The sequence below is a fragment of the Hemitrygon akajei genome, chromosome 13, assembly GCF_048418815.1.
Source record: "Hemitrygon akajei chromosome 13, sHemAka1.3, whole genome shotgun sequence".
NCBI lineage: Eukaryota > Metazoa > Chordata > Chondrichthyes > Myliobatiformes > Dasyatidae > Hemitrygon > Hemitrygon akajei.
Window position 1 is genome coordinate 71,629,401 of NC_133136.1, and position 72,089 is coordinate 71,701,489.

General features: G+C 39.7%; 1 long non-coding RNA gene across 1 annotated transcript; it reads left to right on the plus strand.

The window, feature by feature from the left end:
• Nucleotides 1–10,518: 10,518 nt before the first annotated feature.
• Nucleotides 10,519–60,003, plus strand: LOC140737513 (uncharacterized). Its single transcript, XR_012101180.1, has 3 exons — nt 10,519–10,596; nt 26,680–26,820; nt 59,679–60,003. It is a non-coding gene; the product is annotated as an uncharacterized lncRNA (long non-coding RNA).
• Nucleotides 60,004–72,089: the final 12,086 nt, after the last annotated feature.

Below are 72,089 nucleotides of genomic sequence, written 5' to 3' on the forward strand. Positions count from 1 at the left end.
CTCCATTACGTGTGAGAGAACTGCCCCGACTCCATAGGGCAAAGCGTCGCATGAAAGGGTGATCTCCTTGTCTGGGTCATAGTGAACGAGCAGCTTCGCTGAGTGCAGGAATTCTTTCACTTTCTTGAAAGCTTCCTCCTGCTCTTCACCCCACTGCCACTTAGTGTCATTGTGAAGCAGCTTGTACAGTGGGGCCAAAACCTTTGAGAGGTCAGGAAGAAACTTGCCATAATAATTCACCATGCCCAAAATTGATCTGATTTCAGTGACACTCTTGGGGCTTGGGGCCTCCTTGATAGCTCTCACTTTGTCCTCCACTGGGCAAAGCCCCTCAGCTGTAATCTTGTGTCCCAGGTAGGTCACACTCGGAGCCAGGAACACACATTTTCTGCGTTTCAACCACAGCCCTGCATCTGAGAGTCTCTTCAGCACCTGTTCTAATTAGCCAGATGCTCCCCCTCCGTGGCTCCCGTGATCAAAATATCATCAAGATACACTGCTGCATGTGGAATCCCCTGCAGCAAAGAGTCCATTGTCCTTCGGAAAATGGCGGGGCTAGATGCTACTCCAAACACCAGGCAATTGTATTTGAATAATCCCTTGTGCGTATTGATTGTGACGTACTCCTTTGAATCCTCGTTCAACAGCAGCTGTTGGTAGGCATGGCTCATGTCCAACTTTGTGAACAGCATACCCCCTGACAGGATCGCAAACAGGTCATCCACCCATGGCAATGGGTACTCCTCCAGCTTAGAGACCTGATTCATCGTAAGCTTGTAGTCCCCACATATCCTCACCGTTTTATCCGCCTTCAAAACTGGAACAACAGGAGCCGCCCACCTTGAAAACTGGACGGGCTCAATGATGCCCAGCCCTGTAAATGTACCAGCTCCTCCTCGACTTTGCCTTTCACGGCAAAGGGCACTGATCTGGGCTTAAAAAAATGTGGTGTGGCCTCAGGGTCGACGTAGAGTTTCATAGTCATGCCCTTCAGTGTGCCCAGCTGGTCCCTGAAAATGTCACTATACCGCTGCAGAATGTCCTCCGTCAAGGCTGCATACTTAATTTCCTGCCAGTTGAGCCGGATTTTGTGAAGCCAATCGTGGCCCAAAAGACTGAGCCCACTGCCCTTAGCTAACACCAGCCTGGCTTCAGCCTTCTGGCCCCCGGCCGAAATATCCACATATAACACCCCTAAATGAGGTTTGGGCTGACCCGTATAGGTCCTGAGTTGGAGCTCAGATGGTCTGATGGGAGGTAGGTTGGACCCTCATGTCCTCCTGTAGGTCTCTTCATTAATGACCGATGCAGTAGCCCCTGAATCAATCTCGAACTTAATGTCCTTTCCCTTGACAGTGACTGTGGCATAATATGGTTCAGGTGGTCCCTCATCCGTTTCCACCCCAGACATGTTGTAGGCACACGCTGCCTCTCCGTCTGCTTCTCCTAGGTGGTGTGTGGCTGCCTGAGTCTGATGAGCTTTCCCCAGCCCAGGCTTAACCTTACCCTTTATGCTCCTGCACTTTTTAACTAAATGTCCCTTCTTGCTACAAGCATGGCAGACAGTATCTTTGAATTTACAAACATTTGCATAATGCATTCCTCCACACCGAAAACATTCCACCCGCTTTTCCTGTCTACCAGTCTCCCTCCTGACTTGGAGCACTGCTGCCGACTGTGATCCCCCATATCCTTTCTGTATATCCTTGGCATTATCAGCAGCCAACTCCATGCCTTGAGCAATCTCTAGGGCTGTCTTGAAAGTCAACGGTGGGGTTTCCCCCAACAAGTGGCGCTGTACAGCATCATTATTAATGGCGCATATTAATCTGTCATGGAGCATGTCATCCAACACGGCTCTGAAATCGCAATGCTCCAACAGCTGCCGAAGCTCGGCCACAAAACCACCCACAGACTGACCTGGCTTCCGGACATGGCTGTGAAACTTGAACCGTTGAACTATCACCGAAGGCTTCGGACTGTGGTGGTTCCCAACGAGCTTGGACAGTTCGTCTTATGGAATTTCTCCCGGTTTCCATGGCGTAGCTAAGTTCCGTATCAGCTTGCACGTCTTTTCCCCACACACTTTCAGGAGAATAGAGCACTTCTTAGCCTCCTCAGTAAGTCCATCAGCACAGAAAAAGTGGTCCAACCTTTCCTCGTACACCGGCCATTCCTCGATTTGCTCGTCGAACACACCGACCGTTCCGATCGTAGCCATCTGAACACAAGACTCCTTGCCTGCTCACAGCTCCTGATCAAAAACGGGGCCGACCCGTCCACAAAACCAGTTTACCTCATCACCAAAAATATGTGGTAACTTCTACTTTACAAAAAGACCACTCGACAACTTGATGGCCAAAGGAGCATCTTTATCTGGGACGGCAAATGATATTTACAATACAGAGGCTTCCAGGTACCTCGTGCGGCATGGGTGGAGGAACTACATACAATGCATACTGGGAGTAAAGAGAGCGGCAGTAAAGACCCCGCCAACCCCGGATCCCGCCTCTTGCTACCAACAGCTCCCCGACTAGTATTAACTTACTTTTAATAATACTCACATTACAACAATATGCTTTGAATGTAAGTGGATTATATTATTTTACACACTTGGAACTTGCATTCTGAGTGCATAAAATTGTGAGGGGCACAGAATGTAGATAGTCAGATCTTTTTGCCATAACTTTAAAGTCAGAGGGATGAAAATTTAAAGGAAATTTACGTGGCATGTGTTTTTGCAGAGAGTGGTGCCGGGGAGGTGATGAAAGGAACTACGATAGAAACATTCAGGAGGAATTTAGGCAGGGAATGGACGGATTGGATCATGTGCAGGTAGATTGAGTAGTTTCATTTGTTATCATTGTCAATAAAAACACTGTTGTCGGAAAGACCTGTTCCTATGCCATACTGTCCTATGTGTGTGATTTTCATTCCACTTATGTTGAAGTTATATTACCTGTTCCTGAGATGCTTCGGTTTTTGTGATTCAACTCAAATACTTAGAAAAGTTCTATGTTACTGTGGTGAACTAGATATACCTGTCTGACTGCTCCTGTGGCTCCTCCCACAGACCCTGCTGACTGCTCCTGTGGCTTCTCCCACAGACCCCTGTATAAAGGCGACTGTGGGCTGCTGCTCTCTCTCATTTTCCCCAGGATGTAGTGCTGTTTATTCTTCCAGTCAATAAAAGCCGATATCTCGCTTCCTAAGTCTCAGCGTGAGTTATTGATGGTGCATCAGTTACATGTGCAGATTTTATTCAGATTTCTCCATTGGCATTTTTGGTGTTAGCTTGCTGAAACTGTGCATTGTCGTATGAATCGCCTGGCCTGTAAAACAGGGCAAACTCATTTAGCTTACCATGGGAAAATATGTTTTTATAGGTTACCTGAATTTCCATTGTTGCATCATGTCCTTTTGGTGTGATCAACACTGCTTAAATTACCTATATACAGTAGCTCATTTATAATTGTTTTGTCAGTACTAAGAATATAAACATACATATGTAGATTTATGTGAAAGCCATCCTAGACTATGCATTTATTCTCTGACTTTGTCATATGCAAGAGTGTGCTTTGAGAGGTGATTATTGATTACATTTAGGACTAGATTTTAAATCTGATTCAAGAGTTTAAACATGTGATTATGATCTCCAAGCAGAGATCGGGCCACAGGAGAGATTGTGTGAGCAGCTTAGATCTTGGGGAAGTGATGGACCTATTTGATTGAGCTCTTTTAATATAGATTTAAGCAATATTTAAGATTTCATCAGAAGAGATGATCAGCTTTAACATAACTCAGCTGCTTTAAGAGGGACCTAAAAATAAATTAGGCACATGCTATGGAAACTGCCTAATCCGGATTTCAGATTTGTTCAAATAATTTACCTTTATTATCCTTGTCCTAAGTACAGACAACATTCCTTGGGTTATTTCTGAGAAAAAAAACACTAAGGTCCCAATTATCTAATACCATTAACACTTTCCACTGGTATTTGTATTTATCTGAGCAACAGATGAAGTATGTTGTCAATGCTCCACTGTAGCTTGTGTGCTTTTCTAAAAATCAAGTTGCAATTTCTATTGAGTATCCTGGGGAGAAATGTTCTGATATTATTCATGCTGATGAAGTTGATTTCATGGCAGGAAGGCAATTGTTAAATAGCAATTATGGTATTTTTTAAACTGAATCTGGACACATTAAGAGAGAGGAACTTTCTGATTGTGATTGGCTATTTCTATAATCCTATAAGCCAACAATTTTTATCCGTCTTGTGACTAGTCCTGTTGATTTAGCAACAATGTCAAGTGCAAAAGCATTCATTATCAATAAATCTTATTGAATGGACATTTAGGCTTGAGACTGTTAGCTTGAAATTTTTGCTCTCATTCTTACGATTGAATTGCACAATTAACACGGGTGAGATTTTAACCTAACATAAGTGTCCCTAATATACTTGACAACTTACTGGATGTATACAGTAGCAATAAAATCTTCATTGTCCCTGATGAAGATTGTGGAGTTTGTTATTGAAACATCAGTTAAAACTGACACTCGTATTGAACTCGAAGCCCGAGAACAGCTTATGCAGTATAGGTCATAGATTCGGAATGTTAACAAAATTTGCATTTATTTTAGTCTGTTCAGAAAATATGTTTTGTTCAAATTAATTCTGCATCGTATAATAATAAATACTTACAGGGGGTCACAGTTCAATGGTTGGATTGAGGGCCAGCAGTCCATTTTACATTTTACCCAATTTATATCCAGTGGCATCAAACAAAATAGGCAGAGAAAGGGAGGAAATGGTCTACTGTAAATAGTTTTGATGTACTTTCATAACAAGAGTGATCGAGTGTGTGCTTTTGGCTATGATGTACGTGCAATCTGTTATGCTTTCAAGAGATATGTGAAATACATTTCAATACATAATAAAACTCGATAACTATAAATTAAAACTCTATAAATTACAACAAAAAATTATAATATAAATTTAAAAATAAAACTATAAATTAAAACAACAAAGAATTATAATTATATATATATATATAATAATTATATATATATATATATACACATACATATACATATATGTGTGTGTGTGTGTGTGTGTGAGACTTTGGGCTCTTACACCTCCTCTTCCACAGTAGCAATGAGAAGGAGGGCATGCTTTGACAGATGCTGCCTTTTTGAGATACTGTATCAGCTTTTGAAGATGTCCTTGATGCTGTGGAGGCTAGCGACAATGATGTAGCTCGCTGAGTTTGGAACTGTCTGCAGCTCTTTCTGATCCTGTACAGTGGCTCCTCCATACTAGATGGTGATGCAACCAGTTAGAATGCTTTCCACAGTACATCTGTAGAAATTAGTGAGAGTCTTTGGTACCATACCAAATCTCTTCAACTCCTGAAGAAATATAGCTGTTGCCATGCCTTCTTTGTAATTGCATCAATATGTTGGGAGCAGAATAGATCATCAGAGATGTTGACACCCAGGAACTTACAATTGCTCACACTTTCCATTGCTGATCTCTCGATGAGTACAGATGTGTGTTCCTTCGACTTCCCTTTCCTGAATTCCACATTCAATTCCTTGATCTGACTGGATCCTTGCTCCTCTGGATTTTATAACTTGCTTCAACTCAAACTCATTCCAATGGAATGGAAATTTATTAAACTGAAGTGTTAACACCATTTCACTTCTGAGGGAGGTAGCCTGATCAATTGAGTGCATTGTTGTTGTTCCTGCTGCAGATTAACTACGACACCACATGTCAACAGTAAAGATCTCGAGGTTCTTTCTCATAGAAACAAGAAAATGTTTCTCTCCCCCCTTAGACATTATTTCTTTCTCAAGGTAGCTCCAGTTGATTACCTGAACATTATTATTACTTTTGTGCGAGTGTCAAAATCCATATGGGCTTTGTTTCCTTTTTAACCATCCCATTAAGGTCAACATATAGCTCCAGTTCTATTCAGCATTTCATTTAGTTATGATGCTTTCCAGGTGCAGAAAACTTAGCATAACTGCCACAACATATGTAAAACACAATGGGAATGATCACATAATTTTTATAAAGCTGCCATAGAAAATCTATTTGAAATTATGAAATGATAAACAGCCACAAACTTATTATTTGGACATTGGATCTTTAATATAAAATGTTGGGAAGGAAATTGATCAGTATTTACAGAAAGTTTGATTCTTCTAATTAAGATGGCACTACCAAACGTGTGCAACAGCTTCTGGGTTTTAAAAAGATAAGAAATCCGACTAAAAATGTCACTAAAAATACCTTTTCTGAGGCAAATTGTGATAAATTATCGCTTCAAACAGTGAAGGGACGAGTGATGGTGAGGTGCATTCAGAGGATGTGCCGAGATGGTGTGTTGCAGAATTTTTGCAGGTGGAGTTCCGGTACCTGTACAGCTTGCCCAGGAGTAAGACTGGAGTTTAATGTTGAGCTTGATGGAGAAGTCGGGGCCCAGGCAGAGAAGTTCCAATGCTCGATCAATTGCCCCGGGTGCAAAGTTGGACTGCTCTGGGAGCTGAACTGTTCTGAAGAGCTTGAGAGCAGCTTTGGACTGGGCGACTGAGTCTGGGTTCAGAGTAAGTCATTGGGTGGCGTGGTGTAGGCCTGGAGCCTTTCACAGCAGCGCTGTCTGGGTCCTAGTGCAAGGTACAATATGCTATTTAGGCAATTTAAACACTGGCCAAGATTGGAGGCAAGAGCCGATTTTGCTCACTCTCTGTGACCTTCACTCCACTCTCCAAGGTGCTGGAGCCTTTTGCTGTTCTATCGTTGGGTCAATTTAAGTGCAGACCCAGAGAGACCGAGAAAGACTAGATGTTAATCAGGGCGAGAGTGGATTTCGTTCTTTTTCTGTGATGGTCATCTCCATGTCGCTGAGGCTACAAAGACTGCCCCGGCTGCTGTGCTTCATGCCTGCTAATATAATGAACTAATAAGCAAGGCTTTCGGCCTACTCTGGGCTGCTCTCGGGTTTGGATCTGAAGAGTCCATTTTGGTTAGTATGCTGCTGTTGTTCGCTTCAATTGTTTGCGTGATTTTTTTTTTTCTTTCTCTTATGCATTGAGTATTGGGCTTTTATTTTCATTTTTATTCTTTGAGTCCTTTGCTTTGTGGCTATTTGTGAGCAAACAACTCTCAAATTTGTATAATTTATACATTCTTTGATAATCGATGAATCTAGTTGACTATAAGTGGATAGATTGTTCTAGTAATATTTTCTATTCTGAACTCTAGCCAGCCATGTATAACATCCAGGCTATACTCTTAGCACTTCAGTATTGTGGGAACAATGACAGGAATTGAGGAATGTTGGGCAGATGAGTAAAACATAGGAAATATGCTATTTTGTCATCACAAAAATAGAGAAAGTTTTCTTTAATTATTGAGTGTTGTGTAAACAATCAGTGAGTAGAAATTGATTTTGCAAGTCCAGAAAAATCAGTGCATATTATACTTGTGGCCACTTTATTAGGTGCATCCTGTATATTAATGGTCTTCTGCTGTTGTTTCCCATGCATTTCAAAGTTTGCCGTGTTGTGCATTCAGAGATGCTCTTCTGGACTATTGTAACATGTGGTTATTTGAGTTACTGTCGCCTTCCTGCCAGCTTGAACCAATCTGGTCATTCCCCTCTGACCTCTCACATTAACAAGGTTTTTCCTTCCATTGAACTACTGCTCACAGGATATTTGTGTTTTTCACACCGTTCACTGTAATCTCCAGAGACTGTTGTGGGTGAAAGTCCCAGGAGATCAGCAGTTTCTGTGATGCAGAAACTATCTGGCATCAACAATCATTCCATGGTCAAAGCCACATCGATCTCACTTCTTTCCATTCTGATGTCTGGTCTGAACAACTAGACCTCTTGACCATTTGTGTATGCTTTTATGCATTGAGTTATTGCCATGTGATTGGATGATTTGATATTTGCATTAATGAGCAGGTATACAGGTATACCTAAAAAGTGGCCACTGAATGTATGCCAAACAAAGGAATTATCTTATTATGCGATTGCTTTATGTGAACATCGTCACAATTTTATAGACTTTGCTGAAGCAGAACAAAACAAGCTTAGGTGCTAACTTAAGCTTCCAATTCTTACCACTTGAAATCATTTAATGCTATATTTTGTCACATCCACAGATTCAGCAGCATGGTAGCTACAGCAATTGGGCTTGTAAATATATGATTGTCAGCTAATTATTATTTCATTATGATAGTGTTTAACTCCATACTTGTTGTTGTAGTGTTTGCCGAGGCTTGGCAGAGCATAGCAATGTTTCACTGCCTGCTGGCATTCGGCCTTGCCTGAGAAATTAGACTGTGGAGTCAACTGTCTGTGAACTATCAGCATCTCTCACTCCACTCTTGGGCCATATCTGAACCACAGTGACAATGGGGCGATAGTTCACAGACTTTAATGCGAACAGTGTTAAAGGGGAAAGAAAATAATAAATGCTCGGCCAAATAGGGCCGCTAACTAAAACTCTCAAATGGAAAAATGAAGCCTACACTGTGGCTGAAAAGAACAACTAAAACATAAAACGAATACTGCTAGTCTTCAGAATCAGTTGACTTGACAGTCCAATTTCTCAGGCAAGGCTGAACGCAAACAGGCAGCGAAGTGTTGCTGTGCTGTTTTTAAGTCTCAACAACACTACAATGACAAGTATGGAGTTAAATACTATCACAATGAAATAATAATTAGCTGACTCGTGCATATTCACAAGCGCAATTGCCGTATCTACTGCGCTGCCGAAACCGTGGATGTGGCATATTTAATAACCCCAAAATGAGATTCAAGACTTACTTATCACTAAGACATCACAAAAGTGTGGTACTTTTCTCCCTAGTCTTGTCCCCACTTTGATGTATTACATCTTATCAACCATGAAGCATTTCTTCTGTTATTTACTTTAAAATGTTCTCCACTTCCCTCATTGTGCTACTCATCAGAACTCTGATCCCAGCAAGGTTTAGACATAGATCACTTCAAGAGTACACCTTCTTCCACTTCCCCCTTGACTTGTTCCAGTCTTGCATGAAAAAGAGGCAACAATTGAATCACACATTTATTGAGCCACAAAGTTATTTATTTAATCTTGTTTGCAATTTAAACATGCTATAATATAGATACCTTTGTCATTCTTCTTTCTAATTTGGTGTCAAGATCCTCACACTGATGTTACAAAACCTCTTTTTCTTTTTGTCTTAATTATATGATTAATGCCTACACGTATTATAAGAATAGATTATCTTCCTACCAGTAGGATTCACTCCAGCCCTATGCAGATGTGTCACACCCTGGCACTGGGTTACCAGCACAGTCTTCTGGACTCTTATTACTTCAAAGAACAATATCATTTCTTTTTACCATACATAGAAACATAGCAAACCTACAGCACAATACAGGCCCTTCGGCCCACGATGCTGAGCCGAACATGTACTTACTTTAGAAATTACCTAGGGTTACCTGTAGCCCTCTATTTTTCAAAGCTCCATGTACCCATACTGACCCCAATGTTTGCTTGCTTGCTGCTTGAATGGCTTCCAGTACCACAGTATCAGCACTATGGAAAACATGCTTGAAATGACCCTATTTTGATTTCATTTCATGATGCTAAAATTCATTTGTATAATCACTGATATAAAATTTTCTATGTGCATTTTAATCATATGCAATCTGTTAGCCTCTTCCATTAAGAAGTATTTATTGATAGAACCAAGAGTGAAACCTTGAGAAATTTTATTAATACGGCTGAAAATGTGTTCATAACAGAATATATAACCTTAATAAGGGTAGTAGTTCTTCACCTGTATGCAATCCTATTCAAAGTGATTAAAAATGACTTTATAAATCCTATATTGAACCATTTACTGCCTTCACTGACCTATACTCTTCTGTTCCTTGGGAAATTAAATAGCATCTGGTATATAAAAAATAAAGTATCACTATTAGTGCATGTGCACCTAGGAACATATGAACGTTAGATACTGTAACTGGAATAGACTGCTTGGACCCTCGGGCTTGTAATGTCACTTAATTAGTTTATGGCTGATTTTCTATTTAACTTCACCTTGGAATCTTTACCCTAGGTCACATTAAAAAGAAGGCAGCTGCTCTGACGACAAGAAATCGCAAGGCATTAAAATTAGAGGGAACCCTACTCACTCTCGCTCATCACATCTACCAACTAAATTTTCAGATCCTGCTTAGATGCACTCTCAGAACTTTCTTTTTAGTGACCTTGTTTAAAATATTTATATTAATGATTTTCCTACTTCATTAATAAAACAAGGAAAAGGCAATGCCAAAATGTAGGTATAAACAGAAGTCCAAGGATTTTTGTCTCACAAGAAAAGGTACCCACTTTAATAGATTTCTACTTTTATTTGAATCCACTTTCCTATTAGCCACAGGTTTTGTTAGGACAGCTCCTCATACAAGCACACAGTTAAATTTGCTTTTTGATGCCAATAATCTCATATGTACATGACCTGGCTACTTAACTCAGTAAAACCCTTGTATTCATGTGGGTGACTGGCTCGCTAGCTCAAAGGTAAATGCTTTAATTATAATCTGTGAGAAGGCTGTGAGATTGCCATCAACATTTGTACTGTCTGAAATATAGATGCAAATTGTTCTGACAATATTGCTGAACATTGACAGACCTCTTATTTAAATATCTTCTTCAGCTCAGAGAAAATTATTTTTACGGTTAGCCTCTGCAAAATATTTTTAACTTATACAGTTTGTAATTTAACTTATTATTTGTTACTTGCTACTAAACAGAAGAAAAATGTATACATAAATATAAAGATGGCAATATATATCAACATCTATTCAAATAATATATAAAAATGAAAATGCCATCAATGAAGATCTCCATTTTATTTATCCATGTGACTTTCTTAACATGGTGAAGATGCACGAGCAAAGGCATGCTGGATAGTATCTTCACTTGAAAACTGTGGTCTATTTGTTAGTTTTGCACCTTATTGGTTGAAGGGGCAGAAATTTGCTGTCTGAAAGCTATTACATGACAGACATACTTCCATTTATTAAATATTATTAATCTTTCAGTGCTGGACTATTTTAGTCATCATTTCATAATACTTTTGCTCTCTGTTGATTACTATGGAACTTGCCAGAAACTGTCAGTCTCTACATGGAGGTCAATGACCAGTGGGGTGCCTCAGGGATCTGTTCTGTGACCCATACTCTTTGTGATTTTTATAAATGACCTGGATGAGGAAGTGAAGGGATGGGTTAGAAAATTTGCTGATGACACAAAGTTTGGTGTGTTGTGGATAGTGTGGGGGGCTGTCAGAGGTTACAATGGGACATAGATAGGATGCAAAACTGGGCTGAGAAGTGGAAGATGGAGTTCAACCCAGATAAGTGTGAAGTAGTTCATTTTGGTAGGTCAAATATAATGGTAGAATATAATATTAATGGTAAGACTGTTGGCAGTGTGGAGGATCAGAGGGATCTTGGGCTATGCAGGTTTACTCTTTTGTTAAGAAGGCATATGGTGCATTGGCCTTCATCAATCATGGGATTGAGTTCAACCGCCGAGAGGTAATGTTGCAGCTATATAGGACCCTGGTCAGACTCCACTTGGAGTACTGTGCTCAGTTCTGGTTGCCTCACTAAAGGAAGGACGTGGAAACCATAGAAAGGGTGCAGAGGAGATTTACAAGGATCTTGCCTGGATTGGGGAGCATGCCTTATGAGAATAGGTTGAGTGAACTCAGCCTTTTCTCCTTGGAGTGAAGGAGGATGAGAGGTGACCTGATAGAGGTGTATAAGATGATGAGAGGCATTGATCATGTGGATAGTCAAGAGGCTTTTTCCCAGGACTGAAATGGCTAGCACGAGAGGGCATAATTTTAAGGTGCTTGAAAGTAGGTATAGAGGAGATGTCAGGGGTAAGATTTTACCCAGAGAGTGGTGAGCGAGTGGAATGGGTTGTTGGCGGCGGTGGTGAAGGCGGAAATGATAGGGTCTTTTAAGAGACTCCTGGATGGCTACATGGAGCTTAGAAAAATAGAGGACTATGGGTAAGCCTAGGGAGTTCTAAGGTAAACATATGTTTGTTCGGCGTAGCTTTGTAGGCCGAAGGGCCTGTATTGTGCTGTAGTTTTTCTATCTTTCTATGTTTCTGTGGAAAGCAAAACATTCTATTTAATTTGATAAGCTTTCTTGTTTATTTAATAAAATATCCTCATTGACAAATTGAATCAGTAATTATTTTCTCGAAATGAGAACTACTGAAGACCTAAGAGAATGTATATGTTGGAATCTGGCCAACAACCATGATGTTCTGGAGGAACGTCTGTGGAGGTATTCCTCTCCGTCTCCCCACAGATGCTGGATCTGCTGAGTTCTTCTAGTGGTTTGTTTAATTGCAGAGAGGAACTGAGAAAGATTCCGACCTTTGCACCACCATCTGCTCTATCAATCTCTGGGAAACCCAGTCACCAGTGGATACATACTGTATATGACATATATTGAAGGCACTGATTGACATATGAATAAATAGATTAAGAAATCCTACATTCATTTGGTGCTCTTCTACGTATTTAGTATGATTGTAGTCATTCTGATTATAATCTCAACTCCACATTCCTGCCTACCCCCAATGATCTTTCAAGCCTGTTTGTCAAGAATCTGTCTGCTTTTGCTCTAAAACTATTCAAGAACTCATCCTCAACCACTATATGAGGAAAACATTTCCACAGAGTAACAACCCTCTGTCAGTCTGGATTGGCAAAAATATCTCCTCCACAGTCTTCGTCAGTACAGGAGCACCACAGGGATGTGTGCTTAGCCCCCTGCTCTACTCACAGTCTACCTAAGACTGTGTGGCCAAGTACACCTCCAACACCATTTACAAGTTTGATGATGACCCCACTGTTGTGGGCTGTATCAAAGAGGGTTATAAATCAGCATACAGGAGGGAGATTGAAAATGTGGCTGAGTGGTGTAATAACAACCACCTCTCACTCAATGTCAATAAGACCAAGGAACTGATTGCAGACTTCAAGAGAGAGAAATGAGAGGTCCATGAGCCAGTACTCATTGGAGGATCGGAGGTGGATAGGGCCAGTAACTTCCTGAGTATCACTATTTTAGAGGAACTGTCCTGGACCCATCAAATAAATATAATTACAAAGAAAGCACGACAGTGCCTCTACTTCTTCAGGAGTCTGCGGAAATTCTGAATGTCATGAAAAACCTTGGCAAATACAATAGATATATGCTGTCTGGCTGCATTACAGCTGGGTGGGGGAACACCAATGACGTTAAGTGGGAAATCCCATGTAAGGTAGTGGATTCAGCCCAGTACATCAAGGGTATAACCTTTCCAACCATTGAGCACATCTACATGAACCATCGCAATAGAAAAGCAGCATTCATCATCAAAGATCCTCACCACCCAGGCCATGATATTTGCCCACTGCTGCCATCAGGTAAGAGGTACAAGTGTCTCAGGACTCACACCACCAGGTTCAAGGACATTTACTACCCCTTAAACATCAGGCTCTTAAACAAAAGTGATAACTACATTCATTCTAATTATGGTGTTCCTACAACCAATGGTCTCACTTTAAGGACTTTTTATCATGTTTATCATGTTATTTCATGGTCATTGTTTATTGCTATTTATTTATATCTGCATTTACACATTTTGTTGTTCAGTGATCCTGTTTAAGAGTTACTATAGATTTGCTGAGAATGCCTGCAGGAAATAGAATCTCATGGCTGTATGTGGTGGCATGCCTGTACCCTGATAATAAATTTTACTTTGAACTTCTGAACTTACCCCATACAACAATATGCCCATTCCAAGAATTAGTAAATGAATAAATTAATTAATATTGTCTTAATTGATTCTAATGCTTTAACGTCTTTTGTTAAAGAGAGACCAGTGTGGCACACTGTCCTTAGATGAGTTCCCGGAAATGGGGCCTCACTAAAATAGTTAAATTACCAAATTGCCCCAATTTTCAAAAAAACCTATCTTCCCTTCTCCCATTAAAGTGGAAGTGGCCACTTTCAAAGAAGTCTGTATTCCTTTGTTGGATTTTTCAGTTACTAAGCACAGCTCAGTCTGCTTTCCAAGGTGTTGGCACGTGGCCAAGTGGTTAAGGCGTTGGTCTAGTGATCTGAAGGTTGCTAGTTTGAGCCTCAGCTAAGGCAGCGTGTTGTGTCCTTGAGCAAGGCACTTAACAACACATTGCTCTGAGATGACACCGGTGCCAAGCTGTGGACAACGTCGGTGGTGTGGAGAGGGGAGACTTGCAGCATGGGAAACTGCTGGTCTTCGCTATAACCTTGCCAAAAATCCATGGATGCCTATAACCTATAGTGGAAAGATTTCTGACTTGATGCACCACAGGATCAAAAAAGGCTGCAGAGGGTTGTAGACATGGACAGCTGCATCCTTTCCCATCGTCAAAGATACCTTTATGAGAAAGCGCCTCAGAAATGTGACATCCTTCACTAAGGACCATCACTATTTCATTACTACCATCAGGAGTGTGAACATCCACACAGCAATGAGTTAGGAACAGTTTCTTCCCCTTCTCCATCAGATTTCTGAATATTGAACCATGAATGCTACCTCATTATTTCATTTTTGTTGTACTATTTATTTATTTTCTAATTCATAGATGTCTTTTCAATGAATTGTTGCTGCAAAACAACGAATTTCACTCCATATGTCAGTGATAATAATTCTGATTCTGTTAGTATTTAATTCAAGGAGATTCATTCAATTCAGTGGGCTCTTTAAATATCTCATTAGCATAATGCTTACTTGAAGTGAGACTTGTGTTAAAATTGAACCGTGCACTAGATCAGAATTTTTACATTTTCCCCAGGATTTAGTTCAGAGTCCCTGCCACCTCATTTGTTTAAAGGCCATATATCCTTATCCAGCCAATGTTTCTGATGGTGCTTGTTGGCAATTTATGGCTGTGTGTCCTTAGGTAATACAAAGCACAAGAAATACATCCCTATATACAGTTAAGATTATAATCATACCACGGGGCATGATCTAGCACAGCACTGAGCAAAGTCATTAACAGAATTCATGGTCTATTATAAACCTGAAGCACATACTGTAAACCTCAAGAATGTCAAGTGCAATATAACCATAGCAGAAGATCAACAGGAGTAGAATATAGTGTCTGATGGGTGTATGAATGATAATGGGGAAAGTTGTTCATGTGCAGTATCTTCTATGTAGGTTATGATAAACTAGCAAAGCATTACTCATGACTTCCTTCAATATATTGAGTAATATTCTTGGTATCATAGAAATTTACAGCACTAGAGGAAGCCATTTGACTCATGCTGGCTGAAAAGGATTACGACCCTAATCCCATTTTCTAATTAGTGGTCGCCCTATGTAGATTTCAGCACCACTTGCTGTTCTTTGATTGGAGAATCCTGGACATGCATTATGAATAAACCTGATGGTTTATGCTTTATTATAAACTAATGAATAAAACTGCTATTTCTTTGGAGAGAGTTCAAAGTAAATTTTATTATCAAAACACATATATGTCATCATATACATTGCTGAGATTCATTTTCTTGTGAGTATACTTGGCAGATCTATAGATTAGTAACTAAAACAGGATCAATGAAAGAGTGAAGAAAACAACAGACTGTGCTGTCAGATGTCATCCATTATATCTGCCAAGAGAGATTTCAGCCATCACCCTGGTAGCAGAGTACATTTCAGCATAGGCCAGTGTCAAGCAGGCACTGGAGGAGCTGACTGTGACCAGCAGACACAAAACGGAGCACCCGTATGCTTTCCCTAACATTGTGCGGTACTTCAACCAGGCCAGAACGAAGAAGTCTCTGGACAACCACCACCAACATATCACCTATGAAACTAGAGGAGCCAACACACTTGACCACTGTTCTACCACCACCAAGAACACATTTTGGAGAGTCAGATCACCTGGCTTTACTTCTACTCCCGGGGTACAACCAGAGACTAAAGACCACAGCACCAGTGGTGAGGAACATAAAGGTATGGTCAAGGGAGTAGGAGGAGTGTTTACAATTACTTCTTGAGTTAGTGGACTGGATAGTGTTCAGGGATTCATATTTGAATCTGAGTGAAAACACTAGCGTAGTCACTGACTTCATCAAGACCTGTTTGGATGAGTGTGTGCCTTCGAGGCCATGCAGATGTACTCAGACCAAAAGCTGTGACTGAACCAGGAGATTCCTAATCTGCTAAGGACTAGATCTATGACATTCAAGATCAGTGATCCAGAACTATACAAGAACTCCAGGTGCAACTTAAGGAAAGCTATTTTAAGAGTGGGAAAAAACAACTCCAACTGAAGTTAGAGAAGGAATCGAATACAAGTCAGCTCTGGCAGGGTTTGCGGGCCATTATTTCCTACAAAGAGAAACCTAACATCATGAATGGCTTTGATGCTTCACTCCCAGATGAACTTGATGGCTTTCATGCACACTTTCAAGGGGAGAATAAAATTACACCTGTGTGAATCCCTGCAGCCACTTGTGACCCTGTGATCACTGACTTAGAGGCTGATGTCAGAACATCTTTCAAGAGAGTGAACCCCCAAGGCACAAGGCGAGTACTTGGTAAGGCACTTAAAATCTGTGCCTACCAACTGGCAGAAGGTTCAGGGACATCTTCAATGCCTCACTGCTGTGGTCAGAGATTCCTACCTGCTGAATAGCCTCAGAAACAAATACAGTGATTTCTAAACACATATTCTCCACACTGTAACATTTCTGAAGAATTTGGAGTGTGCCAGTCTTTTAGAAATTGCTGATTGTAATTAATAGATGAAAGGTATGTCCTGCTGCAGCTTAGACATGCAGGTTAGCTGATGAAAGAGCTATATTTTTGTGTGAGTGCTTTGCAAGGAGCTACAGACAATGGGTTAGCAATTGAGAGAGAACTCTCTGTGAAATGCATACATTGTCCATCTGAGTAAAAAGAAAAAAAATCATTGGGTAGTTTTATCCTGAAAAAGATTACAATGCCTGAAAATCTTTTGTGAGTCTGATTCTGATAGTTAATACCACTCTCTTGGCATTCTCCTCCTCCTGAGCACTCAGAATTGTTTTTTTTTTGACAAGCAGGGATGCATTGCAGTTGTGAACAGAGCAGCTAATCTTCAGCAAATGCTCTGCAGCATTTCTGAAACTGTGAATAATGCAGTTTATTCTTAAAGGGGTTAGTTCACTTATTTGAACAGGAATTTTAAATGCATAGATTAGTTCTTGAAATGTTGTCACATGATGGGCTCACATTATAGTGCTCTGATAAAGATTCGTAATGTACTCTGATAAAGGTTGAGGCTTGGTCTTGTATAGGGTTATGGGATGATACACATCACAGGTTGCTCCCACTTCTCTGTGATCACATTGAATTCTCCATTTTGGACACTTTGCTTTAAAAGAGAATAGCCCAGATTTACCAGTGTGGGGAAACTGTCCTCAAAATGAAAAAAACAAAATAGTCTCATATGATGCTAGATGCTTAAGTAAGTAACAACTTTGCAAAGAATTAGAAATTTCTGGAAATTCCTGGAGGAAAGGTCTATTAGTATATTACTGAACAAACCAATGACAGTATTGTAAATGAAAAAAATAATTTTTAGATGGAGAATCCATTCCTTATCAAAAATTGTTGAGCTATTTACACATTAATAATGGCATGCACCATTGAACATATTGTTATTTTGTTTATAAAGTTTGTGTCAATATCTTAAGGAACATTTTGACAGGAATGAATCTTCCTTTTCAATGGTATGAAATGAAGCCCAATAGGGTTTCTCCATTTTTTTAAAACTGCAACTTTGGCAGAAGAGCTGCAGAAATCCCATAGAAAGACTTTAGAATTTTTCCGAAGTTTCAATAGACAAGAAGAACAATCCCTGTGGAAATTCACTCTGACAGCCAGACAGCCATGCATGTTAATAATGTATGCTGTAAAAATTGGTCACGGCCTTTTATATTTCCTGGCTGTTGGAAAAATCTATGCCATGCATATTCCAAATTCCCTGATGTTTGGACAGAGAGTTGAAGAGTTCAGGTGAGTAGAAGAGCCCAAGTTGAGGAATTCACATTAAGTTATGCAATGGGACCCACAAAACTAAATATGTTTTCTCTGGAGAATAGTAATGCTAATTGATAACAGGATATGAATTTTAAAATATAAGAAATTTGTTTTATATGTATTGAGTGGCTATTTAAATTAAGAAAAGATTGTGAGTCTGATGGAAAAAGAGCAGAGAAAAAAGATTGCCAAGAAAATGCACCGTGTTATTTATTAATGCAGTATTCTGTGGAATGCACAAGTTTGTTCCGATAACAAATGAAACTAGAGTGGTAAAGATAAAGCCAGCTAGCATTTATTAAATGTTGCAACCAACAATAAGAAAAAAGAAACACAAGCAAGAAGTTGTTAGGCTATTTGTAAAGGCTCCATGTGGTGTGATCTCCTCCTCCGTTTCCAAGACTTGTTCAAAGTTTATTGCGAAGTAAAGCTACGGTGTGGGCAGAAATTGAAAACTTGCTACGTCTCAGAATCAGAATCAGGTTTAATATCACTGGTGTAAGCCGTAAAATTTATTGCTTTGTGGCAGCAGTACATTGTAATAGATAATAAAACTATAAATTACAATAAGCATGTAAGAACAATAAGTTAAATAAGTAGTGCAAAAAGTGAACTAAACTAAAGTGACGTCGTGTTCATAGGTTCATTGTCCATACGGAAATCTGATGGCAAGGGGAAGAAGCTGTTCCTGTAATGTTGAGCGTACGTCTTCAGGCACCTGTACCTTCTCATTGATGGTAGCAATGAGAAGAGCACGGCCTAGCTGATGGAGGTGCTTAATGATGGATACTACATTTTTGAAGCAACACTTTTTGAAGGTATACTCAATGCTGGGGAGGCTAGTGTCCATGATGGAGGTGTCTGAGTTTACAACTTTCTGCAGCTGTTCCCAATCCTATGCAGTGGCCCCTCCATAGCAATAGCTGATGTAACTTATTAGAATGCTCTCCACAAATCGGTAGACATTTGCAAAACTCGTTGATGACATACCAAGCCTCCTCAAATTCCTAATGAAGTATAGCCATTATTGTGCCTTCTTTGTAATTGGATCAACATGTTGGGGCCAGAAGAGATCTTCAGAGATGTTGACACCCAGGAACTTGAAACTGCAGGACATACCTTTCATCTATTAATTACAATCAGCAATTTCTAAAAGACTGGCACACTCCAAATTCTTCAGAAATGCTACAGTGTGGAGAATATGTGTTTAGAAATCACGGTATTTGTTTCTGAGGCTATTCAGCACACCACTATGTTGAGCAGTGGATCTTTTTACTTCTCATTACAAACATGTTTCTTTCCTCATGTCCAGGTCAGGTGCAGATAATTTTAAATAGATTGATTTTCATGATGTGTCTCCAACTAAATCAATCTTATACCCTGTGATTAACAAAATAGTAGTAATGGAAACATCAATTTACACGAATCCCATTCTACTCTCCCCACTCTCTCATCAGCTCCCCCTACCCCCATATGTTATCCACTCATCTTCACACTAGGGGCAATTTGAAGTAGTCAGTCATTGGTTGTACTGAGCTCTTCGGGTCTGTGCGGGGAGCCAGAGAGCAGAGGTCTTCTAGGTTAATAGAGTACTGGTTAGAGTTCCTTGTGTTTTTCTCGAGCAACTCACTCTTTTTAGTGTGGTCTCCTGGTGCTTTCTGTATAAGCTTGCTAAGTTTGTTTTGATAGGCTTGGGATTTCCACGTTACTTGTGTTATTTAATTGGACACACCATTATCACTCATTCCCAAGTTCCTAGTTTTAGGAATGTTACGTCTTGAGGACGTCTTGAAGTCCAGGTTGCGTACCTGGACTTCCAGAAAGCTTTTGATAAAGTCCCACATAGGAGATTAATGGGCAAAATTAGGGCACATGGTATTGGGGGCAGAGTACTGACATGGATTGAAAATTGGCTGGCTGACAGGAAACAAAGAGTTGTGATTAACGGGTCCCTTTCAGAATGGTAGGCTGTGACCAGTGGGGTACCGCAAGGTTTGGTGCTGGGACCGCAGCTGTTTACAATATACATTAATGATTTAGATGAAGGGATTAAAAGTAACATTAGCAAATTTGCTGATGACACAAAGCTGGGTGGCAGTGTGAAATGTCAGGAGGATGTTATGAGAATGCAGGGTGACTTGGACAGGTTGGCAAATGTATGGCAGATGCAGTTTAATGTGGATAAATGTGAGGTTATCCACTTTGGTGGCAAGAACAGGAAGGCAGATTACTATCTAAATGGAGTTAAGTTAGGAAAAGGGGAAGTACAACGAGATCTAGATGTTCTTGTACATCAGTCAATGAAAGCAAGCATGCAGGTACAGCAGGCAGTGAAGAAAGCTAATGGCATGCTGGCTTTTATAACAAGAGGAATTGAGTATAGCAGTAAAGAGGTCCTTCTGCAGCTGTACAGGGCCCTGGTGAGACCCCACCTGGAGTATTGTGTGCAGTTTTGGTCTCCAGATTTGAGGAAGGACATTCTTGCTATTGAGGGAGTGCAGCGTAGGTTCACAAGGTTAATTCCCAAAATGGCGGGACTGTCATATGTTGAAAGATTGGAGCGACTGGGCTTGTATACATTGGAATTTAGAAGGATGAGAGAGGATCTAATTGAAACATATAAGATTATTAAGGGATTGGACATGCTGGAGGCAGGAAGCATGTTCCTGCTGATGGGTGAGTCCAGAACTAGAGGCCACAGTTTAAGAATAAGGGGTAGGCCATTTAGAACAGAGATGCGGAAAAACTTTTTCACCCAGAGAGTGGTGGATATGTGGAATGCTCTGCCCCAGAAGGCAGTGGAGGCCAAGTCTCTGGATGCATTCAAGAGAGAGTTAGATAGAGCTCTTATAGATAGTGGGGTCAAGGGATATGGGGAGAGGGCAGGAACAGGGTACTGATTGTGTATGATCAGTCATGATCACAGTGAATGGCGGTGCTGGCTAGAAGGGCCGAATGACCTACTCCTGCACCTACTGTCTATTGTCTATTGAGGTGTCGCTTGGCCGAGCCACCAATGTTCTGTTGGAATTCTCATGAATAAACTCTGCTTGGCGTCTTTACATCGGGGTCTGTCTTTCATCCATATTTGGGTTCTGACATTGCCAGTGCACATTGTAACAGGAGGACCCCACCAAGTAATAATGGATTCAGCAGAGTTTGAACAGTGGTGTTTTGACATCATTTGGCTTTGGGCGAGAATGTCAACTGTTCTCAAATCCATGTTCTGAGTTTCTTAAGTTTACGTTCCAAGTGTCCCTCATCTACATTCACTGAGTTTCTCAAGTAGACATTTTGGGTCTACATTCAGAGTGTCTCTAATTTACATTCTAAGTTTCTTAAGTCCGTTTTCTGAGCTTGTCTAGACTATTATCAAGGACTTTTTTCCTTGTCTCAAAGTTTTTGTCCGGTTTAGATATCCTGGGCATAGGCGACCCGATCTAAGTGACCTGGAGCTAAGGTACCCGGTCTAAGCATCCCAGGTCCTCTAGGTCATCAAGCTTCTCATGATTCCCCCTTCCATGGTCTTCTATCCTCTCCTATCAGATTCCTCCTTCTCCAGCCCTTTATCTCTTTCACCAATCAACTTCCCAGTTCTTTACTTCACCCCTCCCCTCTCCCGGTTTCACCTATCACCTGCCACCTTATACTTCTTCCTCCCCTTCCCCCACCTTACTCTGACATCTCACCTTCCTTTTCAGTCCTGATGAAGGGTCTCGGCCCAAAACAACAATTGTTTATTCTTTTCCATTGATTTTGCCTGACCTGCTGAGTTCCTTTAGCATTTTGTATGTGTTGCTTTGGATTTTCAGCATCTGCAGTTTTTTCATGTTTGGAAAATAGGCACATAACTTGTTTTTCATATTAAAGCTGTTGACTCCACTCAAATGTTGTGCCATCTGGAACTACTACAAAACTGATGGGCTAGACAGAAAATATACCCAACCTCTAAGCTCAGGGCACCTTGGAACACCCCTGGAAGGGCAAAATAAGAGGGAACGTGTACATGAAACGGTTAGAATATACAACCTGCAACCAACAGGAGTAGTGAATGAATATAGTTTGTATCCATTTGAGGGAAAGATAGAAAGGGAGATTTAGTAGTTTTTTTCTGCTTGAGGTGTTAGAGAGACATAGATGGAAGTTTGTGTCAAATAATGCTTAGTCCATTTTTGGCAAAAGGCTCTTTTGTCTGTTTTAAGTTCTTATTAACTTTATAAAATAAATGAAGTATAATTTAAATCATTAAAAATTAGTTAAATTGCCATAAAAGATTGCTGCCTCCTTCAATTCTGCTGTGTAGATGTAATAAGTATCATGGAATAGTTCATCAATGTTACAGAGAATCCGATCTGTATACCCATACAGTTGGTAGCACTTTAATCATGATCTCAGGTTGTAAATACATTATGTAACCCAGTTTAATTGCAGTTCCAACCCCTGTGAATTACATACTGAGAAGTATTATGCTGACATTTACTAGGTCCACAATATATACATTAGGTTAATGGCAGGATGTAATAGATCTCACTGCTGGTTTTTAATTGTCAAGCTATGTGCTGGAGTTTTCACTCTGGTTACCACGACCAACTGGATGAAATTCAAATCTGAGGTTCTTTAAACAAGCTTTGTACAAAATATCCTGTCCTGGTAAGTGCTGATACATACAGTGTCTCTTTTGAAACAAAAAATTACTTGAATATTTCCACCAAAATTATCGAACGTTAGGCACTTAAGTAACCATTTCCTCCCATTTTTCTAATAGTAAGTTGCTGTAAAAAGGTTAATTTATTAAGTTATGTGAAAGTAAACTTTGCCACAAATTGGCTTTAATTATTCTGCAGAAATTATCACTTAAGATTGCATTACTTTGATAAAGCTTCTGACAATAAATAGGTAATTGATATGAATCTGTACTCCAGGCATGAAGAATAACCCACTGAGAGCACATATCAAGAAATCAGAGCACATGCTACTCTTTCTGTGCACAAAGGGTGGAAAATCATCTGGAGTGTGCGCCTGAATTCTTCATTTAATGCTCCCGGCAGGGGAAGCTCTGTGCCAAGAGTACAAATTTGAAACGTGTTCCTTCACACTTTTCATTTGGGAAGTTTACTATTGCATTTTTTTCAGACTTTAGCCTGAGGGAACCATTTGAGATGGCAGCTTTTGATGAAATGTGTATCTGTAATTCTACTGATTAGAGTAGGAACCACCAATACAATGCATTTGGTGTAGAATGCATTTGAACATCCTATTGATCGCTTGTATCGTTCTTGGACCATCTCGAAGCTGTGGGCTCAGTCATATTGGGGATGAAGAGGTGGTTGAAGATTTGCTGCAACAGTTATAACACAAATGTGGAGCCTCCTTGCTGCAGTGTTCACTGACCCATGGTGTTAAGGCTGTTTTTCCCGCTCAAATAGATATTTTCCTATTTTTTGCTTCTTTGTTGCTTTCAAATTAACAACTGTTAGTTCTGTGGTTGGCTGCATTGTGAAACCAGACTGTAGTTTTCAAACATCTGCTTTTCTGTGCTTCATTCGCTACGGCAATTGGCTTCTAAGTAAGTGATTTAAGCAAGGACTGTGCTGGCTTTGGCTGTATGTTCCTGCCACTATTAATACAATACTGGAATCAGCAGGATGTGAGTGTAAGGCCTACTCGAAACTGTCCATTTCACCTAAACCACGCTCCTCATAAATTCAGGATTTTCTGCAGATGTTGGAAATCCAGAGCAACGTGCACAAAATGCTGGAGGAACTCAGTGGGTCAGGCAGCACCTATGGAGAGGAATAAATAGATGATGAATTGGGTCAGGACTCTGCATCAGGACTGAAAGGGAAGGGGGAATAATCCAGAAAAAGAAGGTGGCAAGTGATATGCGAAACCAAGTGAAGAGGAATTGAGTACCCGGTCCAGTTTTCTTAAGATAAGCAGAGTGATTGCCAATTCCCTTCTCTCTCTGTCAGTCATTGGGGGTGCACGGCCTCAACAGATAGAGGCAGAATATAGGCAACAGCTCTATGGATGTGGTTGTGTAGGTAAAAGAAAACAACATCTTTGGGATCGGTGAGTTGAACGTCGGCTGGTGGACTTGTAGATAAGATTAGCAAGATATCTGTTCACTTATGTACAAGGAAGGAAATGTTTACAATCTGAAGGTTGGCTACTTGCTCCTGTATTGTATGTTAAAAAAATGTTTCTCTAGTGAAAGGATAATATATATGGTGAAATATGTAATATTTTCAGCATTCAGTAAATGGTGCCACTGTGTGCCCCGATGACCCCAGAGGTCACACTGTTATTTAATTAGATCTTGAGAAGTAAAGGTTATCTCCAGATTGATGGAAAAATAAGTTTTTCTATTTTAGTGATTGGCAACTCTGTGCTCAAGGGATTAGGTAGGGAAGTATTGTAGTGATTGTGATTGGACAAGAGTTGAAAAAATAATCCATGTAATGTGAGTTCAGATTCCACCATGCCAGTATAATGACTTGAATTCAATTTTGTTTTTTAAATCTAAATAAAAGCATCATTAAAAGTGCCACATTGTTATAAACTGGTAAATGATTTACCGCTGTTTTTCAAGGATGAATGCTTGCTGCCCTGGCTTGACATACTTGTATCCCTACACCCATGACAACATGGTTGATTCTTAATTTTTTTTCTCAAAATTGGCCAAAAGAGGCACCGAGCTATATTAAAACAAGCAGTGATCCACAAACATGGTCTACCACTAGCTGCACAGAGAAAGCAGGGGAAAAACATAAATGATGGTCTTGTCAGTAATGATCAAATCCTCAACAGTATCATGCAAGCTAAAGGAAGCTTCAGGAACAATAAATTACGAATTATGGGATAAACTAAAGTTAGGCAAAACTTAATTTTATTTGACCGTGCTCAACTCCATGGAAAACTTTACTCTTGAAAAGTTAGTTTCCTTTTTAATCATTTGGAAATGTAGATATTTCCATTGTTTTTTATGAGGATATCGGGTGTGTGCACTCAAGTGGTCAATATATACTTCTAGCTGCAGTTTCTCAACAATTAGGTGGTCATCTTGTATGAAGGCATTTTATTAGTATATGCTTGTTATAAGAAATTCCATTTGTCTACATATTGGAAAAATAAAAGGTCCCAGTCCCTTGATTTAAATATATACATATATGCAACCCTCACATTGGGCTTGTATACAAACTTGGCTTGTTAGCTGACTCTTCTAACAGCCACGTGATGCAACGTTGTGAAGGCCACCTTTCATAAACATGTATGTCTAGGGTCAGTATGATTTGGAGTTCAAACGAATAGGAACGGCATGCTGTTCCAATTAAAGAAACTTTGATTTGATCAAATGATGTGTAAGCACTGCCCATACACAATTATGGGTCTGCAAGAAATAACAGATTGTGCACTCCGTAAAATTATAAAGAAAGTCAATTTCAGCTTTATCAAACAATTAATAGGAAAAAGAAAAGAAAATGGCCTATTGTAATTAAACCAGTCCAATGTGTGCATAACCGTTGGAGCTCATACTGGAGTATTTGGAGGTGTATCTCTTACTCATGTGGTGGACTCAGAGGCTGCTTCAAAGCACCCGCCACATTCCGAACTTCCCTCAATTTCCATCTCAAACACCCTGACTCTCCCTCAGGTGTACTGGCCCTTCCTCCCTGGAGACATTCGTCTGCACAAAGCACTTCTTGCAATGGGGACTCTCCTCCCAATGGCATTCTGCAGCATCTTCCCCTCTGTCCCACTCCATCGTTCCCACCAAACAACCCCACACCTGTCTAACGCCCTTCAGAAAACTCTTCCCCACAGCTCTCTAGAACCTTCTGTCATATCCCACAATCCTGATTGACTGACTAACATTCCTAAGTTGGACAATATGGGTCCTTATCTTAGCCAAAGCCAAAACTCACTTTCCAGCACGGCACACTGCTTTTACAGAAAACTACTAATATAAGCTACCTCACAGCATAGTTGTAGAAATCTTAACCAGCACATTACGCTCTTCCCCCTCCAAAAATAGTCATGTCCTCATGACTTTGGAACTTATTAAACCATTATTATTAACACAGTATTCAAATTAGCTTCATGATTTCAGGACTCCCAATTCAATTGTAAAGGGAAGTAACATCTCACCATTGGGAAGGACGCAACACTCTGTCTCCCCAGTGCATCATATGCCATCCTATCAGAGGGGCAGGAGGGGTTTTGTTTCCTTACTCTCTGAGATCTTCTTATCTCATCATCAACTTCTTCAGCCTCAGGCACTTCTTGTGACCTTTCCAATAGCTCATCACTGAAAGCTTCCTTTATTTTAAGCAGGTGCTGCCGAACGTCTTCAACCTCTACTGGTGCTAACCAGTAAAACCTCTCAAAAAGGTATGTCCTCTGTCACTCTAGTGTGGCAATCACTCTTGGAACAGCTAGCATCAAACTCATCAGTAGGAAAGCCGTCTTCGCGTTCCAACCTCTTCTCAGTTAATCTCCTTTTCCATTTCTCAGGTATCAATGAATTATCAAAGTTGAATGCTTTCGATGTCAACTTCCTCAATCCAGGCGACTGTTTCTCTTTTGTTTTCCCCCGGAAGACTGAACACTACCGTCACAGGAAAAAGATGGGCAATCAGCATTTCACGTCTGAAGGTAACATCTCTTCCTCAGGTGTTCCTGACAATCACTGTCATCCTGTTTGCATAGACAGGCAAAGATTTCTGCAGTCTAGGTCTCACCAGCACTCCTGTAGGTAAGCATGACTATTCTTCCTGATTGTCAGGAGAATCCCTCTGGACGGCTGAGGCATTGGGCATTCTGGCAAATGTTGGGGTTCTTGTCACTCTAGCTACTCCTCCTGGACGTAACAGGACAAGTTTAGAATGGGTGTACCACACAGCTCCTTGTTTCTGTTCATTACCCTGCATAGGAAGAACTTGCACCTTCTCAAAAGCAGCTCTGAGCACCGGGTGAATGGACAAGGTTTTCAAAAAGTTTTCTCTATCTCCATTTGTTCCCACAAGAATGGAAGCTTCACCCTTTTCAATCGCATCTGGGTAGACCAACATTGGTGTGTCAATAGTTTCAGTTACTCCAAAATCTGTTTTCAAAAACTTCATTTTCCATGACAAGTAACCATCTTACTGGTACTCATCAGTATTAGGCCCCCAACTCTCAACGGCACTGAGTGGTGTCAACGTTACATCAGCAAATACCATTTGTAAAAGGATCTATAAAGCAGAGCTTCTCTCCTTTCTCCTGGAATGTGTGCCTAAACTTCATCCTAAGAATGGCTGCAGTTTCAACAATGCCAAAAGCATCTTCCTGAGCTTGGAAGTCATTAGCTGATGTGGCTAATGGGTTTTCTGCCTTTGCAAACCTCACCATATCAGTTGCCAGACCCTTTATATTCTCCACTGGTCTCTGTTTTTCCATATCATCTGAGCACTGACACTCATCCGTTAACTAAGATATCTGCTCCGTTCAAGCCTCATATTCTTCTTCCCCCATCAGGTGTGGGGTTGCCGCCAGAGAACACTCCCAGCCCATGGTAACTTAGGTATTTATAAACCAGTGATGTACAGTGCCTATAAAAAGTATTCACACCCCTTAGAAGTTTTTTATGTTTTATTGTTTTACAACATTGAATCACAGTCGATTTAATTTGACTTATTTTGACAATGATCAACAGAAAAAGACTCTTTTGTGTTGAAGTGAAAACAGATCTCTACAAAGTGATCTAAATTAATTACAAAGATAAAACATAAAATAATCGATTGCATAAGGATTCGCCCCCTTCAATTCAGTATTTAGTAGACGTACCTTTGCCAGTAATTACAGCCTTGAGTCTGTGTAGATTGGTCTCTATTATCTTTGCATCTGGGCGCTGCAATTTTTCCCCATTCTTCTTTACAAAGCCGCTCAAGATCTGTCAGATTGCATGGGGATCATGAGTAATTAGCCCTTTTCAAGTCCACAGATTCTCAATTGGATTGAGTTCTGGGCTCTGACTTGGCCACTCCAGGGCATCAAGTCTGTTGTTTTTAAGCCACTCCTGTGTAGCTTTGGCTTTATGGTTGGGTTATTGCCTTGCTGAAAAACAAATCTGCTTCGAAGTTGCAGTTCTCTTGCAGACTGCATTATATTTTTCTCCATGTTTTCCCTGTATTTTGCTGCATTCATTTTACCTTCTCCCTTCATGAGCCCTCCAGAGCCTGCTGCAATGAAGCACCCCCACAACGTGATGCAGCACCACCATGCTTCATGGTAGAGACGATGTGCTTTTGATGATGTGTGGAGTTTCGCTTATGCCAAACATAGCGTTCAGTCTGATGGCCAAAAAACTCAAGTTTGTTTTCATCAGCTGACTTCAGAGTCTCCCACATACCTCTGGCAAACTCTAGCTGAGATTTCATGTAAATTCTTTTCAACAGTGGCTCTCTTTTTGCTACTCTCCCAGAAAGCTGCAACTGGTGATGCACCCAGTCTCTCCCATCTCAGCCACTGAAGCTTGTAATTCCTCCAGAGCAGTCATAAGTCTCCTGGCAGCCTCACTCACTAGTCCCCTTCTTGCATGATCACACAGTTATTGAGGACGACCTGCTCTAGGCAGATCTACAGCTGTGCCATACTCTTTCAATTTCTTGATGATTGACTAACTGTACTCTAAGGGATATTCAGTGACTCGGAAATTTTCTTGCATCCATCTCCTGACTTGTGCTTTTTAATAACCTTTCCACAGAGTTGCTTGGAGTGTTCTTTTGTCTCCATGGTGTAGTTTTTACCAGGATACTGACTCACCAGCAGTTGGACCTTCCAGCTACAGGTGTATTTTTACTACAAGCTATTGAAACACCTTGACTGCACACAGGTCTCAAAATACAGATCTCTATTTAAATAATTATGCAGTTTCTAAAACCAGTGATGATTTGGTGTGTTGCATCAAAGGGGGCAAATGCTTATGCAAGCAATTATTTCATGTTTTATATTTGCAATTAATGTAGATCACTTTGTAGAGATCTGTTTTCACTGTGACACAATAGGGTCTTTTTTGTTGATCAGTGTAAAACAAAATAAATCCACTCGGATTCAACAGTGTAGAACAATAAAACATGAAAACCTCCAAGGCAGGGTGAATATTTTTTACAGGGACTGTACTAGCCAATACCAGCTCAGAGTTCCTGTCAACTACTGAAGCTCCCAGTAGACTTTTCACATCAGACAACCCTTTACAGAAATGGGAACAACTTGTCTTTAAAGTCTTTGTCAAGAGGAATCTTCCCCACTTCTCTAAAAATATGGACTGTCTATGGCCCTGCCTCTACTGGGTCTCCCACTCTATCAGGCAGCAGAAATTCAGTTATATTATTGCTATTCTGAACTAACACTACATCCTTACCAGCTAATTGGTGAAAATGCCATTCAATCAGTTTAACTTTACCAGCAACTTCACAGAACTCAGCACTCTAAATAACAGCTCATTGGGACTTCAAATATCAACCCTGCTCAGAACACAAACATTATTTGTGTAAACCTCTTTAAATCACACCAAACTGTAATCCCTGTGTCGTCCATAATAGAGTACTTTTAGAATTTTCCCCAACACTACTTTAAACACAGCCTTAAACACCCAGACCACTTAATTAACTCTAAAGCAGTGGTCACGCAGCATTTGAAATCCCAGACGATGATCCCCACAAATATAACCCTTCACTGGGCTCTATACATGCTCTATACAAACTCAGCTCGTTAGCTGACTCTGCAAACAGCTACGTGACCCAGCAGTGAGGAGGCCACCTTTCATAAACGTATATGTCTAGAGTTCGTCCAAACAGATGAACTTGTTAGGTGTTTCTAGAAAGCATTCCTGACACAATATGTACACAGGCCAGCTAGAGGAAAGATCATACTGGATCTTATACTAGACAATGAACCTGGTCAAGTGACAGATCTCTTGGTGCATGAGCATTTGGAAATCAATGACTACAACTCCTTGATCTGTATCATACCATTGGACAGGGACAGGAGCAGACAGTTTGGGAAAGTATTTAATTGGGGGAGGGGGTGATGCTATTAAGCAAAAACTTTTGAATGTAAAGTAGGAATGGATATACTCAGAGAAATGCACATTGAGACTGGGAAAGGATTGTAGGGTGAGAGAACAATGGTTGACAAGAAATGTAGAATTTCTAGTCAAGAAGGAACGAAGAAGCAAGTTTAAAGTTTAGGAAGCAAGGATCAGATACAACTCCAGAGAGTTACTAGGTAGCCAGTAGGAAGTTGAAGAATGAACTTAGGAACACTAGAAGGGAATATGAGAAGGTCTTGGTGTGTAGGATTAAGGAAAACCTAAGGCATTCTACACATATGTGAAGAACAGGAGGATAACTCAAGTTGAGGGTAGGACTGATCAAGGATAAAAGAGAACCACATGCCTGGAATCAGAGGAGATAGGGAGGATATTAATGAATACTTTGCTTCCATACTCACTAGTGAAAGGGACCTAGGCGAGTGTGATGTCAGCATAGAACAGACTGATTGCTGGGGCATGTTGATATTAAGAAAGATAATTAGGGACAAGAAGGGTTATACCAAAGGTTATCACAGGAAATGGGGGAAGAGATTGCTGCTACTTTGGCAATGATCTTTGGCCACAGGAGTAGTGCAAGAAGATTGGATGATGGCAAAAGTTATTCCATTGTTCAAGGAAGGTAATAGGAATAACTAGGAATTATAGACCTGTGAGCCTTACATCAGTGGTGAACAAGTTGATGGCAAGGATTCTCAAAGACAGGATTTACAAATATTTGGAGAAGTGCAGTCTGATTATGAATAGTCAACATGGCTTTGTTTGGGGCAAGCTTTGCCTCATGAGCTTGACTGAATTATTTGAGGAAGTGACAAAACAAATTGATGGAGGCAGAGCAGAGGGTACAGTGTATGGATTTCAGTAGGCATTTGTCAAGGTTCTCCATTTGTCTCCATGGTTCTCCATTTGTCAAGGTTCTCCATTGGTAGGCCAGAAAGTCAGTGTTATGTTACTTCTGTTTAAACATACTGTGGGTTAACAACAAAGAATCATACTCAGGAAGAATTAGAGAACTTTTATTTACAGTAATAAACAAACACGTCTAACCCGGCCATGTGCTGGAACATTCTGGCAATCCCGCGCATGCTCAGTGCTCTGTCCAATCAAGTGCTGGCACATCATTGCACGTAATATCGCCACAGTCAGGAGGAATGGAATCCATGGAAACCTGGCTGATGAGTTCAGAACTGGCTCACCCACAGAAGGCAGAGAGTAGTTGTAGATGGAGTATATTCTGCCTGGAGTTTGGTGTATATATAAATGACTTAGCTGAGGAAGTGGAAACGCGGGTTAGAAATTTTACAGATGCCATAAAGGTTGCTGTTGTTGTGGATAGTGTAGAAGGCTGTTGCAGATAACAACAGGACATTGATATGATGAAGTGGCAGATGGAGTTTCATCAGGAAGTGTGAAGTGATTCACTTTGGAAGGTTGAGCTTGAAGTCTGAATACAGGGTTCATGACAGGATTCTTAGTAGTGTAGAGGAACAGAAGGATTTTGGTATCCACATCCGTATTTTCCACAGAGTTGGAGTACAAGTTAAGAGGGTAATTAGGAAGGTGTATGGTGTGTTAATTATTTGGGTGATTGAGTTCAAGAACCATGAGGTAATGTTGCAGATCAATAAAACATTGGTTAAACCACACTAGGAATATTGTATTCAGTTCTGGTCATTTCTTTATTGGAGGAATGTGGAAGCTTTAGAAAGGATGCAGAAAAGATTTACCAGGATGCTGCCTGAATTAGAGAGTGTGTCTAATGGGGTTTTTCTAGGGTTTTTTCCTTTTAAATGGAGGATGAGAGGTGACTTGATAACCAGCCAGCTTCTTTTTCCCAGGATGGAAATAACTAATATGATGGGGCATAATGTGTTAAGAGGAATGAATAGCAGGGACTGTCAGAGGTAGGTATTTTACACTGAGAGAGATAGGTGTGTGGAACACACTGCCAGAGATAGTTGTAGAGGCAGATACAGATAGGGACATTTGGGCACATGAGTGAAAGAAAAATGGAGGACTATGTGAGAGGGAAGGGCTATTTTGATCTTAGAGAAGGTTAAAAGGTCGGCACAACATTATGGGCCAAAGGGCTGGTACTGTACTGTCCTGTTCTATATTACAAAGGTTTCAAAGGTACATTTAATGTTAGAGAAATGTATACAATATACATCCTGAAATACTTTTTCTTAGCAACCATCCATGAAAATAGAGGAGTGCCCCCAAAGAATGAATGACAGTTAACTGTTAGAAACCCAAAGTGGCCCCCAGATCCCCTCTGTCCCGTGTGTAAGTGGCAGCAAGCAACAATCCCCCTCCCCCACCGGCAAAAAAAAAACATCGGTACCCACCACCGAGCACTCAAGCATGAGCCAAGCAACAGCAAAGACACAGACTTGCAGTTTCCCGAAAGACTACTTGTTCACCCAGCATTCGACATGCCACAGGCTCTCTTTCTCCCTAATAAGGAAGAAAGAGGTGTCTCCGTTTTACAGTGAGAGGAGAGATATAACAAACAACATGCTGGTTTACAATCTTAAAAGCCTGTTGTGTCGCTTTTTTCGAGCTCTGTGCCCAAAGGTCTTGGGTCTGTGGGCACATAGCCTTAGATCTTCCACCTCCCATGACACACCAATCTCCTGCCCGGACACCAACTTCAATCCGCCATTCTCCAGAGCCACGAGATCTCGGCCCTCCAAAGGCACGCTGAGCTCTTAGGCCGAGCCCTCGGCATGCTGAATAACGGCCAGTTATTAAACTCCAAGAGTGAGTCCCATTCCCACAAAGAACCACAGTCAGCGTGTATGTCCTTACGTGCTACTGATTTTGTCTTTGACTCAAATTTTATTTATCAATTATCTGACCTCCACTCTGTAGCCATTTTGTTAGGTTATTTTTATTACAGTAGTAGATTGTGAGCATTATTCTGTCAAAAGACAAGCTAGGCCACTACTTCCTATCAAGTTGTTTGACAGACATATTAAGCTTATATTCAGTTGCGCACGAACACTGAATATGTTGAATAACAAATTATGACAATGAATACATATTTTGTGGACTTGTCCTTGGAGATGGAATATTCATGTTCCTTTTTAAATGAGAGCAGCAGATGGCATAATAAAGCAGATTTGATATGGATCATTGATGGGCTGTGAACACATTAACAATTAAGGAATATTCTCTGGTGCACTCCTTGACTGGAGACCTCAGTATGTTCAAAAAGGAAGGAAGTTTGGAGACGAGGTGATAGCTACCAGACATGCAGGTATTGGGGAATGGACTTTGAAGAGAAGGGTGATTAAAATGGGTAAAGGAGCAGGAGATTGTGATCTCCGAGAAGAGTGAACGATGAACTATAATAACTGACATGCAAGTCAAGAGAAGGATGTCAGTGATTAGTACATGTATTGCTGACAGAACTCTGAGTCGATAATATGGAAAATAAATTGCAAATTTTTTCCCTTATTTTATGATTGTTTAGTTCCTTTTTTAATTTTAATAATCATCCATGTCATTGAAGTACTAATAAGGATAGCTTGTGACACTCACGTATTGAAGTGCTTATGATTTCTCCTCAAATAGTAATTAGACAATTTATTCCACCTCTGTTATTTCTCAAAATAGTTAAATCAGTTATGATAATAAATCATGACCTATAAACACCCACCATTTGTAAACTGAGAGGCGTGGGTATAAGACTGATCAGAAATTTGCTTTGTGACTCAATGACCTGACTTCAAGTCTGGACGATCTCCTTGTGACCATACGATTTTCAAAGGGTGCTCTGGTTTCCTCCCATATCCCAATGATGTCAACTTTGGTAGGTTCAGTGGCCACTCCAAGTTGACTCTAATGTGTCAGTGAGTGGTGCAATATGGAGGGAGCTGATGGCAGAGTAAAATGGAATTGTTGTAGAACTTTTGTTGATTGATGTTTGACAGTCATAGGGTTGACGGGCATAGTTCCTTATTATAAGACTGTAATTTCAATGAATTGAGACTTGTAAAGTAGGAAAATTTAAAAATTTTATATTTTACAAATCCAAATTATCTGAGGTGAAAGTGGTAGAAAGTCAGCCCAATATGCAGAACGCATGCCATCTGCTGTGGGCCTGATGGAGTTCTTTGTATCCATATCCATCCATAGGCAATCAAACCAGGAGAGCATCTCATGAAATTGTAAACTTCATTTTTAATGCAGAGGGAGCAAGGAAAGCAAACAAAAATAAAACAATGCTTCTTTGACAGGATGAAAGGGAGGAGATATTAAATGGAAATATTTTTGATATAAGTGCAAAATGGTGTGGTAGTGATTGAATAGGTTCTGAGGAACAGAAAATGAGAATAGTAGAAACAAAATCCAAAATGTTTTGAATTCATTGTTGGTTGAAAAATAGTTGAATGATAAGATGTTGGTCATTGAGTTTACAAAGTTAAGTATGGCCCAGTTGGTGGAAATTTTAAGAACATAAGAAATAGGAGCAGGAGTCGGCTATTTGATCCATTGAGCCTGCTCCGCCATTCAATATGATCATGGCTAATCTGGCCATGGATTCATCTCCACTTACCTGCCTTTTCCTCATAACCCTTAATTTCCCTACTATGCAAACATCTATCCAACCTTGTCTGAAATTTATTTATTGAGGTAGCCTTCACTGCTTCATTGGGCAGTAAATGCAATGACCAAAATTGAATCAATGAAAGACCATGACTGCTTTGTTGGGCAGAGAACTCCACAGATTCACCACTCTCTGGGAAAAGCAGTTCCTCCTCATCTCCATCCTTAATCCACTCCCCTGAATCTTGAAATTATGTCCCCTAGTTTTAGTCTACTTTTAAATCAGGAATCTAGGATTTATGTCTCAGTCTGCAGGAAGTCCACGTAGACTGGTACTGAAGTGAAGTAGTGTGGAAGTGTTGCATTGTTGGAGCTGTTGTCTTTCAGTGAGGACAGTAAGTTGAAGCACTATCTACTCTCTCACATGGAATTAAAATGTTGCAGAGCTCCAAGGCAAGGAGAAAGTGAGCTGACCTGTGCTCAGGCCAAAACAGATCCCAAATTAGCATTAATTGTGTGTTCAGCTTCCCACATTACCACAGTGATAAAACATTAAATGCATTTCATTCTATGCAAAGTAATTTAGAACACCCAGATTTTTGTTATATACTCACGGGCTACTTTATTAGGTACAAATGTACACCTGCTCATTAATTCAAATATCAAATCAGACAATCATGTGGCAGCAACTCAATGCATAAAAGCATGCACACTACGGTTAAAAAGCTCAGTTGTTGTTCACATCAACCATCAGAATGGGAAGAAATGTGATCTAAGTGATTTTGACCATGGAATTATTGTTGGTGCCAGATAAGGTTGTTTAAGTATCTCAGAAACTGCTGATCTCCTGGGAATTTCACATACAACAGTCTCTAGAGTTTACAGAGAATGGTGTGGCAAACAAAAAAAGGATGCAGTGAGTGGAGGTTCTGCGGACAAAAATGCCTTCTTAATGAGAGTGGTCAGAGGAGAATGGTTCAAGCTGAAAGGAAGGGGGCAATAACTCAAATAACCACACATTACAATGTTGGTGTGCGGAAGAGCATCTCTGAGTGCACAACACATCAAACCTTGTAGTGGAGGGGCTGTAGCAGCAGAAGACCGCGAGCATACGCTCAGTAGCCACTCTTTTAATGTCAGGAGGCAAGAAATAAAGTGGCTACTGAGTGTATATAGTCATCTTAATTCAGTCCATCTTAAAACGCATTTGATGTTTAATGTTTTGCAACTTTGATGAAAATTCAGTGATCTGAAGCATGGGCCTCTATGCTAGGGGTAGCATAGCACCATGCACCTCTACTTACTCTTTCTGATTCCAGTGACCCTGGTTTGCATCCCCTAAGTATCATCTACTATAACAACACGTTGAAGAACTCCTGCTCTGGAAACCTCTCTTTAAGCTTTAAAAGCCAGAAATGTCCCTCAGCCAGCTTTAATGCCTTTCAAAGCTGTTCAGAAACATTTAAACGCAGCTGTAGAAAAAATAACAGAATAAAAGAAAGCTGATATTATTTAACAAATAATTAATTTAGCTAAAAATCTAATTAATTACATGGTAACAGACCAATTTTAGAAAGGACTCACCCCATCATATTTTTTCGCATCTACTTGCCTACAATCCTCACAAAATCAATAGAGTATTTTTCTTCTTCACTTTTGTGTATAAATTATGTGTGTTTTATGTTCTATGTGTTGGTATCTGAATCTACATGCCTGTGATGCTGCTGCAAGCAAGTTTTTCACTGTACCAGCACTTGTGCATATGTCAATAATCTTGAGTTAAATCATCTTGTCAGTTCTAACCTGGAGCAGGATCTGAGAGTGGATGCCTCAGCTGAGGAACTAGAGTAAGTCTGACCACCACTACTGAAGCCAATGGGGCGAGTGTTAATGGAGAGTCTTACTCTTAACATCCAGTTTCATTTCGTAATTTTGTGACTTCCACATCTGACAACATGAATGTGGATGACTTGAATTTCCTGCTAGAGAAAATGTTAAATCCTAAGTGTTCCATTCAGCAAAAGCAGCAATGAAAAGCAAATTCTGTGTCAGTTCCTCAACCTTTCTCCACAGATGTTGAATTTCTTTTTCTTTTTGATTTCCAGTATATTCAGCATTTGATTTTTCTACTCATCTGTTTCCTCAGATTTTTTTGTCCTATTTTGCTCTGTTTCCTGGTGTAAGTGTGATCCAAGGTCAGTGCCCTTGTGGACCATCAAGAATTTTGCATTTATGGTTTTACATTTTTGACAAAGTGTTCCTGCCAACATCTCATATTATAGATCTGAGGAAGTAGATCAGTGATCTGCACAGTATTTTCTCTCCATTAAAATTAATGGGAAGAGATCCTGCAGGATTTACTGACATTGTATTCCTGATATGTACATTTGGCATGCAAAGCTTCAGAGGTTATGTGCAGTCCCTTTGGCATCTCTGCATATCAGTTTTATTGTAGAAATTATACAGTTACACGTAGGCATATGACACAGAAAAGCTATTTGTTTCATTAAGTGCAATGGAGGAATACTATTCAAACTTGAAGGTGGAGTCACTTCTCAACTTCGTCAGAGTTGTATAAACACGTATACCTGTGGGACACATACATAAAAAGAACCCTCTGTTTCGAGGTCAATAATTAGGCAAGCATAAAGTATGTTTCAGGTGAGACCCCTCATAAGAATTATCGGTCCATCTTTAGCAAGAGAAATTTGGGAAAAAGTTATCAATGTTTTCTCTCATAACTACCAGGAATTCCAGGATTTCTGCAGATATTTGTGTAAGTGCATAAATTTTGAAGTTTGTTGCCAGTGATTTCCTGCTGCTAAGCCGGCAGCCCTCTAATACTGGACTCTTCAGTGATCATTATGGCAAAGGGAGGATGCAGAGCCATCCCAGCGTTTGCAAAGAGGAACCTGCACAAAGGCTCTGCCTCAGGTTGGTTCCAGTACAGGGAATGTTTCTCATTTATTTCAACGATGGGAAATGACTGTGAGAGACTATTTTAAGTAAGACCTATTATAGAATTTCAAATGAGAGTCATGAACTACTGTAATAAAAAGTATTCTCAACTGTTTTAGTTTTCTAAAAATATATACTATAAAGAATTTATGATTTTTAAAGATTGTATAGAGTTTTAGACTTAAATTTAAATAGTTTTTAATAGCCATAGATGGCTCCTGAAGGATTCTCAGCATCTAAAGTATTAGCCTGGAATTTATAGCTAGCAATGGACACTGAAATTAAATTTCTGTTAATACTGGTGAAGTCATGGACAGCAACAGCATTCCACAACATACAGAGCATGTGATGTTGAGGAGGATGGAATTTGGGGGTGGAGAGGGGAGCACCCACTAAATAACTGGAAAAGTCTTTGTTAACTATGTAGGCGACTTTAAAGCAAATCCAGGGAGTGAAAACTGTTGTAAATAGCTTCTAATATTCTTAATGCAATTCAATTAAAGACATTTAGAGATAATTAACTATTTAGTTAAAGTAGATAGAAACAAAAAATACAAAATAATTAAGAGTTTAAATAAATTTGAAAAATTATAACAACATAGTAGCAATAATGTTATCCTCAATCCCACACAGTTTCTTCCGTTAACTGAAATCACCGTGCCAGATAAACCTGAATGTAAGTGTGTGAGCAGATTCTGAATTTTAAATGATAGGGAGATCACCATATTTGTACTGCAGTTTGGACCTCATTCCTGAAAATACATTGCAAAATAGTTGATGATGATTTTGTAACTTATGCAATTAAATGGAGATCCCTAAATTGCTATCAGTTCAGAATTTGTTGAGAATTTGTGGAATAATCTTTGCCATATTTGATGAAGTATTGTGAACTGCTTAGCTGTGAAACAAAGCTTTTGTGGTGGACCTTCTTCTGGATACTATTGCATAACTCCATTATGGTACAGAAGACTATTACTGTTGAAGATATTGAGATCAGTTGGCTATCTCCCATTGTTTCACAATGGGAAAATCAGGTAATGAAGGGCAGGAAACTCATTGTTGACTTCAAATCTTGCCCCATTAAGATGTAATGGGGAACTTGAAACAAAAAAAAACAAGACTGAGTCAAAAGCACAGAATTAATGATGAGCAATTTTTATCACTGCCAATCTGGAAGAAAGCTCTCCACAAAGTTTCAGTAAGCCCAGAAGAGTGAACTGCTTCGTTTTCAGCATTCGCTGTTGTCAGCCAGCAGCCCAAAGAGCTGTGACATCAATCTGGTCAAGCAGCCAATTACATTAACAATTCTCCCAGACAGCAAACCTGGAGGAGGCTTCAATCAATACAGCCTGCAGAGGAAAGCTAAATCATTAATTACAACTTTGGAGTTTCTGTGTTAACCTTCACATGCACAGAAGTCTCAAAAGTACCACTTCACCCAATCTGCAAACACCCATAAATTTCAGCCTAATTAAACCATAAAATCCAGGTCAGTGAACTTGGATTGAAAAATCATGAATTGGCTACTTTTGCTAGCTAATAGGTAGAAGACAATCCTGCTGAAAAATCTCTGAACTAGTACTTTGAGTCTGTCCTTTTCACAACTCATCCATCTGATATTCTGATACAACCAGTATTTAAGTTTTTCTCACATTCCAGAATTTTTCATGTTTGGAAATATTGTTTGAGACTATTACAGTTTAATTGAGTTTCTCATGGATAGTTCTATACTAAAAAGGAGAAAGAAAGTGCAGAAGTTTTCCGTTTCAATCTGTAAAGGGGAAGCTGAGATATTTTTTCATTTCTTTTTAAAAAATTGTCAGTTGTTTAATCTTCTGCTCTATATATTTAATTGCCTGCAAACAAACAAAGCTTAGAGAAAAAATGACCCAGCTAGGCAGCACATAGCTCCACAAATGATAAATTAGAGGCCACCATTTTTATCCAGTCTTTTTATTTATTAAACTCATTTACAGAAGGGGAAGAGATCATGCAAGTTCATACACATCCTCCACTGATTGTAAATTGTGGAGTCCAGCTATAGAACTCTTCAATTTATCACAATGCATTAATTTTCAATGGGACGTTTTTATGAAGCAAATTTGTTTTGTGAAATATTCTTGGTGAATTCCAATTTATCAAAATGCAGGATGCCAGTACTGAGAAATGGAAAGATAACTTTTCACCCATGTGACCTAATATCTTCATCTATTCTACCTTCCTCTGCCACTTAACCCCATTTTCTAGGTTTTCCTTGATACTTTGTATTTACCATATCAACTCACTTTAATGAAGCAGTCAAGTTTTGAACTGCAAAGCTACCCCATAATAAGTCATCAATAGCGTATGTATATATTTCTTCATTCATTTTGAGGATGTATAGGAGTATTTCAGTTAGAAAGAACAACATATATGTATATTGTAAACACAAGTGATTCATTAGATGTTGGGATTCTTGAGGAGCACACACAACATGCTGGAGCAGTTCAGCATGTTAAGTAGCATCTAAGCAGAGGAATAAATAGTTGATGTATTGGGCCGAGGCCCTTCATTAGGGCATACACTGTACATCGTAACTCCTGTCATTAATCCTTCTACTTGAATTCCAGAACTACAGTAAAGTGCAAAAGTTTTAGGCACATATACAGCATATAGTAAAGGTGTCTAAGACTTTTGCACAGTACTGTAGTAATTTTATGTTTTACACAGTACTGCAAAAAAAAAACAAATTTTATGTCATATGAGAGTGGTAAGAAACCTTAATCTGATATGGGTCTCTATTGTGGATTGAGAATAGTCAGAGGACAGGGAGAGTGGAATCATTGTTGGGAAAAGGGGAAGGGAGAGGCAAGGGATTGGGAAGCACAAAAGAGACATTTTGTAATGATTAATAAACCAATTGTTTGGAATCAAAGGACACTTTCTGTGCCTCAGGGCTGTGTGTGACTACACCCACACCAACCCCACCGCTAGCACCCCGTCTCTGCCACCCTGTCCCACACACCTTCCATAGCAATCCACCCTCACCACTCCCAACACCTTTTGCTCTCACCTGAGAGACAACCATGCTCTCTACTCCACATTGACAATAGAGTACTATGCAAAAGTCTTAGGCGCCCTACCTCTATGTTTATGCCTAAGATTTTAGCACAGTACTGTATACTTTACCATTGCCCACTAGCAGTAGTGCTAATTTGTGAAAAGTGAAAGGAAAGATTGAACCTACTCCTCCGGATAGAACTCAAATTTTGATCTCAGAGATGCATACTAGTATGCAAGATGGTTCTAAAACAAAAACTCTAATAATATTCCATAACTATTCAACTAACATTTCCTCTTCATGCTATTTGACAAAAAAAATTTCCAGTACTTGAATATTATTGGAAAATTAACTCAGCACTTCAATGTTTAAAGCATGATTATCACAAAGTACAAACTTGGAAAAATCACCATGTTACCATTTTATTGATGCACATGATGTTATAGACTATATTTTAGTAATTTAATTGTGCTTTAAATGCTCCAGATAGCCAACCATTTAATTAAGCTTTACAGATAGAGGAAATTTGGAAATTTGTTTTTTGAAAATTGAAATATTGGATATTTTGATCAAACTGATTTTGAAATATGAAAAGTAGAAAATAGTGATGAATTTTAAGTTACTGAAATAGCAGTGACAATATTTCTTTATGCAAAAATCCAAAACTATGAAAGCTATGCCAATAATAATTTAAAATGTCTATAATGTTAAAAACTAAAAATCTTTGCAGAACTATTAAGAGCAGTTGCTGGGAATATATCTGTTAACTTGTTTGAGATCAAATTATCATCTCATCAGAAATTATTTATTGTGTTTCCATAAACTTGCAGTTATTTTGCCAACCCAAGTATTTGCTCAGAAAATTAAATTTGAAAAGTAACTGTGAATGTTATCTTTCTTGTCGGCTAAGACTGACTGCAGAATGGGGACACAAGGGTGAGTGAGATGTCCATAGAGGAATGCTACCGACTGTCACATTCCAGGCTGCAGGAGTACATGCTGAGGGATGCACCAAAGCTTGGTGCAGCTAATGCAAAGGCTCTGTGGCAAGGAGCGCTGAGTTCAGGACCCACTACTGTTCATCGAGGATCTCAGTCCGTTACGAAGCCATTCAAACTATGAAGATATGTTTCCTTACAGGGGACCACATGAGTGACAATGGTACTATGATTAAAAAAGTGTTAACGCTACTGATTAAATTGACCAAACATAGCTGGACAAGCAAACTTCTCCCATACTTTCTGTGCTGTAGTGTGCTATGACTCTATGACTCAGCAACTGATCTGAGAAATAAAACAATCATCATGTACAGAGCAAGTAATCGTGATTTATCATTCATGCCTACTCCACATACATAGCAAACCCTTCAACTGGAAAATCTCCATTGTTCTTTATTATGCATTCATGATGGAATCACACAACTGCAGTGAAGAATGAGAGATGTGATAAATACAGAAAAATTGAATGGTGCTGAACATGATTAGAATATCGGTATCGGATCCAGATCGTTGTTTTTATTGTGTTTTCCTTGTAGTTTTAGCTTCCTTTACACTTGCATTTGTGCTTGTATAATCAGCTTTTGATAACTTGTAGTATATTTGGTTCCATTCTTCTGTAAGTTTTTTGCAATGTTGGTGAGTGATTTGGTCAGTACCTGTTAACTTGTTTCTTATCTCATCCATTCAGACCAGTTTACAGCATGTGTTCAGGTTAAGTTACGTTACGTTTCTTTATTTGCCTTGCTGGCTAGTACAAGCTAACACCGTCTGACCTTTACTTGTCTTGCTTGTTCCATGGGTTTCCTTCAGGTATCCTGGTTTCCTTCCAGATACCAAAGATGTATGGGTTAGTAGATCTAGTCGAGAGTCACATGGGTGCAATTGGGTGTTGCCGTATTGTATCTCGAAATAAAATTGTTTAAATAAGGATGAGTTACAGATTGTGTAACAGCTCTTCTGAGTACCTCTACATAGATGTGTAAGTATTTTTTTGGCTGCTAGTCTCACATACTAAGAATATATTTTATCAATTAATTTGGATACCTGAGGTGAATGAACTCATTGAAAGTCAAGGAATGACCAGATCAGGAAGTCTGATATAAAAATACAAAATCCCTGGAAGCACTTAGCAGGTCAAGTTGCTTATCCTAAAAAAGAAATAGAGTTAATGATTAGATGGAAACTCTTGTCTGGACCGGGAAAGAGAAGAAGTTAGTTTAGGGTTACAGAGAAAATAGTGATGAATTGTAGTGGACCATGGGAGTACCTCTGCAAAAGTGAGACGAGGGCTACTCAGGTGACTCCACTTTTTATGGAGTTATGTAACTAAATGAATAAACTTGATTTTTCCACATTGAATTCTATCTTCCATTACTTATCCACTGACTTTAACTGCCTATGGTCACTTCTACTCAAACTAGCAGGCCTCCTAACCTGGCATCTGCTACAAATCTGGATGTACAGCACTCTATTCAGTCCAGGTCAGTAATGACTGCGATGAAATGTTGAACTCCCTGCTTGAATTCCTGGATAATCCTAATCAGAAACAGGGATGCATTGGACCAATCAGAAATAGTTCTCCATACACTCCAACCTCTCTAATAAACCACCTAACCAAGTCTAATCTTGTTGAATTTGTTTTTCTGGACATATCAGAATGGTTGGAGTTGCTTCTCCATCCCATCACTTACTGTTGTCAATTTTGCAACTCAATCACAGTGCAGAGTTACTGAACTATCCAAGTATTGAAAATACTTCCCTAAAAAAATTAATTTGAATTCTATGTTTTGCATTTTCTGTACTTTTGTACATTCTTTTTAGAGATAAGCTTGGGAAAGTGGGTAGGTTTGTCAGAATAGCCTTCAGATATGTGCAGAATTTATGTTTTTGATCTAATTTCCAACAACTGCATATAGTCTACAGGGATTTAGCAATGCCTTTGACAAGGTTCCATGTGAAAGGCTGATGCAAAATATCAGAGACAATGGGATCCATTATAAATTGGCCATCCAAAGTTATTGTTATAATAGGAGACAAAGGGTAATGCAGGATGTCTGCTTTTGATATTGGAAGCCCATAATCAGTAGTGTACCACAGAGCTTCTTGGTAGAAGCATAACTGTTTGTCATATAAATTAATAATTTGTATACGAATGCAGGAAGTGTCATTAAAGCTCTGCAAATAACACAAATGTTGATGATGCTATTGCCAGTGATTAAAGTAGTCTTAAGTTACAGTAAAAAAAATTGTTTAGCTAATAAATTTAGTGAAGCAATGACAAAATTTAATCTTGTTAAGTATAAGGTATTGCAGTTTGAGAGATTAAAAAAAGGTAGAGCATACACAATGAATAATGCGGTCCTAGGGAGTATTGAAAAACAAAGGGAGAACAAAGTAATCTATTTATGTAGTTAAGATAATGATGAAGATAAATGGAAGCTGACCTCCTTTTGAATGTATCAGCACGGAAGTCATGATGCAATTTCATAAAACTTTGATTAGGCCACTGCAGGAGTATTGTATGTAGTTCTGGTTGCCACTTTATCGGATGGATGTGATCACACTAGAGAGGGTGTGAAGAAGATTTACCAGCATATGATCAGGGATAGAATGTTTTGATTATGAGGAAAGACTGGTTGTTTTATTTAATCAATTGGAGTTGAGAACCGATACAGTATTGGACTGTGGGAGGAAATCAGAGCATCCAGAGGAAACCCACATGCATATGGGAAGAAACATACAACCCTACTTACAGAGGCACCGCAATTGAATTCCAAACTCCAACCCCCTTTCCCCCCCCCCCAGTTGTAATAGCATTGTGTTAACCGCTGCACTACAATGGAGCCCTCTGATTTGTCTATTTGTCTGTCTGAACCTTTTACCCATTGATTCCTTTAGTGTCTATTAGCCATTGGTTTCAGCCTTGAGTATACTGAAATATTCACATTCTTCTGGGACAAGGAACTGCAAAGAGCAAGAGTCCTCTGATTAAAGCTGCTTCTCTCAACCTTAGAAATAAATGGCCAGGCCATTCGCATGACAGAGTTTCATACTTTGCTATTAGAAGAAACAACCCTGTTGCATCTACTGTGTAAATTTCAGCTATTAGTATCCTTTATGTGTATTGATTGCCTTGTTGAGATATCCTCCTTTTATGCCTTCTATCAGTTTTCCACTCTTGAAGGAAGCAGTCAGCAAGACATTCTACCTACTTACTGGCTATGATTACAATCTTTCTTTTCTGTGTTCAATATTAATCAGAGGTATATTTACATTTTATTTCCAGCTGGTGGAAAGATCAGTCTCAAAAGCATCAGTCTATTGCTTGCCATCTAAAGTCTGTTCTTTTGGCATTTTTCATCTTTAATTCTCTAATATTCATAGTCTTTTTTTAAATGGCAGAATTCTGCTGTCATTTTTCCACATCAATATGCAGGAGGTGATATTACTGAAGCTGGTCCTTCATGCACTTATGTCAGTGAAACAATGGTTTTCAGGAGCACTTCAACTTGCTGTGTGGACTGAACAAGATGCAGAACTAAATTTAACAGTCTCTCTTCCCCAAGTGAGGAACCTTGCTTCAAGGCTTTAGCACCATTTAATTGGACTGTGCCCTCTTCCACTTCTCCTCCTTCTCCTACTCTACTCTCCATTAGCAAGAGATATTTGCCTTACAGACAAATGCATTGTTTACAGATTTGGGCCTGCTGGACTGTAGTGACCCAATCACAGAAAAGAATTAGAATTTATCACTATTGGCTGCAGGGATTCTTATAACAAAAGGAAAACTTTCATTCAGGGAGCATTTGCCACATCTCTATCAGGATGTTCCAAAGTGTCATACGTTTTGTATCGTACCCTGATAATATAGGAAAGACAGCATTCAGGCAGCATCTTTGGACTTTGTGGGCAGCTAAGGAAGAAATTATGGAGACCATTGCAGAGATAATCACATGACTTATAGCCATAGGTGAAATTCTGGAAGACTGGAGGGTGACAAATATTGTACTACTCTTTAAGAAGGGCACCAAAGACAAGCTAGGGAACTATAGAGAGGAAAGCCTGATTTTAATGATGAGGAAGTTCAAGGGGATTCTGAGAAACAGGATCTACTGGCATTGAGGTGGACAAGGATTAATTATAAACAGTCAGCATGGTTTGTTTATGGGAAAATGAATTTTACAAATGCCCAGAATGCCTTCAAAACCATGGAGATGCACATCAACTTCAGGAGAAATACATCTTCTCTCCATCCACACATTACGGTTCATCCCATTTCAACATTCTGGTTCTTGGACATCATTATTTCACAGGACCTCCTTCATTAACAAAAAGGCTCATCAGAGATCATTGGCTGCAGTCTACCATCACTGAAAGACTAGGATGTGTCCAGGACATAGAAGTGGACAGGAAAAAATCTTTACAGATACTACCCACCCTGCAAACTGCCTTTCCAAAAGCTCTCTTCTGGAAAGCACTATAGAACTATTAAAGCAAAAACTTCATGCCATCTTTAAAGGTTCTTCCCCAGGCAGTTAATCTGAGCAATTTTACTAGTAACCCTCCACCCCCATCTATTTATTAACCCTGTCACTGCACTTCACTGGAGACACTTTAAACCACTTTTTCTAATGTTGTTTACATTGGAAATACATGTTGGTATTTATAAACCTGTATTTATGCACATTTTACTTAATATCTGTCCTTTAACCTCTCACTTTATTTTTATGTAATTATTTTTCTTCATAGTTCTTAAATGTCATTGTTTTTGTTGCATGCTGCACCCTGAACAACACACCACAACAAAACCCAAAGACGTGTAATTCATTTTGAATTCTAAAATTAATTAAAATCTGTAACAGATATTTGAAGAGGTAACCAAGAGGATTGATGAGGGCAAGCAATGGATGTTTTCTTTATGTATTTTAGCAGGATCTTTGACAAGGATGATCTCTGACAAGCAGGCTTTTTCCGCTGAGTCTAGGGGAGAAAAAAAAACAGAGGACATGGGTTAAGGGTGTAGGGGGAGAAGTTTAAAGGGAACATTGGGAGGGCTTCTTCATACAGAGAGTGCTGGGAGTACGGAATGAGCTGCCAGATGAAGTTGTAAATGCGGACTCACTTTTAACATTTAAGAAAACCTTGGACAGGTACATGGAGGAGAGGTGTATGGAGGGATATGGTCCAGGTGCAGGTCAGTGGGACTAGGCAGAAAAATGGTTCAGCACAGCCAAGAAGGGCCAAAAGGCCTGTTTCTGTGCTACAATGTTCTATGGTTCTATAGGCCCATAAAGAAAACTAGCCTGGGAGGTTAGAACTCATGGAATCTAGATGGAGCAAGCTAAGTAGATTCATAAGTGGCCTGATGGCAAGAAGCAGAGGGTGATGGAGGGAGGTTGCTTTTCAAACTGGAGGCCTGTGACCAGTGGTGTGCTATTGGGATTAGTGCTCAACCAGTTGTGTGTTGTTTCTATAAACTGTTTGGATAATAATGTACAAGACAGTAAGTACTTCCATTTTTCCCATGGTTAGTAAATCCTTCCCTTTCTCCTATGGTCCACTCTCCTTTCCTATCAGATTCTTTCTTCTCCAGCCCTTTATCTTCCCAACCCACCTCGCTTCACCTATCACCTTCTAGCTATCCTTCTTCCCCTCCCCCCCCCCAGCTTTTTATTCTTCCCCCTTCCTTTTCAGTTCTGAAGAATGGTCTTGGCTCAAAATGTTGACTATTTATTCATTTCCTTAGATGCTGCCTAACCTCCTGAGTTCCTCAGAATTTTTTGTGTGTTGCTATGGTTAGTAAGATTGCAGATGACACTAAAATAGATGGCATAGTAGAGAACAAACAAGGTTATAAAAGTTACAGGAGCATCTTGATTATCTAGGTAAGTAGACTGAGCAATGTGAAGTAATGTTCAAAGCATCTTAGTCACATATGTTGCAACTTGGGAAGTCAAATCAAGGTAGGTCTTCATAATGAATGGTAGGGCCCTGGGGAGTGTTGTAGCATAAGTGCATGCTCCCTGACATCAATGGAAAAGAAGGCTTTTAGCAAACCAGTTTTCATTAGTTGGAATATTAAGTATAAAGTTGCAGTTGTACAAGATGTTTGTGAGGCTGCACCTGAAGTATTTTGCACAATTTTGATTACCGGGCATTAGAAAAGCTGTCACCAAGCTAGAAAGAGCCAAAGAAGATTTGTGAGAATATTGCAAGGACTCAAGGGCCCAAGTTTTAGGGCGAAGTTTGACAGATTAGGATTTTTGTTATTGGAGAGTGGGAGACTAAGTAATGTCCTCAAAAGAGGTGTATAACCTCAAAAGGGGCAAAGATAGGGTAAATGCACTCAGTATTTTCTCCAGGAAAATGGAATTAACAAAACTGAAGACAAAGGTTTAAAGTGAAAAGGGAAAGGGAGGAGAAATGTCTTCACACAGAGGATGGTGTGTATATGGAACAAGCTGCCAAAGAGAGTGATTGAGGCAGGTTCAATAACCGTATTTTAAGACATATGGACAGTTTCATAAAGAAATGTTCAGGGGCACATGGGTCAAATGTGGACCAATGGGACTAGCTTAGATGGGCACCTTTGTCAGCATGGACAAGTTGGACAAAGGAGCCTCTTTCTGTTCTGGGATATTCAATGACTCCGTGACTTTGAGGAAGATTAAGTAATATTATAATAGGTAGGTAGTCTGATTTAGTGATGCCAACTGAGGACTACATTAGTAATCTGTAATCTTCTTCAGAATATATCTTTAAAAGGGGACTTAACTCTACATATCATTGAAAATGAGATATCTTCAAGAGTACAAGAACACAATAAATTAGGAGCAGCAGTCGACCACTAGACTCCTCAAGCCATTCAATATTATCGTGGATGATCTATACTGGCCTCAGCTCCAGTTTCACATAATCCTCAATTGTTCATATATTTGCCTGTCTCTAACTTAAATATATCTAATGATCTAGCCTCCAACACCATTGGGAACAAAGAATTCCAGAGGCTCACCACCCTAGGAGAGAAGGAATTTTCTCATAGGGCAGTGACCCTTATGAAACCCTTACTTTGTAATTATGTCTCCTTGTTTATCACTCTCCTGTTCCTGATTGATTAATATTGATTAGCAATGCATTGATTACACCTTGAATCCACAGCCTGCTGTGATATGAAGAATGCTGCCAAGTCATGTCTTACAGGTAAAGCTTTGTGGTTTTCTGCTGACCCCAAGCCTGCAGTTGTACTCTGTATGGTAAGCTGATGAGAACTTGAAATGTAAACTACCAATGCTTAGAAGTTTAGCTTCAGGCATGTATTTCAAGTATTTGCAATAAAATAGCCACTTATGAAACTCGAAGCAAAAATCCCACCTTTTTATATGTGATAGCACCAAGTACCATATGAACATAAGGATCATACGGTAAACAGGTCAGTATCAGTACCTATCCATCTGCACACCAGGCTAGTAGTGAACAGCTCTGCATATGGACTAGGGTTAGTTATCCTAGGACATCCAGTGACCTGTAGCATTAGAGCATCATTATATTGAGAAAGGCAGTCACTCATAATTCCTTCACCTTCATACCATTGGCTCCTCTAATAAACACATATGCCAAAACATCCAAACTTGTGGTTCCTCTCTTACTGAGCAGGATTCCTTTTGCAACAATACATCAGCATTCCTGTAGAACTATCCTATCTTCTGACAGCATGAATTTAGCTCACATTCCTTATTACCGAGTGAACAATCCAATGCTTAGTGAATCTGGCTTCACTATAATAGGAAGAACCAACATCAAGAGATCAGAGATAAATGTCATATAAGATTTCTGCCTTTGATAAAATATCACTGCCATGTTATCACTGTATTAACTTCTCTGACACCTCCTTCTTAAAATCCTAAAGGTCAGTAGGATTATGAGGCCTTACCTTCCATGTCCATATTTGTAGCCAAATGAAATCTTGCCCTTTTGTCCACCCAGATCCTGCCTTAGGTCACATTACAATGTGATGAGCATCTTGCTCTCTTCAAACTTCACTTGCAGCATCTGACACCCCTGTGATATCTGTCACAGAGGCCGACATGAGAACATCTTTTCAAGAGGTTGCAGTCAGATATTCCAAGCTGCTCCTGTGATGAAGTGCATTGAGAGGTTGGTCATGGCTAGAATTAACACGTACCTAAGCAAGGACCTGGACCAGCTGCAATTTACCTATCACCACAATAGGTCAATAGGGGATGTAATCTCACAGGCTCTCCACTGGTCCATAGACCCCCTGGACATCAGCAATACCTACTGCAGTTTATAGATTAAAACTCAGCATTCAACACCATCATCCTCTCAGTACTAATCAACAAGAATCACATTCTGGGCCTCTGTACTTCCCTCTGAGATTGGTTTGTTGACTTCCTCAAGTCTGTGTAGATCAGAAATAACATTTCCTCCTCAGTGACAATCAACACAGGTGCACACATCTCAAGGATGCGTGCTGCACTCACGACAGTGTGGCTAGGCAGAGCTCTAAATCCATCTATAAATTAACTGATGACACGGCTATTATTGGGAGAATCTCAGAGGCCAATGAGATGGCAGCAGGAGTGATATAGTTCAGTTGGTTGAGTGGTGTAGCAAAAACAATCTTGCACTCAATGTCAGTAAGACCAAGGAAATTATTGTGGACTTCAGGAAAGAGAAGGTGAGGGAAAACACCTCAGTCCTCATTGAAGGATAAGCAGTGGAAAGGGTGAGAAGTTTTAAGTTCCTCAGTGTCAACATCTCTGAAGATCTATCCTGGGCCCAACATATTGATGTAATTACAAAGAAGGAACACCAGCAGCTGTATTTAATGGTAAGCAGGCATTCAATTCAACATCGAATGCATCCTGGATGCTGTCTCTCTAAGAGCCCCTGAGAGAAATTTGTATTGGAAGAATTCAATTTTGATATTTACTTCATTCATCTGTTCCCATTTTTTTGTTTAAATCTTTCTTTCCACTTGCCATTAGCCTAGTAGGTACTGAACATTCTTCTCGGATCAACAGACAGAGACTTCTTATATTGAACAAAATAGAAACTGCCGTACATTTCATGACCAAATGTTATATTAAAAAGGAAGAAGTTTCATATATAGATCTTTACAAATCCTCTGGATGTCCTAAGGCTTCATAGGCAATGATTTATTTTGGAAGTGTTGTCCTGTAATGTCAGTAAGGGTAAGTATTTTTAGCCTTGATGCAGTGCTTGGAGCACTAAAATGATGAAAATAGATTGAAGTGCCTTTTCAGTTCACTGCGGATAGATTTGTAATGGACATTTTAACCTAATGCGAGAGGCAGGAAACCTGCAGCATCAAATTCTTTATTATGCATCATTGTGGAAAGCAAAATTGGTAAAAGCAGTGTAAAAGCACCTGATACTGTCACTTTCCGGTCAAATGGAAAAAGGTACTATTACCCCTAAGCCATATGGGCATTTCTGAACAACTCTGAAGACATACAGTAGTATTTCTTGCACATGGAAAATATTACTGCTGACTGTTACGTTTTCACATATATTCTGATCCTTATGGGTTGCTGTCAAGCTTCCGGTGTGTTATGTACTGAGCGTAATACATAAGAACATAAGAAATAGGAGCAGGAGTCGGCCATCTGGCCCATCAAGCCTGCTCCATCATTCAATAAGATCATAGCTGATCTGGCCATGGACTCATCTCCACCTACCTGCCTTTTCCCCATAACCTCTAATTCCCCTACTATGCAAAAAAATCCAACCTTGTCTTAAATATATTTACTGAGGTAGCCTTCACTGCTTAATTGGGCAGAGAATTACAGATTTACCACTCTCTGGGAAGAGCAGTTCCTCCTCATCTCCGTCCTAAATCCACTCCCCTGAATTTTGAGGCTATGTACGCTAGTTCAAGTCTCACCTACCAGTGGAAACAACTTCCCTGTCTCTATCCTGTCTACCCTTTTTGTCTTTTTATGTTTCTATACGATCTCTCATTCTTCTGAATTCCAGCGAGTACAGTCTCAGGCGGCTCAATCTCTCCTCATAGTCTAACTCTCTCATATCTGAAATCAACCTGGTAAACCTCCTCTGCACCGCCTCCAAAGCCAGTATATCCTTCCTCAAGTAAGGAGACCAGAACTGCATACAGTACTCCAGGTGTGTTCTCACAAGTGCCCTGTACAGTTGCAGCATAAGCTCCTTGGTCTTAAATTCAATACCCCTAACAAAGAAGGCCAACATTCCATTTGCCTTTTTGATAGCACGTGAAATGAGAAAGGACAATCTGGTAGCTGACTTATAAACAAAATAAATGACTACACGTTTGTTCCTCGCCTCTCCATCTCTTGTGTGTGTTATTCGTAGCCACCCGGCTTCCCAGTATCACAAGCATAACAAGTGATGATGAGCTGACAAGTCTTCATGGGATATTTATTGTTTTGTTCTCTTTGGCAAGAAAAGTCTGTGTGTGATGCTGGCTGCGTAATGTGGGTGAGGAAAATAAAAACAGCCATAGGAAGTGTGGTGAGTGAAGAATCTGAGGGGAGAGAATGAGAATAGGACAGATAAATAAATCAAATAAGAGTGGGAGAGAGAGATGGACAAGTGTATTTAACTGTTCTGGAATGTGATTGTATTTGAAAATGGCGACAATATTTGGAAGCATGGCGGCAGTATAACAAAATGACAGAGCAATGGAGTTCATATACTGAAAAATTATAATACGTTGCACTGACAAGTGAAATTTCAGATGATATTAATATTCCAACTTTTCTGTGTATTCAATGTTTAATATATTACGCAGTCTATTGCCATCTGCTAAGCCTGGCAATAAGCCTTAAGGACGTACCTAAAGTCTTAAAGGACCACTATCTTTGATTATTGTTGAGAAGTTTAGATTTCATAAACGGATTCCAGAGGGAAGCAAATCTATTTCACAGTTTGTGCGGCGCAGAAGCAATTGGTTCTGAACATTGATTTTGGGAAGTCATTGAATGACACACTACGTGATAGACTTGTATCTGCTTTGTGTAGAAAGGCAATTCAGAAATGTCTACTTACAGAACAAAAACTAACATTACAGAAGGCAATTGAATTTTGTAAATTTATGGAGATGGCAATTAAAATAGCGTAGCTATTAAGTCCATCTTCCCATGTTCATAAAGTTTTCACTGACTTTAAGAATAAGACAACTACTGACAATCAATGTTACCATTGAGACAAACCTGGGCATTCAGCAAAAGAATGCTGGTATAAGGATTTGTATTACCAAAGGCTCTGGCAAAAAGGGATATCTTTAATGAATCTGTAAAAGGAAAAATACGCTGTCAACCAAAAACACTGCAACAAGGAAAAAAAATGACTTTTGGAAAAACAAAAAGAAACACGTGAACAAGATGGAGCACACTGGGGATGAACTGAGTGACACTCACTCTGTGATTGAAGAAGCTTTACATGTTTTCTCTGTTACAAGATACAAAGATAGCTATTGGATGACCCTTTGGTTTGATAGGGTCATAGTGAGGCTGCGGCAGCTGCATTATCACTGGTGTCAGAGATAGTTTACAAGGAGTAAATGCAATATCGCACCTTAGAATGGGCAAGGTTGATATCAAAGACTTACACTGGTGAGTTTGTATCAATGGGGGAATAGTACCTGTTACTGTGGAGATTAACAAACAGATAAAGAAACTTCCACTGGACATTGTTAAAGGTAATCATTGCTATTTAATTATATTTGCATTTGCACAGTTTGTTTACAGTTAACAGTTCCTGATGTTTAAAGCTATTTTTCTATAGATTTATTAAGTATGCCCGCAGATGAAGAATCTCAGGGTTGTATGTGGTGACATGTATATATTCTGACGATAAATTAAACTTTGAACACTGCTTCTGTTCTGCTCGTGATTGGAGCAGCTCAAACTCAACTGACGTAGAGTGTACTTGATTGGTGGGAACACTGGCATCAACTTGGTTCCTGCGTTGTTTCAGTCCGTAATGGACGAGAGCCTGAATGTGTTGACGGGGAGCAATGCTATCTGGATGATTTGCTCGTTACTGGGAGAAATGAGTGTGAACACCTATAAAACTTGGGTGCTACACTACAAAGACTCAAATAAAATGGCCTAAGGGTCCGGAAGAACAACTGTGAGCTCTTTCAGTCTCTGATTGAATATTCGGACTATATGTCCAATGACTCAGGGCTTCACAAGGCACCATCGAAGGTGAAGGCAACAGTGGAGACTCTATCACCACAGAATGTTAGTCTATTAAGATCTTTCTTAGGACTACTAACATATAATGCAAACTGGGCTAGCATGCTGAAACCACTTTATGAGTTTTTAAATAAATCAGAACACAGGCAGAGGACAGATCACTGTGAAGAGGCTTTTTAAAGGGGCAAAATGGTGTTGTCATGATCTAAATTGAGCTGGAAACACTCTCAATTGTCTTTGAGAATTCCCTCAATTCCTCTTTGGTCTATTCATTTTATTGAATTTATTGAGTATGCCCACAAGAAAATGAATCTCAGGATTGTATATGGTGACATATATGTACTTTGATAATAAATTTACTTTTGAACTTTTTTTTCCAATGTTTGGTCGACAATTTACACTACTGACAGATCACCACCCCTTGTTATCAATTTTTAGTCCACATGCAGGCATTCTTTCCCTGGCTGCTAGACGAATGCAGTGTTGGGCTCTGTTACTATCTGCATATAAGTATCAGTACAGGAGGTCCAAGCACAATGTCCGTGCTGCCCAGATTTCCCTTAGCTGTTAGAGCACCAGAGCAATCCCCAAGTGATATCTTTTACTTCAAGAAAGTGCCTACACCTCCAATAACAATGTGTGCAGATCACACTACCTAAAGTGGTGAACATGGTAACTCACAAATGAAAAAAAGAGCCAACCATATAATAGAAGAAGCTCACAGTCCAAGCAAGATGTTCACTATGTGGCTACTATGTTGTCCTTCCTCCACTATTAAGAAAGTAAATGCTTGACAAGCTACATGCAGGACACTGCAGCGTAGTATGCATGAAAGAAGTCACACACAGCTACATCTGGTAGCCAGGAATGGATGTAACCATTGAAGAGAAGGCCAAAGTGCAGTACAGAAGTTTCAAAGCAGGAGAGAAATTACTTGCCCAGAACTACATCTCTGGAACAAAATTAATAATGATTACACAAACTGGTCCTGTGTCATACACAGTGAAAACTAGCAACCACAACATCTGGAGAAGGAATGTTGATCAGCAGTTGCTCACTTCTGAGGCTACTGAAAACCAACACACACTGAGCACTCCAGATCCATTTACAGAAATGGTACGGGTTTCTGTGATGACCACAGAATCTCCTCTAAGATCAAATTACACAGCCAATGCTCCCCCATTACCTGTGCTTTCTGAGGTGTCCCATACTGACAATGCAGTTCCCAAGCTAAGATCTATGTATACATAAAACACCAAGAGATAATGTGATTTTGGCATCATCTCCAGGTCATTGGTACCGTCACAGGAACAGGCTGCCTCCAGATAGAATCTCTAGTAAAGTTACAAACCCTCAGCAGATGGGGCAGAAAAATCTGGAAATAGAGGCAGTCTACACTCTTTCCTTTGTTATGAGTCTCCCCAAAGATTACAACACAACAACCATAACTACCTCAGCATGCATGTATGAACTGAACTGAACTGAACTTTATACTTTTCTATGACAATTCATTTACCCCTAGACATCGATAGAGCTTGTTTGCTATTGCTTATTATTTTTCCTACACTTTTAGGTTTATTACTGCTAACTTGTGTTATATGGTAATTTGCATTTTTGTTACTGTATGGTGTAGTTTACATATAAACACCTCTAGTTTTGGTACCACCAGACTCCAACGGATACTTCTGTCTTTGCTGGTCTGACACCCAGTTATGGGGTATGTAACAAATTGGGGGCTCATCTGGGATTTGATTACCAAATTGTGGGGCCAGTGAATCGGGATAGAAGTCCCTTATCTGAAATGGTTGCACAGATAACCAGACAGGAAACCAGCAGAGATAGAAATTGACACATTTTTAAAAGACCCGACTTTGGGGGCATTACAGGATGCCAGGAAGGTGGAATTGGTAAGCGTTGCAAAATGATTAAATCTCTCGGCGGTGAAATCATCAATGAGAAAGTTGGATATACAGAGGGCAATAGCTGTGCATTATGTATCGAGGGTGTGTTCACGTCGGATGCATTGGACCTGTTCCCTCAGAGGAAACCAGCTGAGGGTGAGGTTCAGTTACAGATAGAAAGATTAAGGTTGGCTGCGGAGAAGGAGAAAAGGGAGCATTAGCTCCAGATAAAGGAGATAGTAGCTGCAAAGCAGAGAGAAGAAGCTGCAAGGTAGAGAAAAGAAGCTGATAGGCAGAGGGAGGAAAGAGAGAAAGAGAGGCAGCATGAGCTGGAAATGGAGAAGTTAAAGGCATCACAGGGAAGAGACCAGGCAGCGGACCCAAATAAGGGGTTCAAGATTGGTCAGGAGATCTAGTTGGTACCTCCATTTGAGGAGATGGATGTCGATAAGTACTTCCTCCTTTTTGAGAAAGTGGCTGTGAACCAGAACTGCCCTAAGGGGAAATGGGCTGTTCTGTTACAGAGCGTACTTAGGGGGAAGGCTCAGCAAGCGTATTCGGCATTGTCTATGGATGAGTCTAAGAATTATGATGAAGTAAAAAGGGCTGTATTGAGGAGTTATGAGTTGGAGCCAGAGGCATACCGGCAGAAGTTCCGGAACTTGAGAAAGCCATGGAACCACACGTATTTAGAGTTTGCCCGTGAGATGCAAATCTATTGGGATCAGTGGTGTGCCTCAAAAGGGGTCAATGGAAATTTTGATAAGCTGCAACAGATGATGCTCATGGAGCAATTTAAAAGTTGTGTCCCTGAGAGTATGAAGACTTACTTGGACGAGAAGGAGACAGAGACTCTGTCTGTGACTGCCAAGTTAGCAGATGAGTATGCCTTAACCCACAAGACAAAGTTTTCCTCAAATAAGAGCTACCAGAGAGGCAGTAGGGACAGCAGAGAAAGCCCACTGGCTAAGGTACAGAATAAGCTGGGAGCTAGTGGAAAAGGTAATGAGGAGGAAAAAAGGGCTGGCAGGAAGGTTCCTAGCTTTACGTGTTATAATTGTGAGAAAGCTGGTCATGTAGCATCTAAGTGCTTTGCTCCGAAGAAAGAGACAGGAAAAGGGGAAATAGCAATCCTGACTGGTTGTACTGAGTCGGTCAACAGATCAATGAGGAAGACAAAGTTAAATAGAGCCCAAGAGGGGCATAAGAAGTTTATCTCGGAAGGGACGGTGTCTGTTAAGGAAGGAGAAACCCCAGTTCCAGACTTTATAAAGGAACTGAGTCGTGATGAGGAGCTTGTGGCATTGAAAGAATCAGCTCTTTCTGAAGTAGAGATTGATAAGGAACCAGGGAGATACTATCTGGAGGAGGGAGTGTTAATGAGGAAGTGGAGGCCGACCACAGTGCCAGTCAATGAGGACTAGGTGGTGGTACACCAGGTGGTGGTTCTGAAGGTTTATCGGGATGAAATTTTGAACCTGGTTCATAAGATATCCCTAGGTGGACACTTGGGAGTGAGGAAGGAGGTTATGGAGGTACAGAGTAAAGATGAGAAACAGATGGGGCAGTTAGAAGGTCCAGGGGTGGACACAGATGATCTGTCTGGCTTGACAGAGCTGTTTTCAGTTGAAGAAGTTAAGTGTGTTCCCGATGATGTAAGAGCAGTCCTAGATGAAAAGGATGCTGCTACCTTGAGGGAGTCTGCTGGGTTAGCAGACGAGGTTGTTTTAACCCGCACGGTTGAGTTTACTCCAAAGGGGAGTTGCCCAGAGAGTAACTGGGAGGATCAGGGGAACTTAGAATTTGAAAAGGGGACTGGTATTGAAAGCCTAGGAAAGACAGATGTCCCATTTGCTTGTGTGAAGGATGTGGAGTCACAGGGTACTGGACATAGTGTTGAAGCTCAGAAAAAGTCTGAGGTATCTGATTTAGTTAAAAAGGAATGCAGTCTTTTTGGGTCAGATGGACTTGGTTCAGTGATGAAAGGGTTAATCTTGGCACCGGGAGAAAGTGAGAATTCTCAGTCACTTGTGTTAAAAGTTAGTGAAGAGATGAAAGCTGGTGATGTGAATATTATTGAAGGAAAAGGGAGAAGTATTGTTCCTAAACTTTTGAATAAAAAAAATTAAAGTCTGGATTGGTTTTAGAAGTAGTAATCATGTTGAAGGGACAGTGGTTTGTTAACAAGGTGCCTGTGAGTCAATTACAGTTTGTTTTGGAATTTAAGGATAAACAACTTGATGTTGTTCAAGTATGTGATTTGGAGAGCCAGAACTTGAAGTGTTGTTTTGATCAAGAGGGATCACCTGCAGATGTTAAACGAGAAACTAATAGAATTAAAGATCCTGAAGATAAAATTAATGACCTGCTTAAAATTAATGAGTGGTTTGAAAATTCAGCAAATGGGCTTAGTTTGGAAAACACTGGTGATAAGCTAGCTCCTGTGAAAGGATCTGTGAAGGCCTATTCCATGCTGATGAGCACGCTAACCACGTGAGAGTTAAGTGGAAAAGAGGCAAGGGTTGACCAAATGCCACTTTGAATAACAGGATCTGGTTTTGCGGGAATTTGATTTTTTTTGAACAAAGCATGTGAATAATAAAGACAACATCATGAAATATTGAATGTTAAGTTTAAAAGTAAAATAGAGATTAGTATTTGCACAAACTTCTGTAATTTACCACAGTATAATCACACATGTATTGGTTCACACTTTGTAATATGCACCTAAGCTAAGAATACAACCCCTTGGTGTTCTTGGCTAACATGAAAAATAAAAATAGGAGGTTATTAAGTTGGAGTCTGTTGCTACAAGAACTCGATATTAAAATACACCATGTAAAGGGGAGTGATAATGTAATGGCTGATTGGTTATCCAGATGTTAATTTGAAAGTGTATCTGTATTATATTTTTTGTAGTTAAGTCCACTTCTGTATTTTGTTAAACTCTGTAAACACTGTACTTCAGTAATATGCTTTATTAGTTAATTTTCACCCTGGTGAAAATTCCCAGAAGGATGGGGGTGTTATGAGTGATGAACAGACCTGATGGACAATGGGGTGCAGAGTGACCGCAATGATGCGACGGAATAAGAAAGCAATAGAATGTTTGCCTGCTGCAGCTGTTACATCTCACTCACTCTCTCTCCAACAATTACAACACAACAACCATAACCACCTCAGCACGCATGTATGAACTGAACTGAACTTTATACTTTTCTATGACAATTCATTTACCCCTAGACATCGATAGAGCTTGTTTACTATTGCTTATAATTTTTCCTACACTTTTAGGTTTATTACTCCTAACTTGTGTTATATGGTAATTTGCATTTTTGATACTGTATTGTGTAGTTTACTAATAAACACCTTTAGTTTTGGTACCAACAGACTCCAACGGATACTTCTGTCTTTGCTGGTCTGACACCCAGTTATGGGGTACGTAACACCTTAGTTCAAAACAATAGTTTTTGTTGGTTGGCGAAATTTGTTAATTACTCCATTAGACCAGTAGTTAATAGAGCAATAGTTTGTCTGTGTATTTGGGAAGGGGGGGGAAGCATTTAATATAAGGGGGGGAAAGGGATATGTAATATATTCATGTGCATTTTGACCCTTACAGGTTGCTCTCCATTTTCCTTGTGTGTTACGTATTGAACACAATGTGAATCGGTATTCTGTGTAGATGACTTATAAGCAAAATAAATGGCTTCATACTTATTCCTCATCTCTCCGTCTCTCCTGTAGGTTACTCATGGCCACCGGATTCCCAGTACCACAAGCATAACACTGACAGTGCAACTAAGGCAAATACATTCTGAATCTACAGCTGGTTCTTTTACTGTTACAGTTTCAGTGAGGCTAATAACTAATTTATCAGTAATTGTATGTAAACAGAATTGTAAATTAATTTGAGGTACAGATTCACAGACATGCGGGGTTTCAGAAATGGAAACACTCAAACTATTTTGTGGTATGTGTGAAAGTTCCAATCACTGTGTTTGAGCAGTTGAAAGGACCTAAACATTGTAGAAATATTAGCCTTCTCCATCACACTTTCTATGTTTCTATCATGGTAAATGTTAATTGCTCCTAATCTGCCACTCCGGCGGTGAGAATTCAATAAATACTGAGCCTTATTCCTTCAAGCTTCAGCATTACTTTTAAGAACCATAGAAGACTACAGCACAGTACAGGCCCTTCAACCCTCCATGTTGTGCTGACCCATATAATCCTAAAAAAAAAGTACTAAACCCACACTACCCCATAACCCTCCATTTTTCTTTCATCCATGTGCCTGTCCAAGAGGCTCTTAAATACCCCTAATGTTTTAGCCTTCACCACCATCCCTGGCAAGTCATTCCAGGCACATAACCCTCTGTGTAAAAAACTTACCCCTGATGTCCCCCCCAAACTTCCCTCCCTTAATTTTGTACATATGCCCTCTGGTTTTGGTATTGGTGCCCTGGGAAACAGGTACTGACTATCCACCCTATCTATGCCTCTCATAATCTTGTAGACCTCTATCAAGTCCCCTCTCATTCTTCTATGCTCCAAAAAGAAAAGTCCCAGCTCTGCTAACCTTGCTTCATATGACTTGTTCTCCAAACCAGGCAACACCCTGGTAAATCTCCTCTGCACCCTCTCCATAGCTTCCACATCCTTCCTATAATGAGGTGACCAGACCTGAACACAATACTCTAAGTGTGCTCTCACCAGAGATTTATAGAGTTGCAACATGACCTCTCTACTCTTGAAATCAATCCTCCTGTTAATGAAGCCTAGCATCCCATAGGCCTTCTTAACTACCCTACCAACCTGTGCAGCGACCTTGAGGGATGTATGGATTTGAACCCCAAGGTCCCTTTGTTCATCCACACTCTTAAGTAACTGACCATTAATCCTGTACTCACTCTTCTGGTTTGTCCTTCCAAAATGCATCACCTCACACTTGTCCAGATTGAACTCCATCTGCCATTTTTCCGCCCAACTCTGCAGCCTGTCTATATCCTCTTGTAACCTTCGACAACCTACAGCTCCATCCACAACTCCTCCAATCTTCGTGTCATCCACAAGCTTACTCACCCATCCTTCCGCCTCTACGTCCAGGTCATTTATAAAAATCGCAAATAGTAGGGGTCCCAGGACAGATCCCTGTGGCACTCCACTACTCACCAACCTCCAGGCAAAATTTCTTCTTTTAAGCCAATTTTTTATCCAAACAGCCAAGGTTCCACTTATCCCATGCCTCATGACTTTCTGGATGAGTCTCTCATGAGGGACCATGTCAAATGCTTTGCTAAAGACCATGTAGACCACATCCACTGCCCCACCTTCAACAATTTCTTTTGTTACCTCTTCAAAAAACTCAATCAGGTGTGAGGCATGGTCTCCCCTCCACAAAGCCATGTTGACTATCCATGAGTAGACTGTACTTCTCCAAATGCTCGTAGATCCTATCCTTAAGAATCCTTTCCAGTAGCTTGCATACCACTGACGTAAGATTCACTGGTCTACAGTTCCCAGGTTTCTCCCTATTACCTTTTTTAAACAAGGGAACTACATTTGCCATTCTCCAGTCCTCCAGCACTTGCCCTGCAGCCAAAGAGGATTCAAAGATCATAGCTAATGCTCCTACGATCTCTTCTCTCAATTTTCACAACAACTTGGGGTGTATCATATCTGGCCCTGAGGATTTATCTTTCTTTCTTTTTCCATCTTTTTATTATCATTATTAATAACAACAAAATAAAATTGATACATAGATAATGGGATTACAAACGTACATATTTCAACTAACTATAAAAGATTACAAGAACAATGATTACAGTATAAATGAGTATTCCCACATTGTAAATGATACAATATACAAATAGACAAGGCAAACCTAGGTGTATCATAATATAAAATTTAAAAAAAGAAGAAGAAATAAAGAAAAAAATCATTATGCAAAAAAACTAATCTAAAAATCTAATAATAGAAGAGAAAAAAAAACAAAGAGAGAAAAAGAAAAAATAAAAAACAGAAAAAAGGGCTGTTTATAATATCTCACAAAAATACAAAATCATCAGTGTCGTCAACTCTGATCCTCTTGACATATATGCAATCAAAACTGGAAAATCAAATAGGCCTGGAACAGGGACCTATTACATCATATGAAAATATTGAATAAATGGTCTCCATATCTTTTCAAATTTAGTAGAAGTGTCAAATACACCACTTCTAATTTTTTCTAAATTTAAACATAACATAGTTTGAGAAAACCAATGAAATACAGTAGGAGGATTAATTTCCTTCCAATCCAACAAAATAGATCTTCTAGCCATTAGTGTAAGAAATGCAATCATTTGACAAGTGGAAGAAGATAAATGAAGTGAGTCCATCATTGGTAAACCAAAAATTGCAGTAATAGGATGGGGTTGTAAATCAATATTCAATACCGCAGAGATAATATCAAAAATATCTTTCCAATATTTTTTCAATAGCAGACACGACCAGAACATATGAGTTAAAGACGCTATTTCAGATGACATCTATCACAAATAGGATTTATATAGGAATAAAAATGAGCCAATTTACCCTTGGACATATGAGCCCTGTGTACAACCTTAAACTGTATTAATGAATGTTTAGCACATATAGATGATGTATTAACTAATTGAAGAATTTTATCCCAATTTTCAATAGGAATAATAATGTTGAGCTCTCTTTCCCAATCATTTTTTGTCTTATAAAGGGGCTCTGAATGTATCTTCATAATTATATTATAAAGTTTTGATATAAGCCCTTTCTGAAAGGGGTTTAATTCAAACAAATTCTCCAAAATGCCTGAAGACACAAAGTTTGGAAAAGTAGGAAGTACAGTATTTTAAAAATTCCTAATCTGTAAATATCTAAAAAAATGAAATCTAGGCAAATTATATTTATTAGATAACTGCTCAAAAGACATAAAACAATTATCCAAAAATAAATCAGAAAATCGTAGTTATCCTTTAGTCTTCCAAGCCAAATAAGCTTGATCTATAATTGAAGGGTGGAAAAAACAATTGGATACAATAGGAATATTTAAAACAAACTGAGTCAACCCAAAAAATTTCCGAAATTGAAACCATATACGTAAAGTATGTTTAACTATCGGGTTGTCAATTCGTTTCGGCAATTTAGAAAGAGGAAAAGGGAGAGAAGTCCCCAAAATAGAACCCAGTGCAAAACCTGGTACCGATTTAATTTCCAGGCTCACCCAATGAGGGCTAAAAGATCCATCCCAATCTTTCAACCAACATATCAAATATCTGATATTAACTGCCCAATAATAAAATCTAAAATTAGGCAATGCTAATCCACCTTCCTTCTTTGCCTTCTGTAAGTATATTTTACTTAACCTAGGATTTTTATTCTGCCAAATATATGAGGAAATTTTTGAATCACCATTAGTAACAAAAGATTTCGGAATAAAAATTGGTACCGCTTGAAAAATATATAAGAACTTAGGTAAAATAACCATCTTAATAGTGTTAATTCGACCTATCAGAGATAAAGATAATGGTGACCACTTAGTAAACAAGCATTTAATCTGATCAATTAAGGGTACAAAATTAGCCTTAAATAAGTCTTTGTGGTTTTTTGTGATTTTAATCCCTAAGTAAATAAAAGAATCGTTAACTAATTTAAAAGGTAAGTTTCCATAAATTGGGACCTGTCTATTTAAAGGAAACAATTCACTCTTATTAAGATTTAACTTATACCCAGAAAAATCACTAAATTGAGCCAACAATGATAAAACTACAGGAATAGATTTCTCAGGATTGGAAATAAATAATAATAAATCATCTGCATACAAAGATAACATGAATATCTGTCCCACAATTAATACCAAGAATATCCTGTGATTCTCTGATAGCAATTGCCAAGGTTTCTAAAGCAATATCAAATAATAGTGGACTAAGAGGACAGCCTTGTCTAGTGCCCCGAAATAAACGAAAAAAGGGAGATCTTTGATTATTAGTAAACACTGAGGCTACTGGGGTATGATAAATCAGTTTAATCCAGGAAATGAATGTCGGACTAAAATTAAACTTCTCCAACACATTAAATAAGTATGGCCATTCAACTCTTATCAAATGCTTTCTCCGCATCTAATGAAATAACACATTCTGAAATATTATGTGAAGGAGTATACACAATATTCAATAACCTCCTAACATTAAAAAAAGAATAACAATTTTTAATAAAACCGGTTTGATCCTCCGAAATAATTTGGGGTAATACCTTCTCCAATCTGGATGCAAGTAACTTGGAAAAAATCTTGGAATCTACATTCAGTAAGGATATTGGTCTATAGGATGCACAATCAGTAGGGTCTTTATCTTTCTTCAATATTAAAGAAATAGAAGCTCTATAAAAAGATTGTGGCAAATTGCCCAATCTAATTGCTTCTTCAAAAACCTTATATAACCAAGGAGAGAGAGTAGCGGAAAAACATTTTAAAAATTCTGCTGTATACCCATCCGGACCAGGTGCTTTCCCTGAATTCATAGAGGAAATAACCCCTTTGATTTCTGCATCAGTCATAGGAGTTTCCAATATTGAAAGATCATCTGGTGATAATCTTGGGAAATTCAATTTCCCAAGAAAATCACACATGGCACTGCAATCCTGAGGAAATTCAGAATGATATAGGGAAGTATAAAAATCTTGAAATGATTTATTTCTCTCATCATGGTTAATTGTCAAATCCTCATTTTGCTGACGGATCTTAGTAATTTGACGTTTAACCAAAGCATTCTTCAATTGACTAGCTAATAGTTTACCCGATTTATCACTATGTATATAAAAATCAGATCTGGACTTCATCAGTTGATTTTCAATCGAAGATGTAAGTAATAAACTATATTCTGTTTGAAGTTCAATCGTTTGTTTGTAAAGCTCCTTACTAGGAGTAATCAAATATTTCTTGTCAATCTCTTTAATTTTATCAACCAATAAAAGAGCTTCCTTCTTTATGCGTTTTCTCAGACCAACAGAGTAAGAAATAATCTGTCCACGTATATATGCTTTAAAAGTGTCCCAAAGTGTTCCGTAAGAAATATCTTCCGTGGAATTGGTTGAGAAGAAGAAATCGATCTGTTCATTCATAAATTTAATAAAGTCCAGATCTTGCAATAAGGTAGAATCAAATCGCCATTGTCTAGCATTAGGAACTGTGTTCGTAAATTTAATAGAAAGTTTTAATGGAGCATGGTCAGAAATAGCTATACTATCATAATAACAACCATTTACCGAAGGAATCAAACAAGAGTCAATACAAAAATAATTAATTCTCTAATAAGAATGTTAAACATGTGAGAACAAAGAAAACTCTTTGTCCTTAGGATGCCGAAATCTCCAAATATCAAAAACTCCATTATCAGTCAAAAAAGAGTTGATACAAGTGGCCGACTTATTGGGTACAGTCTGAGTAGATATAGATTTGTCCATCAAAGGATTTAAACAACAATTAAAATCACCACCCATTATTAACTTATATTCATTTAGATTAGGTAAAGAAGTAAATAAGGGCTTAAAAAAATCAGGACAATCCACATTTGGAGCATAGACATTAACCATAGCAACCTTTTTATTAAAAAGTAAACCCGTAATTAACAAAAATCTATCAATCGGATCCGAAAAGATATCATGTTGGACAAATGCAATAGAGGAGTCAATAAAAACTGAAACTCCCTTTACTTTGGCAATCGAATTCGAATGATACTGTTGATCCCGCCAAAACCTAAAAAAGCGATATTTGTCCTCCTTCCTCACATGAGTTTCTTGTACAAAAATGATATGAGGATTAAGTCTTTGGAATACTTTGAACATCTTCTATCGTTTAATCGGATGGTTTAAACCATTAGTCTTCCAAGAAACAAAATTAATGGTCTGAGCCATAGTTCTAAAATCAACCCTTTGGTATAAAAAGGGTTAACCAAATTATAAACTCATGCCCCCAGAAGAGGAACAAAAATAAAAAGTGGACCCGGAAGTAACGACATCGCGGACATATTTATAGTTCAAAATCAGCCCAAATGAAAAAACTAAAAAAAACTGGTAGAAAAAATATAGAATTAGAAAAAACCCCAACCCCCTCCCACTCAAGAAAGAGAAAAAAAACAGAGCCAAAAAAAGGCCGGGAAAAAGAAAAAATGAAACTAACACTACCCCCATATCAGCGGAAGACCACTCCATATATAAAGGATATATATATAAAAAAAACACCCAAACTTTAAAAATTATAATCACTATACTAAAACCAGACTTCTTAATATAATTGGTAGTAGAAAAAAATCGAAGAAAATATAATCACTAAAAACTTATAAATCGGGTTAAAACCCAAACAAACCAAAAAAAATATTTAAACTGTGATAAGCGATGCATTGTAGGAAGAAGACAAGAGAAAGAAAATAGCGCCATCTTAAAAAACACCAAAAATGTTTTTTCAAAAAACCACCATCTTAGTAAAAACGTATTCACCTTCGAAGGGTTAAAAATACACCTTCGAAGGAACAGAAAATAGTCAGCGATACAGTATAATGGTTAAAGTGTGTAAAACAAAACGATTAATATGTTGAAAGAACACTTTAACTTGAGTATAAAGTGTAGAGTAAACCTACACCAACAACCAGAAACAAAATCTGGTTTGGAGGATCAAAAACCATCTTACACGATCAAAATCATTCATTCATTCGGCCTGAGAGTCCGTAGCAGTAGGGAAGTTCTCGTTCAGAAAACTTCTCGCTTCAGATGTAGAAAGAAAAACCCGGCGAGGAGCTTTCGGCATGGAGATTCTGAGCTTCGCAGGGTATAAGAGCGCTGGTTTTAAATTTTTCTCATAACATTCAGACATCAGCAGTTTCAAAAGAAGCCATGCCCTCATTACCTCAGGACTAAAATCTTCTACTAAGCGGAAATTGTGATCTTGAAATTTAACCATTCCTACACGCCGAGCCACATGAATAAGTTGCTCTTTAACATGTACATAATGAAACTGGACAATTACAGCCGAAGGTTTAGCTGAAGCACTCGGTGATCGACGCATAATTCGATGCGCACGATCAAGTAACGGCGGACTGTCTGGAAAAACAGACGGGAACGCATCCTTTAAAAGTTGAGCAAAATACTCCCTAGGGTCGTCTTTTTCAATACCTTCTGGGAGACCAAGTATACGTAGGTTCTGTCTTCTGGACCGATTCTCAAAGTCGACACTCTTGGCTTTAAGTGTTTCCACCAGTTTAGTGGTCGAAAGTAAGTCCTGTTGCAATTTTTCAATTATCAAATCTCGTTTCCGAGCGTCTTCTTGCAGAGATGCGATAAGAACTTGCTGCTGGTTAATTACTGAATCCGTCTTCTCCATATAATCTTGAAAAGCCTTTATATCTTGTTTAAAAATTTGTTGTTGTTCATCAAATTTTTTTATCCAAAACCTCCAATAACAGTTCATAAGTTAATTCAGTGTGTTGCGGATGAGCTTGCTTCTTTCCATTACCATTCGGGTTCCGCCCCGGTTCTCGTCCTTTAGATCTAAGAGCCATTTCTGAGTACATATCTTCAAAAATTCACAATAAACTCTTAACGATAAGTCCAAAAAAATAGCAAGAATCTTTTGGTGTAGGTAAAAATAAGTTGAATAAGGGTGATCAAAGGTTAAAAAAAGTAAAGGTTATGGAGCAAATCTAAAACAGTACTCACTCCATGAGCGTCTCCCGCTGACCTCCCTGAGGATTTATCAATCTTAATGTTTTTAAGAAGATCCAGCACTACTTCTTCCTTAATCTCCACATTGTCCAGCACACAGGCCTGCTCTACTTCAACCTCATCCTGATCAAGATCCTTTTCACTTGTGAATACTGAAGCAAAGTATTCATTTAGGACTTTCCCAACCTCCTCCGCTTTCAGGCACGTTTCCCTCTTTATCCTTTAACGGTCCCACCTTCGTTCTCGTCATCATCCTATTCTTCACATATGCATAGAACGCCTTGGGGTTCTCCTTAATCCTACATGCCAAGGCCTTCTGATGTCCCCTTCGAGCTCTCCTAAGTCCTTTCTTTAGCTCCTTCCTGGCTACTCTATATTTCTTATAAGCTCTTCCTTCTTCTTATATCTAACAAATGCTTCCTTTTTCTTCTTGACGAGTTGTCTCATGTGTTTCGTCAGCCACAGTTCCCTTTTCCTACCATTTTTTCTTTGCCTCAGTGGGACAAACCTATCCTGAACCCAGCTCAAGTGGTCCTTAAACTTCTCCCACATTACTTCTGTGCTTTCCCCTTTGAACATCTGTTTCCAATTTACTCTTGCTAGTTCCTGCCTCATCCCTTCAAAGTTAGCCCTTCCCCAGTTAAGCACTTTACCATTTCGTCTGATTTTATCCCTTTCCATAGCTATGCTGAAGCTAAGGGAGTTGTGGTCACTCTCACCAAAATGCGATCCCACCAAGAGGTCTGTCACCTGACCAAGTTCATTACCCAGAACTAGATCCAGTATAGCCTCTCCTCTCGTCAGCCGGTCCACATACTGTGGTCAGGAATTCTTCTTGAACACACCTGACAAATTCAACCCCATCTATCCCCCTTGCACTCAGGAGGTGCCAGTCAATATGAGGGAAGTTGAAATCACCCATAACTACTACCCTGTATTTCCTGCACCATTCTAAAATCTGCCTGCTTATCTGCTCCTCGGTGTCCCGAGGGCTATTTGGGGGCCTATAGACTACTCCCAGCACAGTGATTGATCCCTTCCTATTTCTGACTTCCACCCAGACTGACTCCGTGGACACTCCCTCTGCAGCGTCCTCCCTTTCTATAGCCGTGATACTATCCCTGACCAGCAATGCCACTCCCCCCCCCTTTCTACCTCCCATCCTATTCCTTTTAAAACACCTGAACCCTGGGACCTGCATCATCCAATCCTGCCCTTCCTCCAACCAAGTTTCAGTAACGGCCACAACATCGTAGTTTCACATACTAATCCATGCTCTAAGTTTATCCTCCTTGTTCCTAATACTCCTAACATTGAAATAGACACATTTCAACCCCTTTAACTGGCTACAATTATGTTCTGTCCCCTGCCTGTCCTTCCTAATCAACTCAGAACTCTTAGCATCATGCCCTTGTCCTTCTACCTTAATCTCTGCACTCACATTCTGATTCCCACCCCCCCCCCCCGCCAAATTAGTTTAAACCCTCCCCAACAGCTCTATCAAACCTGCCCGCCAGGATATTGGTTCCCCTGGGATTCAAGTGCAACCTGTCATTTTTGTACAGGTCACATCCACCCCAAAAGAGGTCCCAATGATCCAGAAATCTGAATCCCTGCCCCCTGCTCCAATCCCTCAGCCATGCATTTATCCTCCACCTCACTCTATTCCTATTCTCACTGTTGCGTGGCACAGGCAGTAATCCCGAGATTACTACCTTTGAGGTCCTGCTTTTCAACTTCCTTCCTAACTTCCTGTAGTCTTCTTTCAGGAGCTCTTCCCTTTTCCTACCTATGTCATTGGTACCAATATGTACCACAACCTCTGGCTGTTCTCCCTCCTACTGCAGGATATCTTGGATGCGATCAGAAACATCCCGGACCCTGGCACCTGGAAGGCAAACTACCATCCGAGTTTCTTTTCTGTGTCCACAGAATCACCTGTCTGAACCCCTGACTATAGAGTCCCCTATCACTACTGCCTTCCTCTTCCTTTCCCTACCCTTCTGAGACACAGGGCCAGACTCTGTACCAGAGGCACGGCCACTGTCGCTTCCCCCAGGTAGACTGTCCCCCCCAACAGTACTTATTGTCAAGGGGTACAGCCACAGGGGTACTCTCTAGTACCTGACTCTTCCCCTTCCCTCTCCTGATTGTGACCCATTTGTCTCCCATGGCCCCAGTGTGACCACCTGCCTATAACTCCTCTCTATCACCTCCTCACTCTCCCTGACCAGACGAAGGTCATCGTGCTGCAGCTTCAGTTCCCTAACACGGTCCCTTAGGAGTTGCATCTCAATGCACCGGGTGCAGATGTGTCCATCTGGGACACCGGGGGATTCCAGGACCTCCCACCTCTGACACCGACCACAGAAAACTGGTCTCACACACATATTACCTCCTTTTGCAATTAACAACTGCCTCACCTCGTCCCGTTACCGCCGAAGCCCGTGGAGCCAAAGCCGTTTCACTCTGCTGGCTCTCACTCCGCTGCCTGCTCCCAACGCTGCCCACTGGATATGGCTGCCTTCTTTCTAAACTGTTCACGCTCAACTGGCTGACGTCACGTGTCTGCGCAGTCTGGCCTCTCTCTTCATCCGAGAACTCAAAGTGTCTTCCTGCCGGAAATCCTTAGGTGCTCTCCCGCTGCCTCCTTGTTCCGAATCTTGTTCCGAAGTTGTAACATTTTATGAATTACTTATAATACCTTATTGTTTTTTTCCCCTCTTATACTTTTTTAATGCAGTCTGCTATCAGTTGCCAAAAATAAACTGATTAAGGTTCAATTGCTGCATAACATATCACTTTTCCATTTATAAGAACATTATCAGAAGGCCAATAAATTCATCAAATTTCTATGCATCTTTACATTTGCATCATCCTGAGGGAAAATGGTCAGATTCTTGCACCACAGAAGGTGATACTATCACTGACAGAATTCTTGGAGTTCAAGACACCAGGGCAACAGCTCATAGAAGTCCATTCAAATGATAGAATTAATATTTATCAGTTTACACATGAGAATAGAATAATGCAAATAGCACCATCAGACCCAGTGAAACATGACCTGCAATGGCATAAGACACCATTAATAGAATGTGTTTAGCTATTTCTGTGTACAAAGTATTTGAAGTTAATCAACAAGTACTTAGTGGAGATTAATTGAATATTTATTGGTACATAGCTCCCGCCATGTGTCTACTTAATGACTTCTGGCTCTGTGGACCATTACCCATAAAGAAATAATTCTGTTAAGCTGTCCTGTATTTTCTCCTTTTGTGACTGAATCAATGTAAACAACAGTCCATGCTGACTTTGTGAAAGGCAGGTCGTGCCTTATGAGCCTGATTGAATTTTTTAAGGATGTGACTAAATGTATTGATGAGGGTAGAGCAGTAGATGTAGTGTATATGGATTTTAGCAAGGCATTTGATAAGGTAACCCATGCAAGGCTTATTGAGAAAGTAAGGAGGCATGAGATCCAAGGGGACATTGCTTTGTGGATCTAAAACGGGTTTGCCCACAGAAGGCAAAGAGTGGTTGTAGATGGGTCTTATTCTGTATGGAGGCCAGTGACCAGTGGCATGCCTCAGGAATTTGTTCTTGGACCCCTACTCTTGGTGAGTTTTATAAATGACCTGGATGAGGAAGTGGAGGGATGTGTTAGTAAATTTGCTGATGGCACAAAGGTTTGGGGGTGTTGTGGATAGTGTGGAGGGCTGTCAGAGGTTACAGTGGGACATTGATAGAATGTAAAACTGGGCTGAGAAGTGACAGATGGAGTTCAACCCAGATAAGTGTGAGGTGGTTCATTCTGGTATGCCAAACATGATGACAGAATATAGTATTAATGGCAAGACTTTTGGCAGTGTGGAGGATCAGAGGGATCTTGGGGTCCGGGTCCATAAGACACGCAAAGCTGCTGCACAGGTGGACTCTGTGGTTAAGAAGGCATATGGTTCATTGGCCTTCATCAATCGTGGGATTGAGTTTAAGAGTGGAGAGGTAATGTTGTAGTTTTATAAGACCCTGGTCAGACCCCACTTGGAGTACTGTGCTCAATTCTGGTTGCCTCACTACAGGAAAGACATGAAAACCATAGAAAGGGTGCAGAAGAGATTCACAAGGACATTGCCTGGATTAGGGAACATGCCTTATGAGAATAGATTGGGTGAACTCAGCCTTTTCCCCTTGGAGCGACAGAGGATGAGAGGTGACCTGATGGGGGTGTACAAGATAATGAGAGGCATTGATAGTGTGGATAGTCAGAGGCTTTTTCCTGGGGCAAAATGGCAAGCACAAGAGGGAATAGTTTTAAGGTGCTTGGAAGTAGGTACAGAGGAGATGTCAGGGGTAAGTTTTTTTATGCAGAGAGTGGTGAGTGTGTGGAATGCGCTGCTGGTGGCACTGTGGAGGTGGAAATGGTAGTGT